At 42.1% G+C, this 72,089-nt stretch overlaps 1 protein-coding gene across 1 annotated transcript; it reads right to left on the bottom strand.

Annotated features, from left to right (window-relative positions):
* Nucleotides 1–19,800: 19,800 nt before the first annotated feature.
* LOC124798479 (26S proteasome regulatory subunit 6A-B) lies at nucleotides 19,801–45,547 on the bottom strand. Its single transcript, XM_047261915.1, has 8 exons — nucleotides 45,390–45,547; nucleotides 44,895–45,101; nucleotides 43,779–43,886; nucleotides 33,141–33,341; nucleotides 32,910–33,012; nucleotides 23,725–24,011; nucleotides 22,086–22,313; nucleotides 19,801–20,187 (listed from the first exon to the last, which is right to left on the bottom strand). Exons 1-8 carry the CDS (start codon nucleotides 45,435–45,437, stop codon nucleotides 20,077–20,079), a joined length of 1,293 nt encoding a protein of 430 aa, XP_047117871.1. The 5' UTR covers nucleotides 45,438–45,547; the 3' UTR covers nucleotides 19,801–20,076.
* Between the last annotated feature and the right edge of the window lie 26,542 nt (nucleotides 45,548–72,089).

The following is a 72,089-nucleotide window of genomic DNA, read 5'->3' as shown; positions in this document are numbered from 1 at the left end:
CGAGACTCGAACTTGGGACCTTTGCGTTTCGCGGGCAAGTGCTCTACCATCTGAGCTACCAAAGCACGACTCACGCCCGGTCCTCACAGCTTTACTTCTGCCAGTATCTCGTCTCCTACCTTCCAAACTTTACAGAAGCTCTCCTGCGAACCTTGCAGAACTAGCACTCCTGAAAGAAAGGATATTGCGGAGACGTGGCTTAGTCACAGCCTGGGGGATGTTTCCAGAATGAGATTTTCACTCTGCAGCGGAGTGTGCACTGATATGAAACTTCATGGCAGATTAAAACTGTGTGCCCGACCGAGACTCAAACTTGGGACCTTTGCCTTTCGCGAGCAAGTGCTCTACCATCTGAGCTACCAAATGATGGTAGAGCACTCAGATGGTAGAGCACTTGCCCGCAAAAGGCAAAGGTCCCGAGTTTGAGTCTCAGTCAAGCACACAGTTTTAATCTGCCAGGAAGTTTCGTATCAGCGCACACTCCGCTGCAGTGTGAAAATCTCATTCTGGGAAGATGTGATGATACTCACATTCCACAGGAGGAGGATAATTTTGGAATGGGATCATGGGAGGAGTGAGTGTACTGATAAGCTCATCTATCCAGGCAGTTGTAGTAGGAAGAGTGGATGATAGACAGATGTTTCTAAAAGCCTTTGATTTATATCAAATTTTGGTCATACTGGTTACTTTATTGAGTGGAGAACAAAACTGAATCCAATCCCCCTCCCCCCTCCTCCTCCCAGAAATTTGTTTACTCACACACTTACTTTTCTCATTTCCTAGAAGTTATCCAAGTTAGGATTCTGGTGATTGGTTTTCAGAGAGTCAGTGTTTCACAACTTCTCTAGATCAGTCAAGATTCCACCAGGAAGGGTAATATTGCTTTATAATAATAAAATCTTTTTTTCTTTGGAATGCTGATATTTGCTGTAGCTTCCATAGTAAGTTATGTACAGACCACCATCTGCACACCTGTAAAAGTTGTGGGACCTCTGAGTAGTTACAGACTCTACAGGAAGAATGTTTCTAACACTTTGTTGACACTGATCAGAAACATAAGCTGCATTTTACATGGGAACCAGATACATTTGAAACAACAGAAGCAGATGATACTTGGTTAGCTACTGCAATAAAGGTTTTTGGATTTCTTAATTTCAGACTAACCTCACTTTGATGCTTATTTCCCATACTGGGACAGCTGGTGGGCTCCTGTTCTTAATCTCCAATTTCTATTCTTCAGTATGTATCCCAGATTCACACCTAACAACCACTAACATGTAGCTGATAGCATACAACAGGGAGTCCAATGTAGTTCCTGGAGATGCTTCAAAGAGAACTGTATCTTCAGGTAAACACTGGGCAGCAATGTGGACCAGCAGGGATGTTGAAATCCTCGCCACCATCACCATAACCCCCCCCCCCCCCCCCCAAAAAAAAAAAAAAACATATGTGGTGGGGCTGGTCTTATCTGAGAGGAAATTCAAATAACATAGACTATTATAACTGAAGCAAACATAAAACCAGAATTCATTAGATTCACACTCGGAAATACTGCCACATATCCTGAATTCAAGCAAAATATTTTGGAGCACTCACCTAGCTGTTGAAATTGTTGTTGTCAACAAGTTTGTTTTTGAACAAAGATGCTGTGCTGTGCCAATGGACTCTGGAATTCAGTCATCAAAGAGGCAGTGGAAATACAACTGCGTTATGATTTTGTAAGCCAAAACAGTAGTTTTCAACTGATCTCCGCATGAGATATGGCATGAGCAAAACTACATCAGTAATGCTATGATGTGAAAGCAGTGGGGGTAGCACTTGGAATAGACAGGCAGCACACGGAATATACAGGCATCTCATAGGGTAGCAGATGGAATAGACAGGCAGCACACGGAATAGACAGGCAGTTCATGGAAAAGACAGGCAGCTCATGGAATAGACAGGTAGCACCATGACTTGACATTTAGACACCTCTTCATCCGGTCAGGTGGCCACCTTACGACTGCACCCCTGGTACCGCGCACCGTGGAATTTGAATCTCCGCCAGATGTCATGGACATCGAAGACCCATATAGGTCTCTGTACCATCGCGCCATAAGCTGTGGCGGCGCGCGCCTCCTGGCCCGCATTTAGAGTGAGGGCACCACAGTGGAACATGTGGTTGCAGCGGCCAATAGCGGCATCCCCAATCAAGTACTTAAGAGCCTGCCTGTTGCTCAGCCACCAATCTAACCTCGCCTGCGTCTCAGGACATATCGCCTCAGACAGCGCATTGACTTTCGAGTTTCTATACGAGTGGACGTAGTTGTCTTGTTTGGTTCATGACTCTGTTGTCTGTTCTTGTTGTGTCGTAAGGTCCTCCATTGGTCGTGTCCGTCCTCTCCCGTTGTGTTGTTGTTCGCGGGCCACTCTGCGGGTCCCGCCACATTTCCGTCACTACAACCCCACGACCGTTCCGGTTGCTGTTACAACAGCACCCATTATCTTTTCTGGAGGAATGTAGTAGGCCCACTCATTTGGCTAGTGACAGAGAAGTCTGCAGTCCAGTGGCTAAAAAGGAATGAACTGGGTGTGAACCAGACAATTCACCTGAAGATGAAATGTAGGAAACTCATTGACTGATAACCTGGACAGATTTCATCAATGAAATTTGATAAGAAAGCCTGTATTCTCATTTTAAATAGTAAGTGTGGTAATGATTTGTGATCAGTTTTGCCTTTTATGAAATTTTCTACATCCGGTTGACATACTCATACACTGAAATCAAGGACAGATTGGGGAAACTACATAAAATCTGTCACTGTCATCAGCTTGAACACATAACCAGTGATTATTAAACTGTTGTAAACTCTGAGTTTTACAGAACAATGCACACTTAGCATACTCATATATTCTGAGTAAGTTGAATCTTTTTTGACAGCAAAATTTTATATTAACAACTGCCAGAGGAGTTGTGATTTGAGTAATACCATCGAAAGAGAATAACTTCTCAGTAGAAGAACCCAAAGGAGCTGGAACACCATGGGTAATCAGTACCTCCCCACTTTTCAGAATAATCCATTTCCGCACATTTTATGACAGTTACTTTGTCAAAAACAATATTTTAGGTGAAGTTAAATACCACAGACACAGAAATGGCAAACAGGTTGAAGATTTTCTCTCCAAATAGATCTTGTAAGTTGTTATAAAAATTCTGGCTCAGAAGGCAGGTTCGTCCACGTAACAAAATGTGAAGATAACATACGTCTGACATCAGTATTATCTATTAATGGTATTTTAGCACTGGAGAAAAAACCAAGTACAGTGTCCACCAACTATAAAAATAGTTAAAGTGACAATATGGGAGAGGCTTGTAGTAACCTGCCAGTTACTAGACCTATCACCTACAATGGATGCAAGCTGGGCCACTAAATGAAGTGCAATGTGCACAGACAATCAGAGGGCGTGAGTGCGTGTGCTTTTTGCTGACGAAGTCTGCGCCTATTTGTCACCCACCTACAGTCAATGTTTCAGGAAACAGTACTAATATATATGTATACAAAAATCTTAAAACAAAGCAACCCTTAAATTTGTTTGGATTTGACATATGCAAACAGAATAACAATGTATGACAAGTAGCTAGTCTGCAGCTCAGTCAACAGTCCTGATCTAAACGAAATTACCAAAATGATAAGAGAGGAAACTTTTTCAAATGAGTTCCCAAACGACTTTAAACATGGAAGAGATTAACCAATAAGGTTCAATGATTTTGCAGGACCACATGTGGGGACTTCCGCACAAAGTGGCAGACAGTCAAGGACTATGTAGAAATTTAGTTAAAACAAATTGTTTCAAGGGCCTCAATCAAGTAATTACAATATTTTCCCCAGAGTAACTTCAGCTATGGCTAAAAACCCAAGCTGCCTGCCTGTGAGAACCAAGACGGTTCTGTCTGGTTAAAGCTGCTGACAACAGCCCTCTGCTGAAGCTGCTGGTGAATTTATGCCATAGGTTCAGCCTATAGCAGGCTTGGAGGTGGGTCATGTGTGAGGACATTGGAGTCACTTCTCGCTCTTGTGATCCATACCTTGACTAGAACAGACATGTCTCTTGAGGGACAGAGCCTCTGCCTTTGTGTTCTTCAACCAGCCACCAGCAGAACTTAGCTTCAATTACTTCCTCTTTCATTGCTCATTTCTTTTGTTTGTCCAACCTCCTAGACTGGCCTACACCTATTAACTTCCTACCTGAGGCTTGCACTATGTATTCCTCATGCTGAAATATATGCTCTTTATTTGACCCAATTTCTTGTTCTCAGGCAATATCAGTCCTGGAGGCCCACTCCAAAAATCCTGAACGATTGACAACTTGTACACTGGTGTCAGAAGCATGATCCGTCCCCACGTTTCAGTCTATAGGACTTTCAGTTCATGTTCAGTGTTGTGTATCTGGTCAGAAGTATTTGCAGCTGTTATTTCACTGTCAGCCAGAAGCTGTCTCTGCACATTCCACAGGCACCTGGAAGCTAAATTTTTTATGTTATTTAGTTAGTTTGCTGGGAAGAATCCGAATGTAGTAATGTTCTGACATGGATTAGTGAAATTTTATTTACTAATTTTTCTAGTGTTTTCCGTGATCTGTTTATTTTCACAGTTTATTTCCAGCACTGATGGCATGTGTGCATTGATCGGTGGTCACATTTTGTCAATACACCTCAGGACCATTGTCATTAGCATATTGTCTACAGACTACACATTTATTATGGAGACAAGTAAGTATCCCTTTATGGCCAAATCAACACCTGAGCATTGTACGTTTTTCCAGTATTCACTGGTTCATTTATCCATTTTACTTGTGGAAAGGTGTAATTTTCACAATCCACTACACTGTCGCCAGACAGCCTTGGTTCTTGGAGTACCAGTACTTATGTGTTGTTAGTTAGGGTCAGTTCTAGTTTAGGCATCCCCTTTGCTTTCTTTAATGTGCGTGTCAGTTGTACTATTTGATTTCATATTGAGTCATGTTTACTTCACTGTCATTTATTTGAACTCCAAGCATTTCACACTTAGTTGTGACATGATGAGACATTTCTATGGGTACACTACTGGCCATTAAAATTGCTACACCAAGAACAAATGCAGATGATAAATGAGTATTCATTGGACAAATATTATGCTAGAACTGACATGTGATTACATTTTCACGCAATTTGGGTGCATAGATCCTGAGAAATCAGTACCCAAGACAGCCATCTCTGGCTGTAATAATGGCCTTGATATGCCTGGACATTGAGTGAAACAGAGCCTGGATGGCGTGTAGAGGTACAGCTGCCCATGCAGCTTCAACACGCTACCACACTTCACCAAGAGTAGTGACTGGCATATTGTGACGAGCCAGTTGCTCGGCCACCACTGACCAGACGTTTTCAATTGGTGAGAGATCTGGAGAACGTGCTGGCCAGGACAGCAGTCAAACATTTTCTGTATCCAGAAATGCCCGTACAGGACCTGCAACATGCGGTTGTGCATTATCCTGCTGAAATGAAGGGTTTCGCAGGGATGGAATGAAGGGTAGAGCCACTGGTCGTAACACACCTGAATTGTAACGCCTATGGTTAAAAGTGCCGTCAATGCGAACAAGAGGTAACCAAGATGTGTAACCAATGGCACCCCATACCATCACGCTGCGTGATATGCCAGTATGGCGATGACGAATACACGCTTCCAAAGTGCGTTCACTGCGATGTCGTCAAACACGGATGCGACCATCATGATGCTGTAAACAGAACCTGGATTCATCCGAAAAAATGACGTTTTGCACCCAGGTTCGTCACTGAGTACACCATCGCAGGCACTCCTGTCTGTGATACAGTGTCAAGGGTAACCGCAGCCATGGTCTCCGAGCTGATTGTCCATGCTGCTGCAAACGTCGCCGAACTGTTCGTGCAGATGGTTGTTGTCTTGCCAACATCCCCATCTGTTGACTCAGGGATCGAGACATGGCTGCACGATCTGTTACAGCCATGCGGATAAGATGCCTGTCATCTCGACTGCTAATGATACGAGACCGTTGGGATCTAGCACGGCATTCCGTATTACCCTCCTGAACCCACCGATTTCATATTCTGCTAACAGTCATCGGATCTCGACCAACGTGAGTAGCAATGTCGCAATAGGATACACCGCAATCGCGATAGGCTACAATCCGACCTTTATCAAATTCGCAAACGTGAAGGTATGCATTTCTCCTCCTTACATGAGGCATCACAACAATGATTCACCAGGCAATGCCGATCAGCTGCTATTTGTGTATGAGAAATCGGTTGGAAACTTTCCCCATGTCAGCACGTTGTATGTGTCGCCACTGGTGCCAACCTTGTGTTAATGCTCTGGAAAGCTAATCATTTGCATATCACAGCATCTTCTTCTGGTTGGTTAAATTTCGCATCTGTAGCATGTCATCTTCGTGGTGTAGCAATTTTAATGGCCAGTAGTGTATATTTTTCAATGTTATGTGCTAAGGTGGCCCCATAGTAGAGTTTTCCGATAATTTCCAGTAGGCCATCCTTAGGTATCATAGGGGCCCAGCCAAACTTTTGTGAAGGCCCCCAAGTTTTCTCATCCCACAGGAGTTAATAATCATAAATACACATTCTTCAGTACAATGTTTTAATGTGAGCAGAAAATAAACCATACTGCACAGAGCACTGTCAATAATTTATTTATTAACTGAATGTAATGTATTTGAATGGACACAAATTTTAATACACATAATAATAATAATAATAATAATAATAGCTATGAAAAGAAACAAACCTAACATTTAGTGAGAAACCTTTTAGCATACTTTGTGTCTTGATTTAGAAAGTCTGGTTGAAACTGTCAGTGTCAGCTAAACAATTTTTGACAGCTGTAGATGGAACACAGAATCTTCTACTCATGCAGCTGATGAAGTTACCCACTACATCACTGAAGCTCATTTTAGAAGCAAGTTCCTGTTCTATTCATAATAATGTGAGGATATTAGGTTTCTGAAGGCCTGAAAGTGGATCATCAGTGACATTTTGATTAATGCTAATTTACTAAATCCCCTCTCACCTTGAGATACTGTCACTGGTACGGTAATGAAAATCCTGAGTGCAATGTATTATCACCTCAACTTATAAATTTTATTTATAAGAGCAAATAGAAGCCCTTTGTTTTCTGTTATATTTGTCAAATCTGGGAAAGTAGCTACACTCCCTGACTTAAAAATTTCTATTTCATTGGTAAAATTCAGTTAGATCATCATGATAAATTCTTATTAATTTCTTAACTGTATAACCACCATCAAGAGTTCAATTTATTCTAAGAATGGCTTCAAAAATTGTACAAATATTCCCCATTTTATCATACTGAGAAACAGTCTGAGAAAGAATCTTGTGTCTGATTACATAAAAAAAAAACTGTTTTTTAAATTATTGTTTTTCAGTTTCATCTGGGACTGTCAGGTGCTCCACTGCTTCAAAGAACTTCCTATTCCTCTCCCCCCCCCTTTTTTTAACCTCACTCTCAATTTCAGTAGCCCTTCTTTTAACTCTGCTAAAGAATTCAAACCCAAGAGGTCTTGCACCTTATCTAAGGTAAATGTAGGAGCTTTAATATTTTTCATTGTAGTATCAAGAGAAGTATCTTTTGACTTCAGAATCAAACTTCTTACACTTATATGGTCTAAAATGATGCTCCGAACACTCAAGAGAATCAATGTTTCAAACTTAGAGAAATAATTGATCAGCTCACCTATCCCATCATGATAGAAACTGGTTCCCCCCCCCCCCCCCCCCTAAGCTTCCATTACTTCTGGTAATCTTTCTTCTACACCGTAGCTGACGAGACGCCGCAAAAGCAGGTTGTGTCACAGTCACGCTCTAGACAAGCGCGCATGCGCAGAGCATATTCGACAAGTTTACCTTGTCTATCCAAAAAAGCAAATTGTCATGTCCGTTAGGGCGAGTCAGGGATAGGACAGTATTCCGTATAGCCGGAAATAGGGCTGTTAGATAGGGTATACGCGAACCAGGGCCCCGTTCACGTCGGATCAGCCCGCGCTCGCAGAGGCGAAGACAAAGGAGCAGGGACAGAGCAGTAGACCTGCGAAGAGGAAATTACGCACTCGAACACACAGCACTTATACACGGCGTACACTGCACGCCCTTCCTCGGGCCGCCTTTGTTCACCAAGCATCTTCATCTTCACTTCCGGTTCAGCCATGGACAAAGGATCTAAGACTGCGAAACCCAGAACACGTGCAAAAGTTGCAACAGCCCCCAAAGGGCCAATCACACAATCTTCACTGGCAGGAAAATCATATTCAGATGTAACGGCAACACCACGAGCCGAAATACCGAAATATGAAGCAACACTTACACCAAACGGCACGAATATCGTCGTAACCGAAGTAAAGCCTCCCAAATCAGAGGAACACGCAAAGCAAGAGAACAAAATCGAGCCTTACCACGGAAAAAGCATGTCTCTGACAGTGCAAAATCTTGCAGCAGAAGAAACCCAAAAATCCTTCTGCTATGCACTAAAGGCGTTAAATGTGGCACAGTACATAACCGATGTAGTGGTACCGCCACTATACACAGCACACACCAAGATATTAAAAACAAAATTGGTAAGTTCCTGTCTCACCACCGCCCGGAAGCCAGTTGCACTATCAAAGAGTACCGCACGCCAAAAGACCGAAAGGCCAACACTAAACCATGCCTATGCGTGGTAATCAAAAACATCGATTTCGATGTCACCACGGCGGAGATCGAAGAGGAACTCACCACATTGGGGTACAATTTCGAGCGCGCGGTCCGCATAAGATCACGAAACACGTCGGAGCTCACACCCAACATTAGGGTTCTGACCAGGGAGCAAAATACTGTGGACAAACTCCTAACAGAGCACTTTAGAATTCATATGCGCTCGTATAAAATAGAACTGTCTCACCTGCCTCCTCCACAACCAGCTCACTGTACTAAGTGTTTCAGCTACGAACACACAGCCGACAAATGCAACCAGTCACCAAAGTGCGCCAGATGCGCTGGGGCGCATTTCGCAAGCGAATGCAACTCGAAAGAGGAAAGGGTTAAATGCGCTAACTGCGAAGGCGACCATCACCCTATGGACCTCAAATGCCCGAAAAGGCCAACAGCCCTCACAACCCTAGAAACTACTCAAACAATAAAGTGCATGGACAAACCAGCACAGGAGGAGTCGCAAACACCCGCGAGCGACCAGTACGTCAAAACAGACGACCTAATAAGGGCAATCACAACAGCCATGATCAACATCGTGCCAGACAGGAAATCAAAGGTAGTGGAAGCAATGAAAGAGGTGTCAAAAACTTTCTTTGGCAGAAAGCTTGAAACAGTACCAGTAGGAAACAAACTACACTTCCATCTGCAGCCCACGAAGATGCCAGCAGATTCCCGCCACAATGGGCCAGTTGAAGAGCCACCCATCACCTCAACACAAAATAGAACACAACCACTCGCATTAAAGGAAGCCACGACCCCAGCCACTCCCAATAGTGAACCAACAACGCAAGAACCCACAACACGCAGCTCGGATAGCCAACAAACATCACATTCTGTACAAGAAGCGCCGGTGCACAAATCAAGGCCGTCACAATTGTAACCAGGACACACACTAGACAGAAGACACACTCAGGATGGAGGACATGTACAAAGACAACATAAACATTGGCTTCGTCAACACCAATGGCTTCAGGACGAAGCATCCAATGTTGGAAAGGCTAGCCACCAAGGAGAAACTAGCCATTCTAGGGGTCCTGGAAATGAGGACAACGAACTACCCTCTACGCTTACTTGACTTCGTCACACATGAGCTAAAAGCCATTCCTGTACCCAGAAGCACTCCTAAAGGCAGCGTGGCGGTTTTCCACAACAAGAAAACCCCAGCTATAAGTGTCGAATTACCGCCCCAGTTCTCCCATGTCCAGGCAATCCACCTACAGTTACAAACACGTGTAAGGAAATTCCTACACCTAATAACCGTCTACATCCCACCTGGCAACGAAATCCCAATTGAATTCCTTCTATACATCAGAAACTTAGGCGACTTTATAATCATGGGGCATTTCAACGCAAGGTCGGAAACATTTGGAGACACCAAGAACAACAGGAACGGAATAGCATTAACAACGCAGCTGGAAGACATCAAAAACGGTGTAAGACTGCCCTACAACAAACCAACATTTATTAATCACCTGGGAACTTCCATCCCAGACCACTTCATTTGCGCAAAATCCATATATACACACACTTCAGCCCTCCATGGGCAGGGAACACCACAGGGTCAGATCATATGCCGCTAATAACACAAACGCACCTAATGCACTCACCACTTAACAAAAAAACAGAAAAGCCATAATCGACATTAAACAGCTAAACATTCAAAACTACGAAAATGAACTCACGGAGAGCCTACCACCAGCTAAAGAAATCGTAAGCATTAAAGATCTGGAACAATATAACACCAACATTATACAGGCAATCATGAACACGACAACAAACAATGCACCGATCAAAGTCATTAAACCCAACGCAGACAGAATCCCGCAGAGAATACTAAGTACAATAAAACAAAAAAGACGCATCTACAAGCTCTTCAAACAAACGGCTGACTGCGAATATAAACGGGAATGGAATAGATTAAACAATTTGGTCAGGCAGCAGCTGAAAGAGTTCAGAGCAGACAAGTGGGCAGAAATAAGCAAGAACCTAGATCACAGGCAAACAAACAGATACTTGCATGCCTTTAGAAAAGTAACAGGAATCCACCACAAATCAGATCCACCCCTTTACCATGAAGGAAATATTATAACAGATGACAAACAAAAAGCTCATATATTTAGAGAAGTTCTAGATGAAGTACACAGCTTCCCAACTGACCCAAAATTCGACCTAAGACACGAAAGGGAGATCACCCTCGAATTAGATAAATTACAAAAAACCGTCATTACACCGACAGAAGCCGAAGCAGCGCTAACGGCGGAAATTACAGACTCAGAAGTGGAGGAAGCGATCCTAAAAGGAAAAAACAGCACTCCGGGAAAAGATGGCATCAAAAGAATCCAGATACGATTGTCCCCTAGAGAAAAGATAATCACCTGTCTAAAGACCTTATACAATGCGACCTTGACAATAGGCAATATCCCAGTACACTGGAAACAATCGAAAATAGTAATGCTCCCCAAACCAGGGAAACCACCCAATGACCCAAGATCTTATCGGCCCATCACCCTACTTCCGGTAATAGGAAAAGTTTTCGAGACAATAATCAAGAACAGATTAATCACCTTTGTGGATACAAACCACCTAATACCTGACTGCCAATCAGGTTTCAGAAAAAATCACGCCACCATAGACCCAATAGTACAGCTATGTAGCGGCGTCACAAGAGGCCTAAACCTCCTGGACTGCGCCGCTGCCATATTTCTAGACATTTAAAGGGCATTCGACAAAGTGTGGCACAATGGCCTATAGTACAAGCTCCTAAAACTGGGAGTACCAGCGAAGATCACCACACTCTTGTCGAACATCCTCGAAAATCGCCCATCCAAGGTCGTTGTCAACGATGCAGAATCAGACCCTTTTACGCCAAAAGCGGGAGTCCCACAGGAAGCCATCATATCTCCCCCTGCTATATACATTGTACACAGCAGACATCCCACTACCCAACAAGTGGAACGAGGGTCTGACATTGTACGCTGACGACACAGCGTACTGATGCCATACACCAACAACACAAGACACCAACAGACAAACTCAAGGCTACCTATCCCTCCTAGAAAACTGGCTCAGCCAATGGAAAATCAAGCCTAACGCTACCAAGATACAACTTATTCTGTTCAAACACAAACGAGCCCGCATGCGCAAACAGAACCAAGAAGACTGCAGGTTACAACTATGGGGACAAACCATAAAAGCGAAAGACACGGCAAGATACCTGGGCATCACACTCGACAAGTATATGTCATGGGAGGCACACTCAAGAGACATCACGATAAAAGCCAAAACATGACTAAACCTACTCTGCCTACTCAGAGGCAGGACAAACAGAGCCAAAAGGGATACAACGATATACACCTACAAAGCTTTTGTCCGCCCCATACTGGAATATGCCGCTCCGGTATGGATGGCGAACAAAACAGTGACTCAGAGGTTAATGGCAACAGAAAGGAAAATATTAAGGATAACAGGCCAGATCAACCCCAGGACACGAAACGAAGTAGTATACAGGAATGCACAAGTGCACCCCCTAAGGAGAAGATGGCTAGAATTAACTGCTAAAATCGGCACCAACAGATTATGCAATAGAACAGCCACAACAGACATTCTACTAGGAAATTACACTGTACTGAGATATCCACAAACAAATTACCCCTATCCGCCAATAGTAATCAAAACAAGCATAAAGGCAATAGATATGAATTCAGCAACAAACTTCACTGACGATGACATACAACAGCACATGATAAAACACCTACAGGACGAAGAATCAGAAGAGGAAGACAACACATAAAACAAGAATGAAAATCACGACCACACACTAACAAGACAACAAAGAAGAGAAAACAACAAAACACAAGAAACAGAAGCATCAACAGATCCTTGCTGAGGTTTTAGGGAGGTTTCCCTCAGCACTTGGGCAAATGCCAGGATCTCAATACCCTCCCACGCGACAGAAAGCGATAACTTATGAGACAAGCTATTAAGTTCAAAGTATAAGCTGCATGAGGCAAAAAAGTTAGCAACAGATAAATGTATCTAATTTTTGCTTGCACACCTTTTATTTGCCCAATCATATTTTATCCATTATCAAAGCACTAACCATGACAGAGCTGTAAATCAATTTAATGCTTGGTAACTGTATATCTATGATAGCATTACTAATTGTGGCACTGGAATTTTTCTGTAAATCAAAATATTCCAGATGCCTCTCATGAATTTTCCATTTTTTTCCTCCTTAAAAAAAACACCACACAAAGAACTAAAAACAAACCATATCTTACAATAAGAATGTTCTTTTCAGTCTTCGTACTAACTACAAGAAACTAAAATTGTCCAGCCACAATTGCAGGTTCTTTGAATAATCTGGGAGACGGTTCATTTTAACTACAACAGATGATATCCTAGTTTATTTTATTACATGAATGAATAAAAAGATTTACTTAGCTTCAGACAGTTCTTTTCCACAAGAGGGCGTAGAATATTCACAACTATTGATTATGAAAGCATCACTTGATGCTAATGATCACAAACTTTTCTCTTTAAGAACAGTGTTCAAAATCAACAAAACTGCGCGGTTCCACTGAGACTTTAACTAACACTGTCTACTAAATAATGATGACTGCTGAAACCGGTCACAGCCTGGGGTAGCTCTTGGATGCTCGACACTATACTGACCTCAGTGCAGGGGGAACTAAACTGCAGTGCTGGGGACGGGGTGGGGGGAAGGAGACTGCAGTGCTAGGGGAGAGGTGTGGTCTTCAGGAGTGCCTTCCATACATCATTCCGGACTGCAATGAGCCGTTGCTAACACCTGTGGTATCAATTCACTTTGCCAACTAAGGCACGGCACCGCAATGTCTGGACAATACCACAGTCAGACACATCTGGAGTAGCATCGGACATAAAATAAATGAATAAATAAATAAAAAACCAGAGCTCCTGCCTTTCTTCTATGATTCTCTGTAATATATTGTCCCCACACAAAGACAGCTCATTCAGTGCCCTCCAAGACAAATAGTGCACTACCTTTTCTGTTTCTCTTGACAGCTTTCAACATAAATAGTATATTCTCTTAAAATGGTCATATTTAGCCAATAACTCAATTAATCCCAAGAAGTTACCATTACCTGGCTGCCCTAATTAGTGGCTACTTCCCATAAATGACAAATTTCGTAAGGCTAAAAAGACAGTAACGTCTAACATTTCTTTAACAGCTCACGTAAAAAATTGCTTTCTTTCTGCAGTAGTTTCTGGAACAAGGAATGCACACTGCTACCTACAAGTCTGTTTGTAACACGTCCATGCTAAATAATTATTTTTATGTAGCAAACTATTCTCATAATCACAATGAATAGAGCACAGTATGTTCCAAGATGTTTTCGTGTAGTCAAATTCTTCACATAGTTTAGCTAACTTACGTGAAATGGGCTTCTTGGGATCATCCTGAAATAATAAGCATGACCAACAGAAGAGTTTCTTCTGGCAGTCATTCCATAGCTGCTGGTAAACCTTTCGGGATGTGACTGAATAAATGAAAATAAGCACTGTACTTAAATTGGAAACACAGCACATGTAAAATAGCAGCACACTGACAAAAGAGCCAAGCGTGGAAATGATGGTCGTCAGTAATGTTGCCAACACAGTTTTTATGTAAATAACAAAACCACAATGCTAGAATCTCTAAACTCCTGTAGGCTTGCCATTAGTGGAATGAACACTATTTGTGTCACCAAAGCTATTTTAGAAACTTGCTCAGTCCGTATTTAAATATATTTAATCTCCAGAAAAGTTACAATTATTTGTCACTGACAAATGTGCCAAGAGCCAGACATGGGGATTTATCACTTAACTTGGTGACAGTGGTGTTCAGGCACCGCTGCAATTGATAATCAATATTTATTGTAAAATTGATATCAATAGTTAGATGGCTATAGCTTGTCCAGCTTCTGAGTTACGTCAGAGGCCCTGCGCAGGAAATGAAATGGTAGGTACTATGGTGGCCACTGGGTGAGGAATGTTGTGTGGGGAACATCTCCGGCAGCACTGACAATATTTGCAGCTGGCACTGCATCCTGACCACTTGCTACGAAGAAAATAATGTACACAAGAAACAAGGTTTTGTGAAAAAGCACATTAAAGCAACATTCATGTTCACATGTGGCGATTATTTGTATAAATGAAAGCAATACAAAATTAAATTACAGCCACAGCTCAAGTTCAAATAACAAGAAGAGTACAGAGTAGTAGGTACTGCAGTGCAACTGTGTCATCTTGACAGATTTTCAGCAGTAACAAGCACAGTGGCAAACATCACAACAACTTATGAATTCTGTCGAGGAGTGCCAAGCGGTACTAGCGGGCATTTGCACCAAGAATACTTGTACTAGCTATAAAATCTTTTTGTTCCATCAATTTATTTTGTGGTATTTTAAATTTATAAACTAACAAAAGCACTGAAGTGTCATGATCCATACTATTTTCTTTTGCCTTTCCTAGGAACACCATTTCTGGGACTCCTGATGAGAGTATGTTGTATGTTTCTACTCCCTGCTCCACATACATGATCACTTTAAAGGTTCTGTAGCCCCCAGCAGCTCCATACCACAACTGTAAGACTTCTGAACTCATTGGCACATTAAATCCTGTAAACCTTGATGAGGGAGTGTTATTTTTTTTCTAAAAATCCTGGTAGCGTCTGTCGGATTACCTGCAGGATAGGCAACTTTAGACATCAAGTGTGTACACAATCTTAATTAGGCGATTAGCATTTGTGTTGCCAGCACTGCTGAGACACTGACACACCAGATTACCAAACAAAAGGATTGAACTTTCTCCCTCTTCTCTCTCTCTTCTTTCTGCATCCCACTACATTCTTCTCCCCACCTTTTATTCTGTTTCGGTCCATACCCTTTTGTTTTTCATATTTGTTAACTGCCTGTAACTGGTTAACTCAGTGAACAAAGCTACAATGCATTAAATGGTCCAATATGGAGCAGTTAATGATCCGTAATGTGGAGATCATGTGGTTACGATTTATAATGAGTGGCGAAAGAGAAATGATATGTTGTACCCTTGCAGGTTATTAAGCAAGAATATGGTTCCTTTCAGCTATTACCCCACAGAGGACAGTAAAGTTTTGTTGATATATGAATGAATGTGGTGTTTCCATTGATGTTATTTATGTGCAAGCAGTAGGGCCTCAATGAAAGAAGGCATTAAGTTTAACTTGCTGCATAAGATTTTCTGCCACACCATGTCTTCTAGATCTGCTTTGATGAGCATTTCGTCTTGTTGCCACATCAAGAATGTGCAACTCTTTTTGTAGAGTCTCCTCTGTTTACCTTTATTGCTCAATGACCTTTACACTTAAAATTTGTCTAATTTTTTAAAATTATGTTCCACCGCTCCACTGATGAGCTAAGTCCATTGTCAATTGAGAAGCATTTATTTCAATTATTTTCTTTCAAAGTGTCACTAAGGGTTAAAAATAATGGTGCATTTTTAATTTGTATGTCCACTGAAACCTTCCTGTAATTTTAAAGTGGAAGACTTTCTGGCTTTTGCCCTACACTGAAGCATATTATGGATTAGATAAAAAAATCTACTCACCAAGCAGTTGCAGGAGCCAAGCTTTTGGAGCCAGTGGTTCATTCTTCTGGCAGAAGGGTTGAAGGGGAAGTACGATGGATGAAAAACAGATTGGCGAGTTTTAGGAAAGGGGGAGCATTATGGAAAAGTTACCCAGAACATTGGGTCAGGGGATACTTATTGAATAGAATAAGAGGGAAAAGGGCTGCACCGGATGGGATTTGAAAACCTGTGATCTTGAAAGAGGGGGGGGGATGATGTAGATGATGTAGCTTTCCATTCTGATTAACTCTTGTTATGTTGTTTTGTTAGTAATCTCTGTCTTGCTTACTAACCTATCTTCCACCTTCAAGCTCTCAGGTTCTCATATCCCATCTGGTGGTATCCCAAAGTCTGTCTTTCCTTTTCATCCCGTCCACTACGTCTCTTGTGACGCATGAGTGTGACTTTTCCATAAATCTCTCCTTTTCCTAAATCTCACCAGTCCTAGCATGTATGTTTTATGTTGCATCATTATTTCAGTTGATAGTCGAATTCTGTAGTTTTATTTTAATTTTGTATTATAGTGGTATGTCTCCAATGATTGCACTTGTATGCAAATCCCAAAAATGTTAAGCCTTGAAACCCAAGCCATTATCAAGAACATTTTAATACTGAGTCCTTAGGAACTATTACCATTTTTCTTAGTATTATTGGTACCAAACTACTGATTCCCAGTTGGCTTAGCTGGTGACAATGCTTTGACAAGCTTTAGAACATTTTGTACTTTCAATACTGATTGGAAACTACTCCTTTACCCATTTCTGTTTTGATTATCCAATATTTTTGCTTTTAAGAGTTATATACTGAAATGATAATTTAATTTTCAAAGCATATAAGATCTTGTAGAACCTCATTTGTAATAGTCAACTAAGCAATGGAAAATATCACCTACATCCCATACCAAGCACCTTAACATCAGAAATTTGTGAGTTTACTGTTAAACTGATTCAATTAAACCCTTGTTCGTTCTGCCATTTAAACATGTGATACAGTTAACTGAGGAAAATTATTATACCTTAACTACCAACACTTTCGACAGTTTTTGTTTTTGATACTTTGTTTTTTTCCTAAGGCAAATGGGAGATTACTATGGACAATTTATGATACAGTTTATTCAAGCTGCTGAGAAGGTCAGATCATGATCACTTGTTCTGCCAATCTCAGTGGGTGATCGCTCTTTCCTCACCTCCCACCCACCTGACTCTTATCCTCCTACAGTGTCATCAGCACTATTCTTCCTCTATTCTGCCAACGAAGGAAAGTTTAGGCTGAACCCTCACAGTAGTACCAGTTTTGCTGTCTCATCTTTAGACTAAAAATTTTATCATTTGTCCCATGTGGCAGTGTCCTACTAGTACCCTGCTCTTGTGATACTGCCATAGTGAAACAAAAAACACACACACACACACACACACGCGATGCAGTCTCTGGCTGCTGAGGTCAGACTGCGAGCAGCAGCACATGATGGGAGACGCAGTCTGGGTGGTGGGGGTAAGGAGGAGGCTGTGGTGGCGATGGAATGGGATAGCAGGAAAAGGAGAGAAGTGAAAAGACTGTGGGTGCATTGGTGGAACTTTGGGCTGTGTAGTGTCAGAATGGGAACAGGGAAGAGGACATGTGGGTGTAGGGCAATGACTAATGAAGGTCGAGGCCAGGAGGGTTAAGACAATGTAAGATATATTGCATGAAGAATTCCCACCTGCACAATTCAGAGAAGCTGGTACTGGTAGGAAGGATCCAGATAGCACAGCCTGTAAAATGATGATCACTGTGTTGGGCAGCGTGCTCAGCAACTGGGTGATCTGACTGTTTCTTGACCGCAGTTTGTCAGTGGCCATTCATGAGGACAAACAGCTTGTTGGTTGTCATGCCCTTCGTAACTGCATTAGAATACAAGTTCCTGGCATTCCAGGGAAATCAACTACCTGCTTGTATCTGGCAATTAAAAATTTTTGTTACTTTGAATGGAATTTTCTGTGTAATGTAAGAAAAAATTTCGTGCTTCTATATTTTAGCATGGTTTAATGTAGGTAATGTTTGGGTTATGGGTTTTGAAATACACCCTCTCCTCAACTTGCTAACTGAATTCTCCATTTTATCAAAATTTTATTATCTTCCACTGTCACCCAAATACATTGATTTTTGTAGAATTAAGCATTTGATTATGTTGTTGAGGCATTTTGTTTTGGTATTGGTTTCCCTGTGTAACAATGAGATTAATATGTGCCAGCAAACACACTATTACACATTCCTAAGGGCACTGTGAACCTTTAAAATATCAGCACTAATTAAGTGCAGCAAGTATCTAATCTTTTATTACATCCAGTTTAGTAATGTAAAACTGAACTATTAGGAGAAATTTTTTTGATTCTTTGAAGTTTGTTCCATTATTCCACTGCATTCATTACGTTGCTATTCTGACTGACTGGTTTTAGTTGATACGAACAATTTCATTTACTAAGAATGTTACATTCTTGCACAAAATTTGAACATTTAATATTTTATTATTTACTTATCTGATGAAATCTGAAATACAACTATATTTAGATCCCTCCCACTTTAACAAAATTGTGTATTAGACCCCCCCTTTTAGGTTTTCAAGTCCCCTACTTCAGCAGACCATCTTTCCAGGGAGTGATGACTCCCTTTTGTAAACAATGTGCCATTACTTCTGTGGGAGGAAGAATTTTTGTACAAGGTGGCAGACAGTCAAGGAATATTTCAGGATTTAGTTTAAAAAAAAATTTATTTGAAACACCCCACTTAAGTTTTTACCAATTTTCTCCCAGATGCCTGCACAACCGAAGCTGCCTGCCTTCAGAAATGAGGCAGCCCTGTCCGGTTAAATCTGCTGACACGAGATGCCTTCAAGCCCTCTGCTGAAGTTGCTGATGAATTCACACCATCAGTTTGGCCTATAGCAAGCATGGAGGTGGGTCACATGTATGGACACTGGAGGGTTCTGAAGAGCAGAACAGTTTCTTGTCACTCTTGTGATCCAAACCTCAACTAGAGAACACATCTCTTTTGGGATTCAGAGCCTCTGGCTCTGCACTCCAAGATCGGTCACCAACAAAACAACATGAACCACCACCTCTTTCATTGCCCATTTCTTTTGTTTGTTCGACTTCCTTGACTGACTTACACCTATTAACTTCCTACCCTAGGCTTGCCCCCAGGTATTCCATATACTGAAATACATACTCTTTATTTGACCCAATTTCCTGTTCTCATGTAATATCAGTCCTTGATGCCCACTCCTAAGTCCTGATTCCTCGACAACCTGTACATTTCATAATGTTTAAGTGCATAGATAAAACTTGACTCTGAAACAATTACATGACACATTAGGCTGTGTGGTATAAACAAATGAGACCACCAGTTGTATTCACAAAACAATACAATTTCAAAAAACATAACTCTCAGTTCTTTAATATCAAAACTTTTTAGGAGAGAAAATAACAAGTTGTAAGAGAGACAATCACAGCAAAACAAGGAATTTTACTAAAATGTTAACCTTAATTTAGGCATCATATTTCTGAACATTTCTGAATGTATGTAGATGAATGAAAGTCAGCTGCTGCTGCCACAGTTCATACTACTACAGAATTACATAATTTATTTACCACAGTAAACTGTTCATAAATTAGTGTCTCAGATTAATGTGAAACACAAAACATTTACGCATAGTAATTAAGATTAGCTTTCTTCTTGGCTTGGACTTCCAGTATAGCATCCATGAAGTCTTCGTGAGTGACAGTCAGTGCATTCCTTCTCAATGCAATCATTCCCTGAAAAAAATATTTGTGGTGAGATATCACAATAACAGCATTCAGGACACTTGGGTATGAGTAACATGAACCAGCAATGTTCAATGCTCAGTTTAAATGTTCCAGTTACAGAAATTGAAGTCTGACAATGTAGCTTTCTTAAATGTCCTTTTGAAACAGTTCTTTTCCCTAAATTTGGAAACATGCAAAACATATTTCAAAATTTTGAATCAACAAGGAGCACAGAAATCTTATTTGAAAGAAGTGCAGAAACAACTGAATGCTTTGTTCAGATCTTGAACACTATGTTGCTGTATAGGTATTTTAAACCAATGTAGTCATCTAAGCCTGTTCAAGCACATGTAAGCAACAGTACTGTTTTGATTTTCCCAGCAGAACTATTTAAATACAAATAACTGGGTCCACAATTTAAAACTTTCCTGACGAATAGAATATTCACACAAAATTTCATGGAAAAAATTGCTAGGTATTCAACTGAATTTACTATGATTAGTACCTGTATCTTCTTTTTTGCCCGTATTTGTCACAGTTATCAAGGATCATATTTTGAATTGAGCTCATCTGGTGCTAATTTGACAATCTCTTCTTTCTTGCAAGTTGAATAGGTCCCCAATTATGCTCATTTTAAACTAAGATGAAGCAGAAATGACCTCACTGAATTTCAATTATAACTTCAAAACTGGGTACAAGTAAATTCCATTTGCTATATTTGTAAATATTAAGTGGAATAAATGTACACATTTGGAGAAGACATCGAGTAGCAGACACCCCTTTCACAAGAATACAGCATCAATTTTCTTATAAATTATGAGTATGGGCTACCTTTTGATGCTGTTAAAGACTCCAGATAAATGCTAATCCAGTCCAGATAAATACTGATCCAGTCACTTGTGTAATGCAATCTCAGTCTACCCAACTGTTTATTTATTTGTGATTGATTATGGGATATATAGCCCTCATCCAAAAAGATTTTCAATATTGTGGTAATGGACCATTCTGTCGCTGTTTGGTTCAGCAATTTTAAATTTATCAACAACAGCACAAACTATGGACTTCTGGAGTATTGGCATTATTAACTGTCATGATCAGTGACTAAAATAAATACTGAAGGATCTCCACAGTGAATAGTTTTTCTTGACAGATATTTTATAATCTTCACTTACTGAACCATCAATCAGATATGCTTTTCATGTAATAACTAAGAACTAAACCTTCAAAACACATCTTAGTATAGGATAAACCAGAATATTTAAGGTTAGTTTTTACATGAGAATGATTTTTGTCTCCTTTTCGGTGTTCTTATTCTTGGTTTTGGCCCGTGGTCATTGGGTTTGCTTTTCACTTTGTGATTTGACAGTTATCTATTTTGACTTTATGGCTAGGTGTCTTGTCCGCTGTGAGTGAGCACTAAACTGCAGCCAAAATTTATTCTTCTAATTAAAAATTAAACTGGACAAGCTGTGGTCTTTCTGGAAATTTACTGTGCAATCCACAATGAATATGACGTGTATTTAACATAGGGAATGCTGCTTGCCAAAATAAAAAATCATGTTGAAGTTAAAAAACATATAAGCGAAAACATTTCTGGTAAATGAAGCTGTACCTGAAATCACTACTGTGAGAACAGTGATAAATTTTACCCTGGAGGAACAATTAGGATAATTTATTTCTTACTAAAGTAAGAAATGTTTTGAATACACAAATAAATTTATCTTTAACTTAACTGTGCACTTAGCTTACTGATAGAATTTCAGTGTGAATTACTGTTTACAACACGTGTAATAGCACAATTCCTGTACACTTCTGAATCCCTTCCATTTCTTTAAACACCAATATTTTGGAGAAAAAAAGCATCTCACTAGAATAAAAGTCTAGGTAACAACAGATTTTATACTCACAGCTTCAACACAAACCGCTTTGCACTGTGCTCCATTGAAATCATCAGTCGAGCGTGACAACTCCTCAAAATTTACATCTTTACTGACATTCATCTTACGAGAATGTATCTGCATAATTCGAGCCCTGGCTTCTTCATTTGGATGTGGAAATTCTATTTTCCTATCTAACCGACCAGATCGCAGAAGTGCAGGATCCAAAATATCTACACGATTGGTAGCAGCAATAACCTAAAAGTGGTAAACATATATACATAAATTCAGCATGATAACTAGTTTCAAATTTATTATAAAATCACTTTCAGATCAGTCCACTACCTTACAAATATAATAGGTTAACAAATTAAATACAATAAGTACCTTTTAAAGTCATTAGTATTTTACTAGATATGATGTGTTATGCTTAATTTGTAGATTTGTTAAATAGTAGTGAATAGATATGAAGACAGTTTTGTAGCAAAATTGAAATGCCACATTATTAACTGTCTGGGTGAACACAAGCAATGTGCTGTAAACTGTCTAAACAAAACTTTCATGCCCGAGATATTGTTGTCAAACCTTCTGAAACTACGTGAAAGCAAAGTAACGGGGGCTTCCTAGGTGGAATGAGCACAAAATATGGATACACTACAATTTGGAACATATAGCATGGGTCAACAAGTCTACTTTTTCCCTATTTCTTCCCTAATTGTGTGTTTACATAAAGTAGAGCTTCTGAGACTGCATGAAATTCAGATTGTCTTCTTCCAATTGTGGAGCTTCATTAAAGTTAAATAATAGTTTCCATAGTGGTATGATGATTTTCATGCAATCTTATGCAGATATTAAAAGAAAATGTTACTGTATGGACTACAAAAATGCTCAAGGAGAGAGAGTTCTATCATTTTTCCCTGTCAAATTCTGAGATCTGAAAGGTAAGTAACCAAGTAAGTTAACAAGAAATGTAATGATTTCTGAGTGTGTTATTAACTCTAATTTTGACACTGAATACATCCAAATGAGAAAGGTATAGCACACAAAATCTGGTGGTGTCAAAGTGCAGTGAAAATACTGTAATCAGCAGAAATACTAGCAACAAACAAAGAACTCTGAACACACTATCTACCAGTCACCGGTAAATAAAAGGTATGGCACAAACAGCACCTTTCACATTAATTTCTTTATCTGGCAAAAGAGAAGAAATTGTACAAGGAAACAGGACTATTCAAGGATAAAGAAGAATGACACGAGGAAAATCAATCATTAATTGCTATCAGCAACTGTATTAAGATAAAATAACATTTACCAGTTGGCAAATGTGGAACTAGTTTAATAGACCTGAAAGATAAAAACACAGGGGAAGGAGGAGCAGGAGCAGGAGCAGGAGCAGGAGCAGGAGCAGGAGCAGGAGGAGGAGGAGGAGGAGGAGAGGGTAGGGGAGGGGAGGAAGAAAGTTTGAAACTATATGTTGAAGTACCAGATACAACTATCTTCTGAAAAATTTCTAGTAGGTATCCATCTTCCTCTGAAATGTGCCTCTAGGGAAGCAAGTGACAGTCATTTTAATTTATTAAGGAATTTTAGCACTGTGTTGCAGTATTTCAGCAACATTTAATTCATAAATGGCTACTCACACAAGCATAGCTACATTATTTATAATTACCTTAATGTCTGCAGTAGAACTGAATCCATCAAGCTGGTTCAACAATTCCAGCATGGTTCTTTGTACTTCTCTATCACCAGCCTTTTCTGAATCAAATCTTTTTGTGCCAATAGCATCCAATTCATCAATAAATATTATTGCTGGTGCCTTCTCTTTGGCAAGGGCAAATGCATCACGTACAAGTTTAGCACCATCTCCAATGAACATCTGTACAAGCTGTGGTCCAGCAAGCTTCAAGAATGTTGATTTTGTCTGTGCAGCACAAGCTCGTGCCAACAGCGTCTTACCTAGTAGGATATAAACACAACATATAAATGAGTAGCTGATAGCCTATTATACACTGTTTAAATAACTGATTGTTGTTTCTTGCTGTTGGGCAGCAACTGGACCTCCCAGCTGCTGAACATGCTGCTCACTTCAGTGACTGCTTCACAATCTGTGCCATCAGGATCCTTCCTACGAACACCAGCTTTCCTGAATTTTGGAGGTGGGAATCTCTACACAGCATAAACTACATTCCCATAACCCCCTGGCCTCAACATTCACTAGTCCCTGTCCTCCACTTACCAATCTCCCTTCACTGCTTCCACTCCAGCACAACAGAGCACTCTATTCCAGCAATGCACCCACTACTCCTTTTCCTTCTTCTATTTCTGTCCTTTTCTACACTCCCCCCCCCCCCCCCCCCCCCAACCTCTGCCTACCCAAACCTCATGATTGCACCTAGCAGCTCCCTACCCTGTCCCAACCACATTCCTGCACACTCCCACAAGCAGCACTCAACCTTCTGCCACATAACCCGTGACTCCCTCTCACCACCCTATGCCACCTCCTTACCCCCACACATGATGGATTATTACTCCCATCAGGCATGGTTAGAAATCAGTTCAGCCACAGCGATCTGAGCCAATGGCCATGTGCATGTGAGCTGTGCTTGTGTGAATGTTTGAGTGTTCTCTACTCCAGAAAAAGCTAAAATGTGTAACAGTCTTTTTCCCTTGTGCCTGTCTGTGACTCAGCATCTCCTCTCTATGGTGAGTAGCAATCTATCCTTTTCATAATATTGTTGTTATTCCAACCTGGACTTTCCATTGCCTGTCATATGTACAAAGGGCCAGCTGTCATCCAACGGCAGGTGATTCCCAATCTCCATGTGTTCCCTCATGCTGCACATTTTGTAAGCACAGCTCTGTCATTCACATTACAATGGGTGAGCATAGGCGGAAACATGTCTGCTCTGTGCTACACCTAACAGAAAAATGTGCATAAAATCTCTACAACACAGTAACTGTGTCAGTTATTTGCACAGACATTGGTCTCTTTGGTAAGACAGTGGAGAAGCAAATGCTGATAAAGCATACCATATGCTATGACTCAATGGGGAAAAATGAGCAACTGAAGCACAGCAATATCCATTGCCAGATACGAAGTTTTCGGCAAGCACCATTAAAACTCTTGTCTGGGTTTGGATGTTTTCTAGACGATGTGGTCTTCACGTTATTTTGAGGAAATTGTTCAGTAAAAAAAAAAAAGAGAGATTCTATTCACCTTATGGTCCCACATCATAGATTCATTCCAAACAGGCTATCAATAAGTTATTTGTGATAGTTATTATGATGGATTGAAATTAAGCAGCCAATCACACCTCAACACATTGTTTTCAATGAAAAATGTGATACGCAGGTTCTTCAAGCCACACACTGCTAAAAAAAAAAAAAAGGATTTACACAAATTTATTTCAGAACTATCTCATCCATCAGGATAAGTAGATTTTATATAGCACAGGTAGCCCTACCACAAAACCTGAGGGAAAAGTGCACCTATGGTGTTGACAGATCTTCCACTGCATGCTGCTCTTGGCAATTCATTTCCATTGGTAGTAGCCAATCAGGTGATAGTACACAGTAGCCAATGAGAATTGCTGCATCTAATGACTAGTTTTGGTGTACAATACGAGTCAAGCACAATAATGACAACTGCTGATCTGGCTATATAAATTAGAAGCTCGGTTACTGGTTTTCGTATTTGCTTCTCGTATTGCACGTTTCCGGAATATGACAGGATTTCTCTATATATTGTTCCAAATTCCAATGTTATCATTAGTTATGAGTTGGTGAAGCCAATAAATGTTATGGGAGGACAACTGGGCTGTGTTACATATCAGGCTATAGCCATAGGCAATCATCATTTCAACAACTTTGTGGGATTGTTTCAGGATGCCCCAGTTTTTGAGATGGTTGTCTAATCATTCGACTAATGATCTGTCATGTTTATTTCCTATTATTCGCTCTGCAAACAGTTACAAACTGCAGCATGCAAAGCAAAACCCACCAACACCGTTAACTGCACTTTTTACCAATTCCTTTAATAATGTCTTTCAAACTTGGCCAGAATCAAATTTTACATTACATGAACAGTTGCTTACTTTTGGCATAGGCCTCATTTTAATAGATTACTACTCTCTCTCTCTCTCTCTCTCTCTCTCTCTCTCTCTCTCTCTCGATGACAGTCATTCCATCTTTCAGCCCAAAATGCAGAAATTTTATGCACTAAACACCCAGTAAATATTGTTAATATTTTGTTGACATATTGACTGTGTGATGTAACTGAAGTGCATCTATCCTCTCCACAAACAACAGAAAATACAGCAACAGTTATGCACTTAATTTTAGTTTGATGCGCACTTCCAACTATCAAATGCATAAGCAGAAAGGCAGCATTTGCTGCAACAGAGAGCAGTCATCTTGTTTTTATCTAATTGTAATCAGCAGTTTTGGCTGAATTAAGCCACCTTCAAACTAGACTATTTTATTCATAAAACATAAAATGTGGCATTCTGCACACTAGCTGGCAGAATCAGCCAGCCCCTGCCAACAACGGAGTTATTTTAGCATAATCATATGTTTGATAATTTGCTTTTGACAACAATTAGCTGAAATGTGAAATATTACTAATAATTACAACTTACTGTTGCTCTGCTCTACAAAAATCCAAACTATTTCACTTACGTTATTTTCAAGCTTCTGCACAAGTATAGTGGTAACAGAAAATAAGCATACCAGGAACTGAATTCCTTTTCATGATACTGCGTTACTTTATAACAACTAAGAAGAGGGAATTGATTGACTGCATCCTTCAAAATTTTCAACTAATACAACTGATTATCAATTTTTATAATATTACAATGACAGAAAATATTATCAGGAGGGTTATAAAACAGCTTAATGCTTTTGAGAGACTGGCCACTTAAAAGAATAGTGAACCTAGGAAACAGCCCATTTATGCTGTTTTTAAAGTGTTACTGGCATACATGTAATTGATGCCTCTTCAGGAGTAACATACCGTCAAACGGGGTGATTTTGGACACTGGGGCAACTTCAGACAGTATGGCTTATTTGCTCTTTGCTACTGCATAGAAACAAAGAGTTACTTATTTTAACGTCCGTGTGCCAGTTATTTTAAGCGCAAGATTGGATTTATCGCTTTATACAACTTTTATTTTGCGGCAATTGTTTCCCTAAGTGAATAATTGATGAACAGTCTCAGTGTTAAAAATCCATGCATTATCGTAAAGTGGAAATTTTCTATTGTTGCGCTGAGCGGGAAGCTATTGTAACCGTAATTGTTGACGTGCTCAGTAGCTAACAGCATTGAGACAATGTCTGTACAAGTTTGTCGAGTTTCTCGTGCAAGGTTATAAAATAACGACGGTTTTTGTAAAACTGTGTACAGTGTGGGGTGATTTCGGACAATGCCAAGAACGTATAAGAGCAGGAAAGGTGCTACAGTACAATGTAATTATGACCCGGAACTTTTAGATAAAGCTGTTCGTGATATTCACAGTGGTAAATTATCGTACAGACAAGCATGCAATTTGTATGGTATACCTAAATCAACCCTACAAAATAAAGGGCAGGAAGCACATCCAAGAAAAAAATGGGATTACAGCCAGTGCTAAATCAAGAAGAAGAAGGAGGAGGAATGTTGAACCACTGTATCTTGAGGGCTGCACATTGGGGATTTACCTCCACTAAATTCAATATTAGATATTTAGTTAAAGGCTACCTTGATAAATCTAGCCAAAAAGAGAAGAAATTTCATATCTTGCCAGGAGAAGAATGGCTGCATTTATTCCTCAAACGACAGTCAGATCTTTCCGTTCGCTTAAGCGCAAATATTATGAGCTCGTGCTAAAGTGAACAAAGAGACTGTTTGTTTAAATTCTTGCAAAATAAAAACTTAGCTGTAATATATAAAATTCATTATATCATTCCATCCCCCCCCCAAGAACCATGGACCTTGCCATTGGTGGGGAGGCTTGCATGCCTCGGCGATACAGATGGCCATACCGTAGGTGCAACCACAATGGAGGGGTATCTGTTGAGAGGCCAGACAAACTTGTGGTTCCTGAAGAGGGGCAGCAGCCTTTTCAGTAGTTGCAGGGGCAACAGTCTGGATGATTGACTGTTCTGGCCTTGTAACACAAGCCAAAACGGCCTTGCTGTGCTGGTACTGCGAACGGCTGAAATCAAGGGGAAACTACAGCCGTAATTTTTCCCGAGCACATGCAGCTTTACTGTATGGTTAAATTATGATGGCGTCCTCTTGGGTAAAATATTCCGGAGGTAAAATAGTCCCCCATTTGGATCTCCGGGCAGGGACTACTCAGTAGGACGTCGTTATCAGGAGTAAGAAAACTGGCGTTCTACGGATCGGAGCGTGGAATGACAGATCCCTTAATCGAGCAGGTAGGTTAGAAAATTTTAAAAGGGAAATGGATAGGTTAAAGTTAGATTCAGTAGGAATTAGTGAAGTTCGCTGGCAGGAGGACCAAGACTTTTGGTCAGGCGAATACAAGGTTTTAAATAGAAAATCAAATAGGGGTAATACAGGAGTCGGTTTAATAATAAATAAAAAAATAGAAGTGCGGGTAAGCTACTACAAACAGCATAGTGAACACATTATTTTGGCCAAGATAGACACGAAACCCATGCCTACTACATTAGTACAAGTTTACATGCCAACTAGCTCTGCAGATGACGAAGAAATTGAAGCAATGTATGATGAAATAAAAGAAATTATTCAGATAATGAAGGGAGACGAAAATTTAACAGTCATGGGTGACTTGAATTCGGTAGTAGGAAAAGGGAGAGAAGGAAACGTAGTAGGTGAATATGGATTGGGGCTAAGAAGTGAAAGAGGAAGCCGCCTCAGAGAATTTTGCACAGAGCACAACTTAATCATAGCTAACACTTGGTTCAAGAATCATAAAAAAAGGTTGTCTACATGGAAGAAGCCTGGAGATACTGACAGGTTTCAGATAGATTATATAATTGTAAGACAGAGATTTAGGAACCAGTTTTTAAATTGTAAGACATTTCCAGGGGCACATGTGGACTCTGACCACAATCTACTGATTATGAACTGTAGATTAAAACTGAAGAAACTGCAAAAATATGGGAATTTAAAGAGATGGGACCTGGATAAACTGAAAGAACCAGAGGTTGTACAGAGTTTCAGGGAAAGCATCAGGGAAGAATTGACAGGAATGGGGGAAAGAAATACAGCAGAAGAAGAATGGGTAGCTTTGAGAGATGAAGTAATGAAAGCAGCAGAGGATCTAGTAGGTAAAAAGACGAGGGCTAGTAGAAATCCTTGGGTAACGGAAGAAATACTGAATTTCATTGATGAAAGGAGAAAATATAAAAATACAGTAAATGAAGCAGGCAAAAAGGAATACAAACGTCCCAAAAATGAGATCGACAGGAAGTGCAAAATGGCTAAGCAGGCATGGCTAGAAGACAAATGTAAGGATGTAGAGGCTTATCTCACTAGGGGAAAGATAGATAGTGCCTACAGCAAAATTAAAGAGACCTTTGGAGAAAAGAGAACCACTTGCATGAATATCAAGAACCCAGATGGAAACCCAGTTGTATGCAAAGAAGGGAAAGCAGAAAGGTGGAAGGAGTATATAGAGGGTCTATACAAGGGCGATGTACTTGAGGACAATATTACCGAAATGGAAGAGAATGTAGATGAAGATGAAATGGAAGATACGATACTGCGTGAAGAGTTTGACAGAGCACTGAAAGACGTGAGATGAAACAAAGCCCAGGGAGTAGACAACATTCCATTAGAACTACTGGCAGCCTTGGGAGAGCCAGTCCTGACAAAACTCTACCATCTGGTGAGCAAGATGTATGAGACAGGCAAAATACCCTCAGACTTCAAGAAGAATATAATAATTCCAATCCCAAAGAAAGCAGGTGTTGACAGATGTGAAAATTACCGAACAACCAGTTTAATAAGTCACGGATGCAAAATACTAAGACGAATGGAAAAACTGGTAGAAGCCGACCTCAGGGGAAATCAGTCTGGATTCTGTAGAAATATTGGAACACATGAGCAATACTGACCCTACGACTTATCGTAGAAGCTAGATTAAGGAAAAGCAAACCCATGTTTCTAGCATTTGTAGACTTCGAGAAAGCTTTTGACAATGTTGACTGGAATACTCTCTTTCAAAGTCTGAAGGTGGCAGGGGTAAAATACAGGGAGCGAAAGGCTATTTACAATTTGTACAGAGAGCAGATGGCAGTTTTAAGAGTTGAGGGACATGAAAGGGAAGCAGTGGTTGGGAAGGGAGTGAAACAGGGTTGTACCCTATCCCCGATGTTATTCAACCTGTATATTGAGCAAGCAGTGAAGGAAACAAAATAAAAATTCAGAGTAGGTATTAAAATCCATGGAGAAGAAATAAAAACTTTGAGGTTTGCCGATGACATTGTAATTCTGTCAGAGACGGCAAAGGATTTAGAAGAGCAATTGAACGGAATGGATAGTGTCTTGAAAGGAGGGTATAATATGAACATCAACAAAAGCAAAACGAGGATAATGGAATGTAGTCGAATTAAGTAAGGTGATGCTGAGGGAATTAGATTAGGAAGTAAGACACTTAAAGTAGTGAAGGAGTGTTGCTATTTGGGGAGCAAAATAACTGATTATGGTCAAAGTGGAGAGGATATAAAATGTAGATTGGCAATGGCAAGGAAAGCGTTTCTGAAGAAGAGAAATTTGTTAACGTAGAGTATTGATTTAAGTATCAGGAACTCGTTTCAGAAAGTATTTGTATGGAGTGTAGCCATGTATGGAAGTGAAACATGGACGATAACTAGTTTGGACAAGAAGAGAAGCTTTCGAAATGTGGTGCTACAGAAGAATGCTGAAGATTAGATGGGTAGATCATATAACTAATGAGGAGGTATTGAATAGGATTGGGGAGAAGAGAAGTTTGTGGCACAACTTGACTAGAAGAAGGGATCTGTTGGTAGGACATGTTCTGAGGCATCAAGGAATCAACAATTTAGTATTGGAGGGCAGCGTGGAGGGTAAAAATCATAGAGAAAGACCAAGAGATGAATACACTAAACAGATTCAGAAGGATGTAGGTTGCAGTAGGTACTGGGAGATGAAGAAGCTTGCACAGGATAGAGTAGCATGGAGAGCTGCACCAAACCAGTCTCAGGACTGAAGACGGCAACAACAACATATCATTCCATATCATTTATTCATAACAAAGGACCACCTTAAAATGTGTAAAATGTCACCAGAATCAAATAAAAAGCATGTAGACTTTTAAAAAGAGGAAGTAACTGTCCGAATTCACCCTCGTATACTGTTACTTCGGACACTGATTTAAGAAACACGTTTCCGAAATCACCCTAATTCATGTAGTGACTTCGGACACTTTATTTAACTGCCTCAGATAAATATACCTACACATCCACTTTCTGGTTCTGGGATATTTTATTCGTTACACATATACCCTACCACTTCCATAACAATCAATTTAATCTAACAATATATATGAAAGTTACAATCAAAATAACAACAAAACTGTCCGAAATTACCCCGTTTGACAGTATACTAAAAAATGACGAAGTTCCAAGACTTATTTTTCATATTCAGTTTAGTTGTTTGATAAATTATGAATTTTAAAATAATGACAAAGTATAATTATCTCCCCCTTCCCCCACAAAAAAAAAGTGGGAGGTTAGTTGTTGAGCAATTTTTTCATCTTGAGCTTTCAAGACTTCTTCCTCAACAATTTGTAGCAGAATTACAGAAAAGTGTGAAACCTACTGAGTACACGCATGAAATTATGTCAATGCGATCAAACTGGCTCAGCCATTCAGGACAGCAGCTGTTATGTTTGTTAATCTTCTTTCTAAATAATTCTATAAATTGACAACAGCAGCAGAAAAGTGGCAGGTTGCAAAAAGTCCATACATTGGCTCTTACACAATTAGTCCAGTTTTTGAGTGATAGTTCGCACATCAAGAAAATAATGGCCCAACCTATTCACCGATGATCTTTTTAACACAAAGTTGCATCAGTTACATGTATCGGGCAATAAGTGCACTTACAGAACTACTTCCACACAAATGTATAAACTTACAAGTAGTCTGGAGATCCCCACAGTTTCCCCTGCCTCAGCAGCACCCGCAGGTGTGGCAAGAGTCCAGCAGCTGGTTGCTACTGTATGTTCTGCCTCCACATCCCTCCATTTTCTTTACAGTTTGCCTCATGCTTTGTAGTTTTCTTTCTTAAGTGTTTTCTACAATCCTTGTAATCCATATACTACACCAGAGCCACTCTTTCCATGATGATTGATAGTGTCATTAGACCTTACAATACTTAGCAAAGGGAACACATACTGGAAATGCTTAGTAGCCCTGTCTTAGGACTTCCAACTTTCTGAAGTCAAGACCAGCCACAGCTGGTTAATTTCTCTGAGGTGTTCATTTTGCATGTGCATGTGCAGCTTCCTGGACACTACAGGCAGTAAGAACTATTCACCTTAATTTTAGATATCTATGTTCAAATGCTTCCAAACATTTGCAGTTATATAACAGGTTCACTGCAGTTGGGATGTGTTAAACAATATTACTGCTTTATTTGTTTAACAATTAACTCTTTTTTACTTGGCTGTTATTTTACTTTGGTTTTAGAGGGGGACTGAACATTCTTTATTCACTGTAGCATTTCACAGTTAAATTGGTACCAACTTGAAAAAATTTCTTTTCATTTTCCCCAGTATGTCACTACTGTAAATACACTAAATATAGCGAATGAAAGCTTAGGTGAAGCTACATTATGTCTTTTAAAAAATAATAAGTTGTCACCTGTTCCAGGTGGACCATATAACAGAACGCCTTTCGGAGGCTGTATCCCAAGGTTCTCAAACCTTTCCTTGTGTGTCATTGGCAGTACCACCGCTTCAATTAACTGCAAGTATCAAAACACACAAAATTGGTAGTGTTAGCAACACAATATTGAGAGGTGGGGGCACCAAAAAAATAATGGCAGTGACCTGAAAGTAGATATACAGTATTTCATAAGACAGACTGACTAACCTCTTGAATCTGTTTGTCAAGTCCTCCTATATCAGAGTACTGTTCTGTAGGTCTTTCATCAACTTCCATAGCTTTAACTCTGGCATCATATTCTGCAGGCAGTGTCTCAAGAATTAGGTAAGAGTCCTTATTTACACCAACCAAGTCACCAGGTTTTAGACGTTCTGCATCAACAAGTCCAATAACAGGCAGGAAATAGGTCTGAAATACATCAAGAATTGTGATGAGTTAGTCAAATATGTGCCTATGTGAACAAGTTTAAATTACAGAGAGAGAGAGAGAGAGAGAGAGAGAGAGAGAGAGAGAGAGAGAGAGAGAGTTGGCACAGGCATGCCGATGGACCCACTAATGTTATTAAATGCATGTAAAATTAAGATGTTGCTTCATAAATTTGTCTTTTGGTGATTTTATTCTTTTTAAATCCTGCCACAAGTGATCAAAGGTATGAAAATGGCTGAACAGAAGCCAGTTATATGCTGGCAACCCCATATTAGTGAGATTTTATTGTGAGATAAATGAAAATATTAGTAACAACAACCTCAAATTATTATCCATACAAGAACAAATAAAATGTGCTTGCAGTGATGAATAGCCAAATACACAGAAAATTCATTAACACATGGCTGACCGATAATAATCTTTAACTGACACAATCCTAAAAATTCTCATCTTGAAGCTTCTTTACACCATTCACTTTGCTCATGGAAAATAAGACTATCATCTTCCAACCTAACATAGCCCTCAGGCTATGCCACGTATCAGTCTCCCACCACAAACAAGATTCCACATTCAGATAAAATAATAAATACCAATTTGACAACAATTCTGAACCAAAATCAGATTTCATATTCAAATAAAATATTAAATACCACTTTTGACAACAATTCTGAAGCAAAATCAATCCATGTTCCTTACTTCTACAGGAATCTCCACTGATACGTGTTATATAAATAAAAAGTTTATGCTCGACATAACTACTGTATGAAATTCAGGGAAAACAGATAAAAGTTAAGAATAAAGCAAAGTGTTATTTCTGTAGTAATGCTGGCATAATTTGCTGTGGGGTGTGACTGGAATGTCAGGGTATGTGTTAACAGCTTATTTCAATTGTTGAATGAGAGAACAATGGCTAGTCTTGTTTCAGAGGCAAGTTTTCATGTCTTACACCTAACACATCCTCAGGATGTGCAACATTTTAATGTAGAAAATGCTGTTGGCAATCTATCGTACTTTGTTAAAAATAGTTACACTTCTGAAGTAACAGTTTAAGTTACGTATCTAATGACCCACTCTGACCACAACCTTAGTCTGCGCAACAAACCATTGTCTTACATTTGCAGATTCAGCTTTTGCTGCTGAGATCAACATTTTTATGTTGTGTAATAGATTAATACAGAGTTTGTCTTACATTTACAGCTGAAGTTTTGGCAACTGATGTCATACAGGCATTTAATTTGAAGAATTCAGAAGGATTGGTGGGTAAATAGTGATACTACACTAGGACAAATCTTGGGGAAGAGTGGTGGAAGGACATTCAGATAAGAGTTCATTATAGGCTACAGCTTGGTGGGGGTTGAAACAGAGGGAGGTTTCTTGAACATGTCGTGTCTGCCAAAGAAAGGTAGTAAGATAGGAAGAGGACACCAATGTTGCTGCAAACTGTGTCATGAGGCATTTTGCAAGGACCCTGTAGGATAAAACCCTAGATAGTTAACTGTCACTGGCAGAAGGCTACAGGGCTTAGACCAAATCTGAGAGGAAGAGGAACACGTCCCCACAGGAAGGAGAAGGAGGAGATTAAGAGTTTAACATCCTGTCGACAATGAGGTCATTGGAGATTGAGCACCAGCTCGGGTTAGGGAAGGGTGGAGAAGGAAAGCGGTCATGCCCTTTCAAAGGAACCATCCCAGCATTTGCCTTAAGTAATTAGGGAAATCACTGAAAAACTAAATAGGATGGGAGGACAAGGGTTTCTACCTTTGTCCTCCCAAATGCGAGTCCAGGGAATTTTAGAAGCGAGTCAGGAGCTTAAATTTTGCTGGTCGTGGCCCTTTCATACAAAGCAGTGGACTGGGTTATATTCAACATACGAGGCATAAAGGACACCACAGAGCGCCTACGCTCTGCCACCTCTTAGGCATAATCAACACGAAAGGACGCCTGTAGTTGGCACCACATAAGAAGGTCCCTGACAGCTTGGAGCACTTATCAGCTTTCAGCTGCAATGCACTAACAACTGTAGGCAAAAAGGTTGGATTAAAAGAGGAGGGAAGCGACCAAACTGCTAGGTCATTGGTCCCTTGTTCCGAATAAAACAATGCCACAAGGGTGAGAATAAAACAAGCGAGACTGACAACACAAAACAGAGAGAAACGAAAAACAGCAAGAATGACGGGGGGGTCAACAAACACTTAAACGGACAAAAGGGGAGAAGAAAATCACAGAAAGGCAAAAAACAGGTAGAAGAGATTAAAACAACGAAACATATTACCATGGTTGGCTGACCATGAGAATAAAAAGGAGAAGTCAGCCACTCTGCAACACATTAAAACCTCCACCCTAAAAGTACTAGGGTGGAGGACACAAGAGGACAAAGGACATAAGGACATACGCTAAAACTTTGATCAAATGATAAAACCCACCTTCACAAATAAAATGTAAAACTACATCAGCCAATGAGGCATTGTCAGATGAAATTAGTGGCAACGAGTGCGGTAACCAAAGATTTCGTTTCAGGGCAGTCGAAATGGGACAGTGCACCAGAATATGGGCCACTGTCAACCAGGCACCGCATCGACACTGAGGCAGCTCTTGACAGCACAGCAGGTAGCCGTCAATCGCCCAAGTGTGGCCAATGTGGAGCCGCCGGCATTGAACCACAGAGTTCCTGCAAGAGGCCCACATGGAGGACTGCCACACATTCATAGTCTCCTTAACAGCATGCATTTTGTTTTTCATACCAAGACTATGCCAATCCGTCTCCCGAAGACTAAATCCTGGTGTCGTAAAAATGAACTCAACATAGGTCAGTTATTGGAATGCCGATCTCCATAAGCGGTTTCTGTGTAGCCTGTTTGGCCAGCCTGTCAGCAAGTTCATTGCCTGGGATTCAGATGTGTCCTGGGGTCCACACAAACACCACTGAATGACCGGACCATTCCAGGGCCTAGGACCAGTCTCCTGAATGTTCGCTACCACAGAATGATGAAGGTAGCAATGGTCAATAGCTTGTAGGCTGCTCAAGGAGTCAGTATACAGAAGAAACGACTCCCCTGGGCATAAACGGATGTTCTCAAGAGCACGAGATGTAGCCACCAGCTCAGCAGTGACACTTCAGCCATCTGGCAAGGAATGTTCTTCAATATGTCCTCCATGGACAACACAAAACTGACATGACCATCAGCCATCAGAGCCATCTGTGTGAACCACTTCATGGCTTCGGTACATGTCAAGAATCGAGAGGAAGTGACAGCGGAGAGCCGCGGGGTGAAATGAGTCCTTTAGGCCATGTGAAAGGGCCAGGCGAAGCTGCAGCCTAGGTGTACACCATGCAGGCGCACACGAATGGACTTAGAGTATAGGTGGTAAAGGCAAGATAGAAGGGATCAGACGCGAACTGCAATTGTAAGCCCTGACATGGGCCGCCGATGTAGGAGGTTAACTGCCGGGGGTGGGGAAAGGAGACCATAATTCGAAAGCGCAGGAGAACTATGAACTATGCAACGTAACTGGTGAGCAGTTGAGCACGCCTGATCTACAATGGAGGGACTCTAGCCTCTGCTAGGAGGCTGGTCACCAGACTCATCCTAAAAGCTCCCATCGCTAGTCAAACACCACAGTGGTGCACTGGGTCGAGTAAACAATGCTGAGGGCGTCGCAGAACCATAAACCAGACTCCCATAGTCAAGACGGAATTGAACAAGGGCTGCAGCAGCATAGACCGATCTGCAGCGCAGTTGGTGTTGCTCAGGCAGCAGAGGGCATCGAGGTGCTACCAGCACTTTTGCTTAAGCGGATGGAGGTGAGGAAGCCAAGTCAATCAGGCATCGAAAACCAGTCCTAAAAATGGATATGTCTCCACTACAGTGAGGGTATCGCCAGTAAGGTAAAGTTCTGGTTCCGGATGAACGGTACGATGCCGACAGAAGTGCATAACACACGACTGTGCAGCCGAACACTGGAAGCCATGGGCTGGAGCCCATGACTGCACCTTGTGAATTGCTCCCTGTAGGTGCCGCTCAGCAACAACAGTTCTGGTGGAGTAGTATGAAATGCAGAAGTCGTCTGCATACAGAGAGGGTGAGGCGGGCGGCCCCACAGCTGCTGCTAGACCATTAAGGACTACTAAAAATAGACATACACTCAATACAGAGCCCTGTGGGACCCCATTCTCCTGTGGGGGGGAGGGGGGGGGGGGGGGGGGGGGGAACTATGGGAGGCACCAACTTGGACGCAGAAAGTACAAAGTGACAGCAAATTCTGGATAAAAATTGGGAGCAGGCCTTGAAGACCCCACTCGTATAATGTGACGCAAGGATATGATGTCACCAGATGGTGTCATAAGCTTTTCGTACATCAAAAAAGATGGCAACAATGTGTTGGCATCTGGAAAAGGCTGTTTGGATGGCAGGCTCGAGGTACACAAGACAGAGACCTAGGCGGAAACCGCCCTGGCATGGAGCCAGTAGGCCACGTGACTCCAGGACCCAACACAACTGCTCACACACCAGACATTCCAGCAGCTTACAGAGAATGTTGAGGCTGATGGGCCAATAGCTATCCATATCAAGCGAGTTTTTGCTGGGTTTGAGCACAGGTATGATGGTGCTCTTCCACCAGTGCGATGGAAAGACGCCATTACACCAGATTTGGTTGAAGATTATGAGGAGATGTCACTTTTTAGTCAGACAAGAGATGTTTAATCATCTGACTGTGGATCTGATTGGGTCCAGGAGCTGTGAGCTGTGTCAGGACAATGACCAAGTGCACTGAGGAGCTCCCACTCTGGAATGGCGCGTTATAGGGTTCACTGTGGTGTGTAGTGAACGAGAGGACTTTCCCTTCCATCCGCCATCTGAGAGTGCGTAAGGCGGGCGCATGGGGAGGGTTAAGGGTAATTCTCTGACACAGCAGCGCGAGCATAGTGCTCAGCAAAGTGCTCGGCAATCGCGTTTGTGTCAGTAGATAACATGCCACTTACAATTAACACTGGTTACACCTATTGGGGTCTGGTACCCACAAACTCATTTGGTCTTTGCCCAGACTTGGGAAGGTGACGTATGACACTCAATGGTCGAGACTTATCTCTCCTAACACTTCTGTTTCCGTCTTTTGATAAGCTGGCAAATGCAAGCACAGAGCCATTTAAAGGCTACGAGGTGTTCCAGGGAAGGGTGCCGCTTATGCCGCTGTAGAGCTCGCCCATGCTCCTTAATTGCCTCAGCGTGACCATCAAGGGACTGTCTTTCACCAGGGGCACCCAAAAGAGCGAGGGATAGCGTTTTCCATTGCAGCAACGATTGTTGTAGTTACCAGCTCAACCACCAAATCAATGTTACCATGTGGGGGAGATTCAACGGTGACAGCAGAGGTGAAAGCATCCCAGTCTGCCTTAGTTAAAACCCATCTGGGCAGGTGTCCCTGGGCCTGACGCCAGGGCAGTGACAGGAAGATGGGGAAGTGGTCGCTACCACACAGGTTGTATGTGCTCTCCAGTGGATAAATGGGAGAAGGCGAGGACCGCAAACCGAGAGATCAAAGGCCGAATATGTGCTATGTGCCACACTGAAACGTGTGGGGGCACCTGTATTTAAGAAGCAGGTCAAGTTGTGACAGTAAATTTTTGACATCTCTGCCTCAGTCAGTAAGCAGGGTGCCACCCCACAAGGGGTGAGCATTAAAACCTCCCAGAAGTAGGAAAGGTTTAGGGAGTTGATCAATCATTGCAGCCAATAGGTTCAGGGGTACTGCACCATCTGGAGGAAGATGTACTTTGCAAACAGTTATTTCCTGTATCGTCCTTATCCTGAAAGCCACAGCCTCATAAGGGGTTTGAAGGTGCAGTCCATGACACAAATGCAAAATCCATCCGACACTATTATATTCGCTACAATTCTTGTAAAGTCCCCTATAGCTGTGGAGGGCAGGGGTCCGCATTTCCAGGAAACCAGGTTTCCTGAAGGGCAATGCAGAAAGCAGGCATAAAGCTTAAGAGTTGCTGTAGCTCATCCAAGTGGTGGAAAAATCCACCGCAATTCCACTGGAGGATGAAGTTATCGTGATGCTGGGAAGGCGTGAAGTGCTCGAGGAGGCACGTTATGACTCAGGGTCACCTGCTGCCACCGAATGAGGATTTGTAGCCGTTTTTATGGTGGATGAGGCATCAGTGAGATCCAGGTCCTCAGGGAACAATAATATCTCCACCGCATCCTCAGATGCAGAACTGATAGGGAGTGGTGGTGTTGGGGCCACCAGAGGGTCCTGTTTCTTAGCAAACTACTACTTAGTTGGCTTGCTCTCTCATTTCTCTTTAGGGGCTCGTTGGGAAGATTTCTCCGAAGCAGCTTCAGGCACAGAGGAAGACCGTGAAGCTCTTCGTCCAGCAGTTTTTGGCTCCTTGAGCCACTGTCAAGTGTCCACCGTGGCACTAGTGGAGACCTTTGTAGAGAGGGCCCCAAGGGACCCCTTCCGCACAAGAGGAGCCAGAGAAGGCTGTTGCTTCTCCAGCAGGGGGGAGGGGACCGATGTCCCCTATGTTTAGGGAAGCCTCGCTCCCAAAGTAGGTGCTCTGGGAGCAACGGAGGAAGACTTGCCCCCTACCACCAAAGGGGCGGATGTATTGTGGTGGCCCAGAGGGCCCATTGTTAATGGCACGAAGTGAGGAACCACTGGCACTTGTAACATAGCTGCAGCATTTGTCGATGTCAATCGAATGGGGTGTATTGTTTCAAATTTATGTTTAGCCTCTGTATAAGTCAACCAGTCCAAGGTCGTGTACTCCACGATTTTCCGCTCCTTTTGGAGTACTGGGCAGTCTGTGAGCATGGGGAGTGCTGCTCTCCACAGTTGATGCAAGTGGGAGGACGCAAACATGGAGTATCTGGGTGCAGTGAACATCCTCAGTCTCAACATGTGATGCTGGAAGTGCAGCAGGAAGACATGTGCCCGAACTTCCATCACTTAAAGCACCGCAAGGGGGAGGGACGTATGGTTTAACATCACAGCGGTAAACCATCACCCTGACCTTTTCAGGCAATAAATCACCCTCAAAGGCCAAGACGAAGGCACCAGTAGCAACCCTGTTGTCTTTGGGTCCCCTGTAAACGCACCGGATGAAATGAACACCCTGCCATTCTAAGTTGGCACAGAGCTCGTTGTCAGACTGCAAGAGGAGATTGCAATGGAAACTGATCACCTGCACCATGTTGAGGCTTTTATGGGGAGTGACCGATACAAGAACATAATCCAGTTTATCACAGGTGAGTAACGTTCAAGACTGGGCTGGGCTGGTGATGCTGTCTGAATCAAGACTGCGCCCATTTCGCATCTTGGACAGCGCTGTCACTTCTCCAAACTTATCCTCAAGGTGTTCAATGAAAAATTGAGGATTCTTAAGTAGGAAGGAGTCATCAGTTCTGCTACAGACTAAAAACCAAAGTGAATATGGCTCTCTCCGTTCTGTAGCCCTACGTTCCTCCCATGGTGTAGCGAGGGAGGGAAACCATTTAGGGTCATACCTGTTGGCGTTTTATTCAATCTTGCCCTTCTTAGAGACTGCTGGTGCCATACGGTCACCAGCAAAAGATGACTTAGTTTGCTTCATTGAGGGTCGTCTGCCCTGATGCCACCCACTCTGATCAGGGGCTCTGTCCACAGGTGTCCCAGCCACAGCAAAGGCCAACTGGCACGATGGCCGTTTCTGGGTGTTCTGATGCCCCAGGAATACAGGAATCTACTCCTTGGCATACATGGGGAGTTTACAGCTCATGCATCAGCAGTGCAATCCCTATGTTGTCTGGGGGCTACCACCAAATGGGTACATCACAGCCCCACCACAACGGACTGGCTACCATGCTGGATATTGGAAACAGAGAAATCCAATATCGTCATGGGGGCGAATGAAGACAGGAGACAATGGAAGAAGATGATACATCCAGGAATGTGTCCTCGTCCATATAGTTGAATCACAGGTGGAGATGCAAAGCCATGACAAGATAGGCAGGAGATCGAATCTAAGGGCACTATGGTTAACTCATGCACCATGTAATGCATCCTTCCCCATATGGCCCGCACTTTTGTACAATTTTGAAAGTGGCAGGTCAAATCATAGAATGGGACCTGAACTCATACATCCGGAAAGTATGAGACTCCTTTTAGTTGCCTCTTAAGACAGGCAGGAATACCTTGGGCCTATTCTAACTCCCGGATCCGCAGCGAGTGCTGCAAGCAAAAAACGTGGCCATCAATAGAGCTGTGACAACACTGAGGCATTTCCACCACGACGTTTACAAAATCGCATTCCGTTATTGGCTCAGGTAGGCCTGCAAAACTTTCTTGCACAGCCCCATATATATGTCAGGAACCAACATACACCAACTCAAATACAGCATCACAGGAAGCATCAGCTAACATTTTGTCTCTAACACAAGTTGCTCCAGATAACAACAGAGATCAAAGTTGATAAAATGTTGGTCATTTTCCAAAGCAACAATAACTCAACCAGGTAACACTGTTAACCAAATCAACATCTTTCAATGTTATCACTCTATGCTTCAAACTATCAAATGAACTTTATGACCACAGCAAAAAAGCTACATCAACTTTCCTCATCTGCACAGCCACAATACGTACCCCAGTTTCATGAATAAAGGAAACATTCAATCAACAAAAACTACTTTACTATGGGTACAAGATGAGGTATTTAACTGTCAAAACAGGTTTTAGTCCAGTCACCTGGCAAAGTATCCAATACTCCAACCAGTTAATGCTGCTGACAGTACTTACAGAAAAGAGCATTCTGTGAAAGGAATGAGTGTATTAATTCTGAAATTTTTCTTTTTCGTCTTCTGCCACAGATGGCACAAATATTGGATCAAGTGAAACATGTGGTACTGGATGTCAGCTTTGACTCATGATGTGATTGTTATAACATGACATTATGGTTGTGCAGCATATGACATTCTGTACTGTGTAGTGACACCCTGTAGCATTGTATATCAATGTCTCTCAGATGCCTTTGTATGAAGGGGGCATTTTGTAGTATTTGGTTGTGTTGAATGACAATGTTTCAGTTTTGTTTTTGAGTGTTGTTAGAGACTGATTGGACTGGTGTGTGTGTGCGGGGGGAGGGGGGGGGGCACACTCATTTTTATCATCAATGCATGGTGAACATTAGTACGCACATGACTGTTTTAGCTGTGTACGGAAATTGGCGTTCATTGAATTTTTTATGAATCTGTAGGTTGTGTTATTAGCTGCAGTTAATTATTAAGATTGGTGGGGATCATGCAGTTTGTTCTAACTATTTCAGTCAACTTGGATTTTCGATAACAGTACAATCAGTGAGTTTTGGTTTCTAGTGTCATGGACTTTGTTCTAATTATTTTAAGTTAGATTTGTGATAATAGTGCAGCGACTTCTTGGGTTTTGGTGCTATGAAGTTCGTTCTAGCTACATACATGAAGTTTTCTGTACCAGTTTTTACAGCGCATTGTATACTGTGTTACTGGGGACTTCGTTCGAGCTATAGGTCATGTGATGCCTTCAACATCAGTTTTTACTTTGTGTATGGAGGCTTTGTGGATTTTTCCCTACTTTTTTCTTTTCGAGTATGTATTTTATATTAGGAATACTGTTTATTTTGTTTGTCAGCACCCAAAACCTCCAACTCATGTAGCTGCTCCATAAGTTTCATGTTCTCCTTCAAATTCTTTTGATTAAATTTTGTATAATGGGATTGTTTTCATGTTTTTGCATCTTGAATGTGTGACACTGAGGCTGTCATAACAAAGGCAAAATACAGTATCCACCCTGCTGTTGACCTCGGGGGAGGGGGGGGGGGAGGGTGAAAGCCAACAACCAGTATTGGATTTTTGGTATCTACCAGATCTTCAGAGGGGGTGAAAGCCAACAACCAGTATTGGATTTTTGGTATCTACCAGATCTTTTCCTTTTCCAAAAAAACTTTTACAGGCCCGTTCACACACCATATCTCTTTAAAAACAAAATATATTTCAAGCCCTAAACACTGTAGGACTACCAGAAGCTGTTATGGGGGCAATGGAATTAGCAATGCACAGTGGCAACACACATTCTATATGCAGTCAGCAGCCATTTACTACTAAATATATGCTACAAAAGAAAATTAACAGTAAGAAGATGACTGCTGCATACAGGCTGGTTAGAGTGAATCTTGTTTGTGGTGCCACAGATCTGCAGCATAGCCCGAGGCCTAGGAGTAGAAGCATAGCCTATGTGCCTGAGCTATCAGGTCAAGGCAGCTAATTACTTTTAAAAATCCCATCACTAAAATTGGGAACAGTAAGATGATTGTATATTTGGTATATTGTTCATATTTATCAGGATTTGCTTTTCCTTTACGGCACCAGTAAATGACTATTCATTATAATATGACCATACCTGTCTTGTTGATGTTTTTATTACAGCACATTTTCCTTTCCTTTGTGAATCAAGGTCAACAACTGCCCCATCTTCTTCCCCTTGATCCTGAGGATCAACATCTAACAGCTGCAAGAAAAAAAATTAATATTCAGGAGAATATGCACTTCATGCTTTGTTTAAGCCTGACTAATGTAGCCAAACAAGTAGTAATATAAGCTATTCCCTTTATTAAACCCAATGACAACTGCTTTTAAATATAAAAAAAAAGTTGTCCATCACAATTAGGCAACACACACACACACACACACACACACACACACACACAGAGAGAGAGAGAGAGAGAGAGAGAGAGAGAGAATTAAGACTGGCATAACACCCAAAACTGAGCTTAACCTTATGTCATAAATCATTAACTTAAAATGAAAATTGTTCTTAAGCAATTGCTGCCAAAGGCATGTTAAATACTGTTAGCAAGAATTGAGCAGGGTGGGGTAACTCACACGTTCATTAGCCTTGACGTGAATGATTTAACAGTATTGATATTTCATGACAAATGGCTCTGTACACTTGTTCTTTCGTTATGTGTTCTGCTTTTCTTCAAACTGACTCTCAGCTGAAGTCTGTCTGTCTGGGAAAGATTTCAGTTCAGGTGTTTCCTACTCACTATTTCAAATGACATATTACCCAGACATGTTATTACTACTACCCAAAATCATTTGACGATTATTCATGTGAATCAACATGTTAAATTTTACTATTTCAATGTTAGTAACTCTAAGATATTGCGAAGTCACGAAATTAAAGGCATTTTATGTTTGAATTGTGCACTGTTGTAATATGAGTTTTGAAGTGTTAGCACGTGTGCAATGTTAATAGCTTCTGAGACCACTGCAACAAAAATAAAACGTTCCTCGTGGAGCAAACCTTCGGAACTTGTGAAAACAACACACCGCCCATCACTTGCAACACTATCTGCAAGTTACTCTCCACGCACTATATTGCGTCCTTCCTTTAATCACATTTGTTTGCTTACGAAACTAAATCTCTTGTTGGCTAGGAACTAAAATACAGCTAGTATGAACGAGTCAACCCAAATCAAGATGATATAGAAAAATTTGACGGCTGTGAACTTACCTCTATAACATTTGATACAAGGTAGGGAAGTGTTTTGTTAACTTTTATTTTCTCAGTATTTTCTTTAATTTTTTCGTTTTGTGCTTGAAGTTCATGAGATATCCTCATCACTTCACTCTTCATTATTTTTATTTCATTATCCAAAAGCCTCGTCCTACTAACGAGTTCATCTGTTGACATTCGGAGGACCTCCTCCCCCAAGCCTTCCTACAATTGTAAACAGAAAACACGCACTTATATACAGATGACACTTGTTAACCTGTAACTGAAACTGTAATTAAGCTGAGAATTCGAAAATTGCAAGATACTGTTTCTTAACCTATAACTACAGTATTCAATTTTGAACAAGTCATCGTTGACATGGCCAAACTTTGAAACTGTTGTTTCTGAATAAAAAGATTCTGTAAGATGCAACTTAATGAGGCACATGCGTAATTAGCATAGTGAAAAAATAAAGTTACGTAGCGTGATAGGTACATCAGTTGTACAAATTACCTCTCCATCTCCCCATGTTACAGGTTCTTCCACCGCTGTCGATGCCATGTTTGTTTCCAGCCACAGATGTTACTTTCCTCGTCGATAACAACCAAGGTGGTTGACTAAAAGAACTAACGAGTTTTTATTTTAAAAAAATTGTTGCATGGTATAATTCACAGAATGAGTACGTACAAGAGTTCAGTGTGTGATGCTTTGTACATATTGTAAAAATGAACCTCAAAAATCGTATCTCTCGAAGAGGAATATCCCTGAGTAAAGACTCATTCACACAGGCCTTCACGATACATCTAAACATTCTACAATGCATTTCCAATGGTGGCTTTCAGCCAGACCTTCAACTGAGCGTCACGTCGCGTCAAGGTTTCTCGAGAAGAAAAGTTTGACAAAGTTGGCATCTGTTTTCATCGGAAGTGCTAAACTGCACATGTTCCATGGCGACTTGGATTTTCTTTTAATACTGGGTTTTCTTCCACAAGCGGTGTTGTTTGTTGGAAACAGAAAAATTATTTAGATTTGAAAATAACAGAACAGAGCTGACACCCATACCATGTGTGTACAAGAACTTAAGTTGATGAAGCAATTTTCATTAAATAACATGTTAAGAGAAACATTCAGCTCTAATGAAGGAGAAAAACATAGTTGTTTAAATTATGACATAGTGGGAGCAGTCGCCGCCAGAGTGAAGTGTGCATAGGCGCAAGTGGTTTTTTATTCTCTGGGACAGTTCCAGTTGACAGTTCCGTTATTCCTGGCATTTTATTGTTATTTCTTGGTTGTGCCTGTGATTGTCAATAAATTTCATTGCAATCCTGATGTGTAAAAATTTTTTGGATACGTCATAGGAGTAGTAAGGGTACTCACAAAGTGATGACCTCCCAAACAATCAGAGATTCACAAACAGACATGCAGGGCGAAGCAATATCATCGGGTCAAGTTATGACGTGCATGCATACTAACCAGCAGTTAGCAAACCTCCGAGACGCGTTGCACAAACAGATCGAAGAGCTGCAGTTGACAATGGTCAATGGAGGAGCGGGGGAGTTCAATGCCGAGCCCGAGTGCAGCAGATATGCGGCGACAAACAACCTGCAAACGGAGGTGCGGATGCTGCAGTTCCTGCCAGACAAACCGGTACTTTGGTTCAAATGGCTCTAAGCACTATGGGACTTAACATCTGAGGTCATCAGACCCATAGACTTAGAACTACTTAAACCTAACTATCCTGAGGACATCACACACATCCATGCCCGAGGCAGGATTCGAACCTGCGTGGCTCTGGACTGAAGTACCTAAAACTTTGGTTTGTGATTCTTAAGCTATATTTGAGAAGAATGAAATATCCAATGAACGCATGGGGTTTTTGGTGCCAATCAACACATTGTACATGAAGGTGGCTGTTGTGGTTAGAGACAACATACTTAAGCCAGCCAGCAGAATGACAGTATATGTACTTAGAAAATTATGATCAGCAGGACGTGCAAACTGCTAGCTCAACATTTAGACAGGTACTGAAGATCAAGGAAATGGAAGACATAACATCCTACGAATATTAGTGACACCAACAGTGAAGGAGAGCTACCTGATGCGAAGCTGTTGCACATACGGCTAGCACAGTTATTGGGGGCAGCCTAGGGAGCAGTAGTGACCTGTGATAAAGACGATGTGCAGGTGCAGATAACGTTGGCAGACGAAGTTTTCGCAACATTGAACAGTGCATATACAGCATACATAACAATGGTCTCTGACTGTTTTGCACAGCAAGAGACCACAGCAATAAGGAAGGGCCAGCACATGGATATTACTAAAAAGCTACAAGAGCCCTGTGCTAGAGAGGCAAGTGTCGATGTTATTGCAAAACAAGAAGAACATACCCAGGCCAGGAACAAGTAAAACACAGCTGCTGGAAATAGCCAACAGGAAGAGTTTTGTTAGTATCAACAGCTGTCTGGCGACAGAGCAACAAGATGGACCAAACAATGTGCGTACCAAAATGACGCCAAATGACAACAGTGTCCGGACGTTGGCCTGGCAGGCTGCAAAAATCAACAGCAGCGCTTTCAGCAGAGAGATGAGTGTGATGAGGAAACTTTGTCAACTTATCTACTCCACCACACAGGTTATATGTTAAAGACATGAGGTTGGGACACAACATCCTAATTGATTCAGGATCAGACGTTAGTGCACAGCCCATTGGAGACAGCAGAACTGCAGCCACAGCCCCGCAAATGAATCTCATAGCAGTGACTAAGTCAGCAACAGCGAGCTAGGGAAACTACCACGGGACCTTTGTACTAGCGGAAGTGGTAGAGGCCATACTGGGTGCCAATTTCCTATATGAGACGGGAATAGACGTATGTATCAGCGCCACACAGGTTAGGAAAGATGGAGAATTCGTCACAAGTATACTAGGACGAAAAACAAATCAGACCATGACCATGAACTACTCACACACAGTTTGGTAGTAAACGGTGAAAGTGGCAGCAACTTGGTGCATATGCCGAATGTGTCACACAGCACAGTGCGCCACATTAGGATGACTTCAGTTCAGCTAGTCTTGAAGTGGCCATGGAGGTTATCCCCAGATCGTTTCATAGCAGCAAAGCAAGAATTTGAAGGTTTGTTGAAGACTGACATGCTATGTAGATCTGAAGGCTAGGGGCCTCACCACTACACAGGGTAAAAGAGAAAGATGGCAAATGGAGGCCCTGTGATAACTGCTGCTACCCGCTACCCAACATCAAGGACTTTTCCAATTTCCTGACAGGAGCGACAATATTTCAAATAATTGACTGCAAAAAGGCATACCATCAGATGCAAACTGCGGGAAATGATATATCAAAGGCAGCAGCAACGACATCTTCCAGCTTGTTTCAGAATGTGTGAGTGCTGTTTGGATTGAAGAACGTGGTGCAGATGTGGCAGCAGTTTATTTACGAGATGCTAATGGGATTGCAGTGCCATTTCGTGCATTTGGATGATATATTGGGGTTCTCAAAGCTGAAGAAGTTGCATGAAGAGCACCTTTAGGTCTTTTCGAGTGCGCCACGTATGGAGCGGTAATCAATAAGGCGAAATGCATGTTTTGATAACAGCTGATGGCATTCTTGCACTAAGCAGTGTCGACAGCCGGGATATGCCCCCTGAAGGATGAAATAGCAATCACCAAAGCGATGAATCGACCAAATAATTACCGCCAACTCAGAAGGCTTTTAGGAGCGGTAAACTTCTTCTAACAACATCTTCCAGTGCAAGCCGAAGTGCAGGTGCTGTTGACATCACCTCTAGCAGGCAAGAGTGGCTGACAGTCCTTGCAGGGACTCCAGAAATCCATAAAACGTTCGACCAAGTGAAGTCAAACCTACAAAAGGCAGTTCTGTTGGCGCACTTATTACCACAAGCACCGTTATCAATAGTGGTCCACGCCAATCAGAAAGAGATTAGAGTCGCCCTTCACCAATAGATGGACAAGCATTGGTAGCCCTTTGGTTTCTTCTTGCACAGGTTCACAGGAACACAGACAAAATGGAGGGCACATGGCAGGGAACTGAGCATGATGTATGAGGCAGTGGGAGATATCCGTCCATATATAAAAGCCAGGGCATTCATGATTTATACTGACCACAAATCCATCACATTCGCATTCAGCATGCATAAAGACAACTGTTCTCCATGACAATTCCGACAATTAGAATTCATCGGGCAGTTCATGACAGATTTGCTTCGTATTAAGGGAGCTAAAGCGTCATCGCCTATTTCTGCTCAAGAGCTGAATCCATCTCTCAGACAATCGATTATGAGGAGTTGGCAGTGGCACAAGCCACAGACCCTCAACGACAGGAGTACTAGCAGGACATTCCTATAGGACTGCAGCTCAATCAAATGCAGCTGGCAGGAGGGAGGGTTAGCATTTGGTGGCGACATGACATGAGATTAGCCTAGACCTTTAGATCCCAAGGAACTATGAAAGGCAGTTTTCTGTAGTATCCACAGGCTAACCCTCCCAAATGATACCACAAGCATGAAACTTCTGACAGACCGGTCTGTGTGGCCAAGCATTAAAAAGGATTGCTTTAGATTCGTGAAGATGTGCATGCTGTACCAGAAGTATAAGTTTGGCCAGCAGTTCTGCAAGCCAGCAGGAGAATTCCCACTAACTAAAGTTGGTTCTCGTACATCCACCAGGGCATTGTAGGACATTTGATGCACTTGTGAAGCTACTGTTATTTACTGATTGCTGTGGACTGGTAGAAGTGATGTGCAGAAGCAGTGCCACTGGCAAATATATCGATGGAGACAGGGGCCCTTGTGTTTCTGTTGGCATGGATTGTGCAGTTCAATTGTCCATTGCATGTGACCACAGACCAAGGCCATCAGTTTGAGTCGACAGTATTCTGGAGCTGGTCAAGATGTGCAGATATCAGCATCACCACATGACTGTCTACCACCTGGCAAATAATGATATGGTCGACTGCTGGCACAGGACATTAAAAGCAACATTCATGTGCCACATGGTGAGCTGGATTTTGGCATTTCCATTAGTGTTACTGCGCCTAAGAACCACTTATAAACCGGATTTAGAGGCATCCATGGCGGATCTGGTTTATGGAGAGGCCTTGCTCCGACCAGCAGATTTCTTCATGTCGCTGACAGTCAGAGATGGAACAAATGCCAGACGTCCTAAGGTAGGTACCTACACACAGCGCTGGGCTCAAGATGCAATGGAGGCAGCCCATGCATACAGAAAGAATTTAGTTTCTGGTCCTATGAGTGGTTAAGGATGGTTGCAGTTCCATCACCACTGCAACCAGCCACTCTGGACCTTATAAGGTGTTGACAAGAGGTGAGCATACGATAAGACAGAGTGCAGTGGGAAACGACAAACCATCTTCTTAGACCTGGTAAAACCTGCCCAGATGCTAATGTCAGATGCGGAAACAGAGCATGGACGACAGGAAGAAACACTGCTTGCTTCGAAGGAACTGCAGGAAGAGGAAAGAACACAGGAAAGAAATACATCATTAGCCACACATCACTCCGCCCCAGTGGTGAAATCACAGACACCTGTATGTCATACTAGGGCAGGATGATACATAACATACAAATACCCTTGAGCATAGTGAACGCATTATTGTGGCCAAGATAGATACGAAGCCCACACCTACTACAGTAGTACAAGTTTATATGCCAACTAGCTCTGCAGACGACGAAGAAATTGAAGAAATGTATGATGAAATAAAAGAAATTATTCAGATAGTGAAGGGAGACGAAAATTTAATAGTCATGGGTGACTGGAATTCGAGTGTAGGAAAAGGGAGAGAAGGAAACATAGTAGGTGAATATGGATTGGGGGACAGAAATGAAAGAGGAAGCCGCCTGGTAGAATTTTGCACACAGCACAACATAATCATAACTAACACTTGGTTTAAGAATCATGAAAGAAGGTTGTATACATGGAAGAACCCTGGAGATACTAAAAGGTATCAGATAGATTATATAATGGTAAGACAGAGATTTAGGAACCAGGTTTTAAATTGTAAGACATTTCCAGGGGCAGATGTGGACTCTGACCACAATCTATTGGTTATGACCTGTAGATTAAAACTGAAGAAACTGCAAAAAGGTGGGAATTTAAGGAGATGGGACCTGGATAAACTGAAAGAACCAGAGGTTGTACAGAGATTCAGGGAGAGCATAAGGGAGCAATTGACAGGAATGGGGGAAATAAATACAGTAGAAGAAGAATGGGTAGCTTTGAGGGATGAAGTAGTGAAGGCAGCAGAGGATCAAGTAGGTAAAAAGACGAGGGCTAGTAGAAATCCTTGGGTAACAGAAGAAATATTGAATTTAAGTGATGAAAGGAGAAAATACACTCCTGGAAATGGAAAAAAGAACACATTGACACCGGTGTGTCAGACCCACCATACATGCTCCGGACACTGCGAGAGGGCTGTACAAGCAATGATCACACGCACGGCACAGCGGACACACCAGGAACCGCGGTGTTGGCCGTCGAATGGCGCTAGCTGCGCAGCATTTGTGCACCGCCGCCGTCAGTGTCAGCTAGTTTGCCGTGGCATACGGAGCTCCATCGCAGTCTTTAACACTGGTAGCATGCCGCGACAGCGTGGACGTGAACCGTATGTGCAGTTGACGGACTTTGAGCGAGGGCGTATAGTGGGCATGCGGGAGGCCGGGTGGACGTACCGCCGAATTGCTCAACACGTGGGGCGTGAGGTCTCCACAGTACATCGATGTTGTCGCCAGTGGTCGGCGGAAGGTGCACGTGCCCGTCGACCTGGGACCGGACCGCAGCGACGCACGGATGCACGCCAAGACCGTAGGATCCTACGCAGTGCCGTAGGGGACCGCACCGCCACTTCCCAGCAAATTAGGGACACTGTTGCTCCTGGGGTATCGGCGAGGACCATTCGCAACCGTCTCCATGAAGCTGGGCTACGGTCCCGCACACCGTTAGGCCGTCTTCCGCTCACGCCCCAACATCGTGCAGCCCGCCTCCCGTGGTGTCGCGACAGGCGTGAATGGAGGGACGAATGGAGACGTGTCGTCTTCAGCGATGAAAGCCGCTTCTGCCTTGGTGCCAATGATGGTCGTATGCGTGTTTGGCACCGTGCAGGTGAGCGTCACAATCAGGACTGCATACGACCGAGGCACACAGGGCCAACACCCGGCATCATGGTGTGGGGAGCGATCTCCTACACTGGCCGTACACCACTGGTGATCGTCGAGGTGACACTGAATAGTGCACGGTACATCCAAACCGTCATCGAACCCATCGTTCTACCATTCCTAGACCGGCAAGGGAACTTGCTGTTCCAACAGGACAATGCACGTACGCATGTATCCCGTGCCACCCAACGTGCTCTAGAAGGTGTAAGTCAACTACCCTGGCCAGCAAGATCTCCGGATCTGTCCCCCATTGAGCATGTTTGGGACTGGATGAAGCGTCGTCTCACGCGGTCTGCACGTCCAGCACGAACGCTGGTCCAACTGAGGCGCCAGGTGGAAATGGCATGGCAAGCCGTTCCACAGGACTACATCCAGCATCTCTACGATCGTCTCCATGGGAGAAAAGCAGCCTGCATTGCTGCGAAAGGTGGATATACACTGTACTAGTGCCGACATTGTGCATGCTCTGTTGGCTGTGTCTATGTGCCTGTGGTTCTGTCAGTGTGATCATGTGATGTATCTGACCCCAGGAATGTGTCAATAAAGTTTCCCCTTCCTGGGACAATGAATTCACGGTGTTCTTATTTCAATTTCCAGGAGTGTATAAAAATGCAGTAAGTGAAACAGGCAAAAAGGAATACAAACGTCTCAAAAATGAGATCGACAGGAAGTGCAAAATGGCTAAACAGGGATGGCTAGAGGAAAAATGTAAGGATGTAGTGGCCTATCTCACTAGGGGTAAGATAGATACCGCCTACAGGAAAATTAAAGAGACCTTTGGAGATAAGAGAACGACTTGTATGAATATCAAGAGCTCAGATGGAAACCCAGTTCTAAGCAAAGAATGGAAAGCAGAAAGGTGGAAGGAGTATATAGTGGGTCTATACAAGTGCGATGTACTTGAGGACAATATTATGGAAATGGAAGAGGATGTAGATGAAGATGAAATGGGAGATACAATACTGCGTGAAGAGTTTGACAGAGCACTGAAAGACCTGAGTCGAAACAAGGCCCCCGGAGTAGACAATATTCCATTGGAACTACTGACGGCCGTGGGAGAGCCAGTCCTGACAAAACTCTACCATCTGGTGAGCAAGATGTATGAAACAGGCGAAATACCCTCAGACTTCAAGAAGAATATAATAATTCCAATCCCAAAGAAAGCAGGTGTTGACAGATGTGAAAATTACCGAACTATCAGCTTAATAAGCCACAGCTGCAAAATACTAACACGAATTCTGTACAGACGAATGGAAAAACTAGTAGAAGCCAACCTCGGGGAAGATCAGTTTGGATTCCGTAGAAACACTGGAACACGTGAGGCAATACTGACCTTACGACTTATCTTAGAAGAAAGATTAAGGAAAGGCAAACCTACGTTTCTAGCATTTGTAGACTTAGAGAAAGCTTTTGACAATGTTGACTGGAATACTCTCTTTCAAATTCTGAAGGTGGCAGGGGTAAAATACAGGGAGCGAAAGGCTATTTACAATTTGTACAGAAACCAGATGGCAGTTATAAGAGTCGAGGGACATGAAAGGGAAGCAGTGGTTGGGAAGGGAGTAAGACAGGGTTGTAGCCTCTCCCCGATGTTGTTCAATCTGTATATTGAGCAAGCAGTAAAGGAAACGAAAGAAAAATTCGGGGTAGGTATTAAAATTCATGGAGAAGAAATAAAAACTTTGAGGTTCGCCGATGACATTGTAATTCTGTCAGAGACAGCAAAGGACTTGGAAGAGCAGTTGAATGGAATGGACAGTGTCTTGAAAGGAGGATATAAGATGAACATCAACAAAAGCAAAACAAGGATAATGGAATGTAGTCTAATTAAGTCAGGTGATGCTGAGGAAATTAGATTAGGAAATGAGACACTTAAAGTAGTAAAGGAGTTTTGCTATTTGAGGAGCAAAATAACTGATGATGGTCGAAGTAGAGAGGATATAAAATGTAGGCTGGCAATGGCAAGGAAAGCGTTTCTGAAGAAGAGAAATTTGTTAACATCCAGTATTGATTTAAGTGTCAGGAAGTCATTTCTGAAAGTATTTGTATGGAGTGTAGCCATGTATGGAAGTGAAACATGGACGATAAATAGTTTGGACAAGAAGAGAATAGAAGCTTTCGAAATGTGGTGCTACAGAAGAATGCTGAAGATTAGATGGGTAGATCACATAACTAATGAGGAAGTATTGAATAGGATTGGGGAGAAGAGAAGTTTGTGGCACAACTTGACCAGAAGAAGGGATCGGTTGGTAGGACATGTCCTGAGGCATCAAGGGATCACCAATTTAGTATTGGAGGGCAGCGTGGAGGGTAAAAATCGTAGAGGGAGACCAAGAGATGAATACACTAAGCAGATTCAGAAGTATGTAGGTTGCAGTAGGTACTGGGAGATGAAAAAGCTTGCACAGGATAGAATAGCATGGAGAGCTGCATCAAACCAGTCTCAGGACTGAAGACCACAACAACAACAACCCTTGAGCCCCTGGAGCTCTGCTATACAGGGGTGAGGGAGGGGAGGCTGTGCGGGAGCAGTCAGTGCCAGTGTGAAGCGCATGTAGTGCAAGCTGTTTTTTATTATCTGGGACAGACCCAGTTGACAGTTCTGTTACTCCTTGGATTTTATTTTTAGTCCTTGATTGTTTGAATCTTGCAGTACATTTAACAGTTTGTGCTTACAACTATCAATGAATATTATTTTGGACAGAACATACGAGCAGCCAATTATCTATAACGTTATTAGTTATGTAAGGGAAAAAAAACATAACAGATAAAGTAAACAGGCTGTCTATATTCCCCCATAAACACTGTTTGATGTGTTTGTATTATGGATATTTTGTCGACAAGAAATGATTCCCGTATAAGAATTGTGGACAAGGCGATTTATCAGTAGGTTCCTTTTGGCTGGAGTCAGAAAGTAGTCACATGAGATCCCTCGCTCATGTGGTGCGAATTTTGTCTTGACTGACAAATTTACTGAAGAACTGTTAAGGATTCGGTCGCATCTAACGACACTCTGAGACAAAAAAAGTCACACCATGAAGTAATTACCAGAATGGGACGAAAATCGGTAGATCTGGTATACACATATAGAAAAACCAACGATTACAATTTCAGAAAACTTGGATGATTTATTCAATAGAAAGAGCTTCACAAATTGAGCAAGCCAGTGAGGTGTTGGTCCACATCTGGCCCTTATGCATGAAGTTATTTGGTTTGGCATTCATTGATAGATTTGTTGGACATCCTTCTGAGAGATATCGTGGAAAATTCTGTTCAATTGGCGTGTTAATCGTCAAAATCCCGAGATGGTTGGAGGGTCCTGCCCATAATGCTCCAAACGTTCTCAGTTGGGGAGAGATTCAGCACCACTGATGGCCAAGGTATATTTGGCAAACACGAAGAGAAGCAGTAGTACCTCTTGCCCTGTATGGGGGGGAGGGGGCATTATATTGTTGAAATGTGAGTGCAAGATGGCTTGCCACAAAAGGCAATAAAACTGGGCGCAGAACGTTGACGACATATCGCTTTGCTGTAAGGGTGCCTCAGATTACAGCTAAAGGGGTTCTGCTATGAAAAAAATGGCGCCCCAAACCATCACTCATCATTGTCGGGCCATATGAGGAGCAACAGTTAGGCTGGTATCCCACCATTGTCTGTGGCGTCTCCAGACACATCCTCGGCCTGGACTCTCATTAACTGGAGAAGAATTGTTTTCAGTGACGACTCCCACTTCGAACTGAGCCCCAGTGACCACCAAAGACGTGACGTGAGACACACCTGATACCAGTCTGACTATCGCCCACCATATGGCCTGACAACCACAAGTTATGGTGCCATTTCTTTTCATAGCAGAATCACTTCCGTTGTCATCTGTGACACCATTACAACACAGTGGTACGTTGACGATATTCTACAACTCGATTTCTCGCCCATCACGAAAAATCATCCTGACCTTACATTTCAGTAAGATAATGCCCATGTACTTATGGGTACAGTTTCTACTGCTTGTCTTTGTGTTTGTCAAACCCTACCTGGAGAGCATGTTCGCCAGATTGCTTCCCAGTTGTGTACGTTTGGAGCATTATGGGCAAGGCCTTCCAACCAGCTAGCATTTTGACGATCTAACGTACCAGCTGGACAGAATTTGGCACAATATCCCTCAGGAGGACATCCAACAACTCTTCAATCAATCTCAAGCTATATAATTTCTTGTATGAGGGCCACAGGTGGACAAGGCCTTATTGACTTGCTGAGTTTGTGAAGCTCTTTCTTTTGAATAAATCAACCAATTTTTCTGAAATTGTAACCGTTTCTTTGTCTGTACATGTACAGCACATCTAATGATTTCTATGCCCTTCTGATAATCCCTTCGTGTTGCGTCGTTTTTTATATCTTAGAGTGTATTTGTGACAAACAAGATTATAAATGAGATTGCCACTCTTTTCACTTGCAGTAATTTAAATTGTACTCTTAGGTTTCTGCCTAAGCATACTACTGGAAATCGTGGCACATTTGGGAAAACTGGTCAAATATTTGCGACAACAAGGAATACAAACGTCTCTGCGGGTTGGTTTACTAGCAGCAATTTCATTTTTCCTTTTCTGATCAGAAAATCTCTCCATATTCAGAATAAACACTAAATCAATGGTACGGGCAGGACTATAGATGTAACTGCTCCTCGTTTTATTTTGAGCAATTTAAGCTGCGCTCTTGGGTTCCTGGGTGAGAATTCACAACTTGGAACGAACTCATTACTGAGAGAGCACACTCGTATAGATAAATAACATCGAATACTGCGAAACATACTTCTGTTACAAGAATAAGGAAGTTCCAGAACATGTACAAACACAGAGATGAAAAAGTACTACTGTGTACCTAGATTAGAACCTATTTCCTTCCACTCCACAATTATGCATCTCTAACCACACAACTATAGTAAACACAGACTAAATAATGCTTTAAAACGGTTCATAGGCATACACTTCAACAGATGATACGTTATTAAACGACAATTAATTACAACAAATCGCACCTAGAGGGATAAACCTTCGCTGTGCTTTCACCTTAAAAGGCATACCGACATAATACCCAAGTTATAACATTGAAACAACTGAAATACACTGACAGAAAAAAATGTTGCAACACCACGTGTTAAAAACGGAAGTTGATAGGCGAGTTTCTTCGTTTGAAAGATGATGTCGAATCAAATTTCGCGCCAGCCGCATAAGAGTGGTGCTAGTAGCGCCACTATAAGGATGCAAATCAGATCTGCTCTTTTACACACGTTGCAACGGTCATCTGCGTTAGTTTCCTTTGAGACTGGACGTTGTGAGTTCATGTTAGTCAAGAATGCCTTTAAGGCGACAAAGACACCATTATCAACACATCACTGAATTTTAATGGCGTGGTGTAATAGGGCTACGAGAAACTGGATCTTCTTTATGCGATACTGCCGAAAGACTTGGCAGGAATGTAGCCATTGTATATTATTGCTGGCAGCAGTGGTCACAAGACTGTATGGTCGCAAGAAAACCAAGCTCCAGACAGCCATGTGGCGCTACTGAGAGGGAAGGCCACCGTCTTCAGCTTATTTCTCTGGCGCATTGTACTGCATCTACAGTAGCAATATGAGCAGCAGTTAGCACCAAAGTGGCACAATGAACTATTACAAAGCAGTTACTTCAAGGGCAGCTCTGGACCTGATGCCCTGTAGCGCACATTCCACTGACCCAAAACCACAGCCATTTTCTACTTCAGTGGAGTTAAGCAGGAGCTCTTTGGAGGACAGAGTGGAGGTTTGTTGTGTTTTCTGATGATGACTGGTTCTAGCTCGGTGTCAGTCATGGTTGTGCATTGGTTAGAAGGAGGCCAGTTGAAGACCTGCAGTCAACCTGCCTATTTGCTAGACGCAGTGGACCTACACCTTGAGTTATGGTATGGAGTGCGATTTTATATGACAGCAGGAGCATTTTGGTGGCTAACCCACGCACCTTGACGGCAAATTTGTGTGCCAGTCTGGTGATTTGATCCGTTGTGGTGCCATTCATGAACAGCGTTTCAGGTAGTGTTTCTCAACATACTGCTGTTGTAACCCAACATGCTCTACAGAGTGTCGCCATGTTGCCTTGGCCTGGTTGATCACCAGATCTGTCTCCATTCGAGCACATATGGGACGCTATCAGACAACACCCCAGTGACCTCCACAAACAGCACTAGCCATCCCTGTATTGACTGACTTAGTGCAGTAGGCATGGAACTCCATTCAACACACTGACATCTGGCACCTGTACGACACAATGCATGCATGTTTGCATGTTTGCATTCAACATTCTGGCGGTTACATTGGTCATTAATGTACCAGCATTTCACAATTGCAGTGTCTTATCTCACTATGTTAATCATTAAATACTTGTATGTTAGCTAGACAAATGTATTCCTGAAATTTCATTACTTTACATTAATTACTTTTTGGTATTGCGGTTTACTTTCCATCAATTTATGATGAACCTAATGAGACAGTTCAAAAGTAACAATTGAGGGCTGTCACATGACCTCTTTCCAGTTCCAATTTCAGATGAATGTCAGATGCACTTACGATTTTTAGTTAGTCATGTAACAAATAAATAAATAATATTGAACAAAGTAATATTTAACAAAGTTAGTAATATTTAAGAAAGTAAGTAATATTTAACAAAACCCTCTCTTGATAGTAAAGAATCTTTGCCAAACCAGCAATTCATCTCTTGTGTCCAGAGAGTTTAGAATATACAGGCTAAGCACCAGTGCCTCACTATTACTGAAGCACCTGGCTTTAAAGAGGGCAGGAGGGCAGGAGGATGCCTGGTGTAGCGTCTTCAGTTCCTGTGCAAGCAGCTGACACAAGCAAGGTAATGTCGCCACATCAGCCCCCCCCCCCTCCACCCTTTTTAAAGCTGAGTGCTGCAGGAATATTAGAGTACTGGTGCTTAGCCTGTCAGTCAGCCCTCGTGACGATCGGTGGGAGAGGGGGGGGGGGAGGGAGTGGGAGGGTGAGGCGCTCTTGGCAGCCACTGGTGGAATTGTGTCGACCTATGATGTCCTTGGCGAGGCTGCAGTGTCACTCGGCGTTGTAGGCTCGGTAAAGGTCAGTAGAAAACAGACAGGATGATGCTGCAGAGTTTCCTCCTAGTAGAAATAGTCAGGCTTTAGTCGCTATATGGAACTGTTTCGTGTCTGTCGATTTGGTCAATCTTTAAAGTGTTCTGCTCTTTCTAAAGCACCCTTCAGGGATCATTGAAATAGTAGGTGCATGGTGTATATCTTAGCCAGACATGTGATGCTGTAAGCAGATCTTTATGGATGAACCTCTCTCCATGCCTGACAGGTGGGGCTGCAGGCAAATGTTGCATTTGGGAGCTGAAATGTCATGTGAATGCTGTCACTGTTTCTGCAGCAGTTTGCTAAAGTGGTGTTGTTACAATGAGTTAACCTGGCACCCACAGCTGCCCACCACAGACCATTTGGGCTGATGAATATCGCCTATCCTTCTTTACTGATTTGTACAGGCCTAATAATTCCAGCAGCAAGCTGTCCAATCACATTGATGAGTAACATATTAGTGCACCTTCAGCACTGTCAGGAGGTGATGCAGCCTCTCCACCACTCCATTACTAGCAGGATGGAAGCTAGTGGTGCCAGGATGGTTGCAGCTGCATAGTTGGAGGGGCTCATTAAACACTTGTGACTGTTGCCTGGAGGAACCGAATTATGCAGAGTGCTATGTGTCAGAATTCTGTGGAAATGTACGCATGTTTTTTGTCCCAGGACGTGTGACACCAAACACCTGTGGCTCAATATGGGACAGACATACGTCGAACCTGCAGGCCCGTGTGTTCACTTTGCACTAAGTCACATAGCACTGTGTCCTCTTGTTGTTTGGCCGCTAGTATTGGAGCAAGAGGGATATGGCCCCAAAGTACCATTATCCAATATGGCGGCGATGACGTCAGCCAAGATGGCAGCTGTGATGTCAATCAAGATGGCGGATTTTGGCGGGAAGTTTGAATTTTGGTGGGAAGAAGGTCAATTGGGCTATCTCCACTATCCTAACCACCAGAAAAATGGCGTGGACTTCAAATTCCAACATGATGATGCACCACATCCCTGTTATCTCTACTAAGCAAGGAAAATGGCGGGAAAAGAGGACTTGTCTTTATTATTTAACCAATTTCAAGCAAATGCGTTCGCCACTGGGTCTGGACTCCAACTGGCTTAGTTCATATCGTCGCCACCAGAGTGCGCCCTCATGTCGTCGGATGATGACGCAAGTGCCGTTATTCAAGATGGCGGCACCCAGTTTGTTCACCATGACATTCCTTAGCCGAATCACTTTCAAAATGGGGTAATTTTATCACGAGTTTGCATCATGGGCAGATAATACGCATGCCTACAATCACCGTCACGGTATTTGTCCGAAAAAAAATAACACCTCATTCACAGGCAATGTCGTACCTTGATTCGTAAAGTGGGTATAGGTTTTAACATGGATATATGTGTGCACCTGTAGAACCAAGACCACTTGTGACAGTAAAATATGGTAGTTGCTGTGATTAGGTTTTCTCTTAACATATCACCAATTGCATCTCTCTGTCTAGGATAGGGTGGAAGGACACTCAAGAAAAACGTAATTGACATGCACAAAGATTGCTGATTTTCGGTCAGTATCATTTCGTATTGCAGGCAATCGTGTATTGAGGAAGTATTACATATAGTAGTAGAGGGAATGCGTGATATGTTCGCATTTGAGCATAAGGTTTATAAAGTATGTGTTTGTGGAAAGGAAATGACCATGTCCACTCATAAGGAGGGTCTGGATTTGACATGGAGTATTGTGATAGCAATAGGAAGAGTATGTCAAGTCGTAAGGAAGGTACAGATTTTTCTATTTCCAGAGCCACTGCCGACAGCAGGGGGTATTTCCGATACTTCGCTCATTGTCGAATGCCATTCAATTGAGATCACGATCGTAACATTTAATTGTAAGTATAATAATAAAAGATATATGTGACCAGTTTTCTGGAATAATTCCGTGTATGCATGGGCTATGATGGGAATGATTCACGTTCCCTGTTAACAGCAGCAGCCGTCCGAATGCTGAGGCCTGTTGGAGTGTAGAAGTGTAGGAATGTATATGAGTTAACTTTGACATCTTTAGACGATCGAATAGAGAACTAATACTTAGTATGTGTTGGTGATTTGGAGTATGTTAAATTAGTGAGATCAGTATTCGCAGGTGGTGATGTCATTTTTTCATCTGTTTGTTTCTAGTTACTCAAAGGTCTAGAGCACGCTCCACCTAAGTAAAGTTTCAGGTTTGAAGAGAAATAATTTCGAGTCTATATCTACTGCTGTGTGCTTGATATCGAGAACTACCACGATAACCATATAATATTATGGTTGATGATGCAAAAATACTTGTGTTCATGTAACCCCAGAGTCTGGAGATGGGTGTAGAAAGGCAAGCAAGCAGACAGGTCCAGACTTGAAACAGTAGCACGTTTGTATCGATGGGGAAAGGACTCTGTCTTTGCACATCAGCTCTTAAAGTGACTTCGATTAAGTGAGGGCTTTCTGATGTAAAATGGGTGATTTTGTATTGCATAGGATATGAATTGTATGGCCGGCCGCGGTGGTCTCGCGGTTAAGGCGCTCAGTCCGGAACCGCGCGACTGCTACGGTCGCAGGTTCGAATCCTGCCTCGGGCATGGATGTGTGTGATGTCCTTAGGTTAGTTAGGTTTAAGTAGTTCTAAGTTCTAGGGGACTGATGACCACAGATGTTAAGTCCCATAGTGCTCAGAGCGAGCGATGAATTGTATGTTTACTACATCGATACCATACACGTTGATATATTGCTGAGTTGGAGATCGGTTTCACACACTAATATTCAAGCTCCTGGCCCCAGTGGGAGGAGAGTGTAAATGAGTAGGTGTGTTTACGTATTTGACGATATGTATGGCACTTTGCGATTTTTAGTTGCTGGTGCAATATGGCGATCAGTGCAAAATAGTTTATTGTGGCTGAATGTCACATCTGTAGAAAGAAAGAAAAGGTGGACAGTGCTTCCCTAGGACTGAGGAGAGCAATGACATACAGTGGGTTTGAGTGCAGGCATATGATTATTTTTTTGGGTGCTGTACAGATATAAAAGATAAGTGCACTCTTTGTGTAAGATGTGTATCTATTGCATTGTAATGATAATGTGGATTATGCTGTGTAAAAGTGTATATATTGCATTGTAAAGTTAGTGTTGTTTATGTTGTGGCGTGACTAGAGAGGATGACTGTGTGTCCTATCGTGAGGGATGTATAGTTTCAGCACATGGATAATGGAGAGAGAATTCTTATGTTGAGAATTATGTGCGCTATAGGTAGTAAAACTGATTCCAGAAACACAGCCATCGAAAGGAGACATTAACCGTACAATGATGGGTGTCCAACTGTATCAGCAATGGTAATATTTAATTGTAGTTACATTGGTAGATATATTCCTGGCTTCCAATATCGTCGTGAGTATGGTATGTATTTGATGATCTGTATACAAGTTTAAGGGTTTAATTGTCAATGCACTTTAGCGATCTGTGCAAAATAATTTTAGCACTGAAAGTCCCAGAAAGAAGAGGTGGATGGTGCTTGGACGCCGGCGGCATCAGTAATTCGGCGCGTAAATTCCATAAGAGGAAATGATAATGTTGGATTCATTCACATGCTTTATGCTGGAATATGGGAGCCCCTACATAGCTGTGAGAACATTTGCATATGTTGAGAGCAGGATGGGTGTCATGTGATGGAGTGGGTATCACGTTAGGACTGCATTGGACGTTATTGTGCGTTATTTTCGTAAAGAGGTTCTATTAGGGCAAGAATTTCCGTGCATACAAGCTGAGAGAAGACGAAAACTACTACAAAAGCGCAAGTTAAGTATTTCTGGGGGACTATGGAATTTACAAAAGTTCGACTTATTATTTTAGATAGCAATGTGGCTTGAGTATAAGACTGAGAACGTTGCTAGATGCGCTTGCAATTGTAAGTAGCCACGCACAGTAAAGCATCAGTCAAACGTCACATATGGTCCCTCAGAATCACTAAGGAGAAAGCAGGTTCTGCGATTGTGGAATGGATTTGTGCAGCATCTTCGCCGGACTGCATTTACAGTGAGGGTAGTGAGGATCCCCCCACATGCACCACCCTGCTTGGAGTGGGTGCTCCGTAAATAAGCCTTCGTCCCTGTCCAATCGCGTCATGAACGGTGCCTGCATACAACTTTCACCTGCATTCGGCGGGACACGAATTTGGATAGGAATTTCTGAGGAACGAAGTATGAATGAGATGTCGCCGCCTCATGCTTATGGGACCCGGGCGGGAGCCTGTGCGTGGTTTGACAGCTAACAGCCGCGCCATGTCGTTGGGGTTGCCTATGTCACTACTGGACAGGAGTTGGCGGAGGGTGCTTTTGTGCATTGATTGAATTATTTTGCGAGCAGGTCTGTAGGCTGTGCTATCCGTTATCTGGACAGTTTACGAGTACTAAGCGTGTCTACATATCCCTGTGCTGCATTATTTAGGAGGCGTCTGCAAGTGTGTAATGAAATTATTTCGGTAAATTAGGAGTTGTTTGCGTGTCTGGAGAACGTTATTTAGAAGAGGTTTACAGGTCTGTGAGCAGTGTGAGATGGCCCAAAGTATGTCTTTTGTATGAGTGTTATAAATAAAACGTTCCAAAATAAATTCAGTGCACTCCCTCCTTACTCTCCCCAGCAGCCCAGTCCAGCCTGAGTCATTTTCACACAATTTTCCCCTTACAGACCATCATTTGGGGTTCTATGACGTAAAGTCACGTGACTAATGCAGTAGCCAATAGGAGTGCACCATTCTAGGAGTGGGGGGTGGTATGTCATGGAAGAATGAATATTGCTGCTCCTAGTGGGAAAATGTGAAAATTGTCATTTCATAATTGAATATGCAAATTGTACATTGATTTATGGAATATAATTAAAACTGAAATGGAATGAAGTACGTAGGTAATTGATAGCTCAGATGCACAATGTGGGTGTCACAAGTGTTCTCTTACATTCGTTACGATATTTGCAGAAGACTTTCTGTGGCACGGGTATGAACGTGCAGGGTGGAGGCTATGAGGTCAACACTTGCACGCTCGCAGACCGCTGACGTGGTGCATGTCTGGTTATAACGTGCGAGAGAGAGAGAGAGAGAGAGAGAGAGAGAGAGAGAGAGAGAGAGAGCAGACGATCTTGTGTCATCACCTGACATCATGGTAGCGCCCTCTGGTGGCCACGATATGAACTAAGTCAGATGGGCTCTGGAGCTCATGGTGAACACACTGGGTGTCGCCATCTTGAATAACGGTACTTGCGTCATGATCTGACATCATGAGAGTGCACTCTGGTGGCGACGATATGAACTAAGCCAGTTGGAGTCCAGACCCAGTGGCGAACACATCTGCTTGAAATTGGTTAAATAATAAAGACAAGTCCGTTTTCCCACCATTTTCCTTGCTTAGTAAAGATAACAGGGATGTGGTGCATTATCATATTGGAATTTGACGTTTGCGCCATTTTTCTGGGGGTTAGGTTAGTGGAGGTAGCCCAATTGACCTTCTTCCCGCCAAAATTCAAACTTCCCGCCAAAATCCGCCATCTTGATTGATTTCATGGTTCCTATCTTGATTGACATCATGGCCACCATCTTGGGTGAAATCATCACCGCCATCTTGGATAACGGTACTTTGGGGCCATACCCCTCTTGCTCCAATACTGCTGCTGTCTCAGCCCAAGGCACCATCTGAAGGCTGGCACAGTTTCCCAGCAGGAAATCTGCTGCAATGTTGTTTCTACCTGAAATGTGATGCACATCAGTCGTAAATTGGACTACGTATTCCACTTATCCACACTTCTGTGGTGAGCCATGATCTGTTGCACATTGTAAGAATGTGGTGAGTGCTTTATGGTCAGTAAAAACTGTAAAATGTCTTCTTTTCAGAGGTGATGCAGAATATTTAATGGCCATGTAGATCACCAGCAATTTGCGACTAATAACACTCCATTTCTTCTGCTGCAGCATAAGGCTTTGCGCGAGTAAAAGGCGAGCGGTTGTCATCGACCATCCAGTCTCTGTTGCCGATCGGCGCCAACTGCATTTTGGCTCACCTCCACCATGAGAGCCAATGGAGCACTAATGCACAGGTGAGTGAGCCATGCTGCTTGTGCCAAACGTTGCTTGACTTTATAAAATGCCGCTTCACTCCCTGGGATCCACGCTATCTTCCAACTACCAGTTGCGTGCTTGCCTGAGAGCAGGGCAGCAAGTTGTTCCTGCTGATATACCAGCCTTGGCAGATGTCGCAAGTAGTGATTTATCATTTCTAAAAATCTGGGCAATCCTCTGTAGACTAACGGCAAAGTCATATCTTGCACTGTTGTTACATGTCCAGAAAGTGATGACAGACTGACTGATGAGCTACCTATCCTAAAAATTGAACCTTTTACTTGTCAAAAACAACCTTTGCGTTGTTAATGACTACACCAATTGTTGTAGGTATTGAAAAAGCTCTTGCAAGTGGGTCAAATGCTCTTCATCTGTAGGTGAAAATATGAATATATCATCCATGTAACAGAATAGGAATTCGCAATCCATAAGACATGAGTCTGTACTGGAACGCCCAAAATCCATTATTATAGCAGTTTTCTGTACCGTACATCCTATGGCACTAGAATTTACTAATATGTCTTTGTACAATCGACCACACTAAGCACCAGAGCATGAGCGACGGCACTGTTAAAGTCAGTCACATTACACACAGGGTAACGATCGGGAGTTGTGCAGGCACTGACTGCCCTGTAAACCCTGCATAATCACCAGGTGCTGTCTTTTTGTCCACCGTTTGTAGTGGAGATAACTAAGAACTATCCGAGCTTTTCGCAAAACGCACTTCCAACAGCTCCTGGAACGCCACTTGCGCTGCCAGTAGCTTGTCTGGTGGAAGCCTCCTCAGATGAGCTGCAATGGGTTGACCAGGTGATGTGTGAAGATGGTGCACTGTCAAGTAGTGACATTTCACTGGACAGATGAGTGCTGGAAATTTTGGTAGTACAGGGCTGAAAATATAGCCATCATTTACTGTAGTAACAGTTTCTATCAGCCAAAAAAACTTTTGGAGCCACAGACAGTACCATGTGTGACACACTCAGGTAGTTTCCACACTTTTGTACCAGGCACAATCGACTCTTCATTACTTGTTAGATGAGATGGCTGACCTATCACCACTCCAACTCAGTGTAATTAAATGGCAGTTCACTAATTACATGAGACAAAAAATCTGCACCGAGTATAAGATTGTCGACATTGATGATAATAAACGTCCAAGAAGGCTCACACTGAAGACCCAAATCTAATGTCATTCTCTGTTCACCAAAAGTTTCAATGCACAAGTCATTCGGTGTGGTGAGTATACACTGCGTCCGTTAGACAGGTATAACATACAGCTTTCTGGGGTAAACTCCCTTCTCAGACCCACAATCTACAAGAAAAATTTTACCAGAGATGCAATCGTGCATAATAACATCTGTGAGCGGTGCAACGCCGACCGTATTGCATTTGCAAGCTATCTTTCATCCTTTTGTTGCATACAAACACACTGCTGTGGACGAATGTCAAAGTCCTCTAATACCTGTCTATGACTCTATGGTGTTTGGGCAACAGCAGGGAGAAACTGCATCCCCAAAACGCTGTTATAGTAGCACCATTGAACAGTAGTCATATCAAATATACGTCAATCATCTTTCTGACACCCTGTCTGTTGGTAAGGGGTGCACTCATAGCAGCGTCGGAATTTGGGCTGCTGTGCTGATAGCTTTAAGTTCAGGCGCGCGATTTGATACTCTAACTGTTCCACCCTTTGCTCCTGCATTAGCAAATTTGCACACATCGTGCATGTTTCAGTGCAAGTCGTGGCACTTGCTGCTTCAACGCGCATTCCGTGGCCATTTTCAGTTGAGCTCTCAATTTTATATAATATTCATATATAATGTATATTCTAACGAAATCCATACAATGTCTATGGATGAATAAACTAATACTACAGCATCTACATTTATTTATGAAGCAGTAACATTTTGAAGGAAAATCTCATTGGCTGTCCATAAGCGACTGATGATTTGTCATGTTGACTTCCCATTATTCATCACATCAGACTGTAGAAAAGTTGCTGCCACCATTAGTACTCTTTGTCCAGATTTTATATGTGATAGTTTTGAGCTGTTTTGTTTAGTAGCATGTTTTTTTTATTTATATAGAGTACGTTTTCCGATATTTCCTTCGATATCTTTACAATAAATGTGTATTTCTCAATTTGGTAAGTACATCGTTTCCAACAGATAGCAATCTTTGTCAGTTATGATTCCACTTGGTGTCTAACAGGTTATGTATAGCATTTGTAACAGCCCATACCTGTACGACCTCGATACATACAGGGTGAATCACCTAAAAGTTGTATCACAAACATTCCAGAAATGGAAACTGCTTTTGATTTACAGTTTTCATAGAATGGGTTGGTAGTCAGGGGCTAATATTTTTAGCCAATAAACAGATTCTGACAATAATTATGAAGTGTATTTGTTGTGCAAACATACACTTTTTAATTGGAACAATGCCTATTGATACTGACAGACTAAAAGTAGGGTAAATTATAAAGTTTGTGGTATTTGCTGGAGGATTCTAATGTGAGTCGTGTACGAGATATCGTATTTTGAAAGTTTCCACACCTACACTTGTTTTGGGTCATTTAGGCGCATAGTTGCTAGATATGATGTTGCTATGTTTGCTTACAGCATACTTATGTGTACTGTGAGTGCACTGGGACTTGCTAATCGGTTAGTGTGTGACAGTCCGAGCAGTAAGTAGTGAGTGGCCTAGGGGAATTACTAATGCAGAAAAAGCCAACATCCTCATGGTGTATGGACAGTGTAGGAAGAATGCAGTTCGTTCTTGTACAGTGCATATGGCAGGAGATTCCAATAGATGTCGACCATCTCGGCAATTATTTATCAACCTCTTCAACCAGCTTCGTGCAAGTGATAGTGTAGCACCTACAGAAAGTAACAGAAGGAAACAAATGACGACAAAAGAGTGAGAAATTAATGTTCTTGCAGCTGTTTCAGTTGATCTGCACGTTGGCTTCCACGCAATAGCACGCGGAAATGGCGTGAGTCAGGTAATTGTCTTATGCATTCTCTATCGACTTAGGTTCTAACCCTATCATCTCTCACTCTATCAAGAGCTGCATGGAAACGATTATGAGAATCTCGTTGATATCTGTACATGGGCATTAAGATAGGATACTCGTATTGTATTATGTATTATGTTTAGTGATGAAGCCACATTTACGAATCATGCCCAGATAAACCACTGGAACATTTACTATTGGTCTGTTGACAATCGCCATTGGCTTCTACAGGTGGAATGTCAGCATCCTTGGAGTGTAAACGTGTGGTGTGGGATAGTCAACCATCAGCTCAGAGACCCATTTTTCATGGACAGAACACTGACTGTGCACAAGTATCACAGCCTCCTTACAGACCACCTTCCACGGATGCAGACTAGAAGCAACCCATGGCATCAATATGATGATTATCCAGCCCATAGTGCACGAAGTACTCCAGCAAATTTTCACAAATTGTTTCCAAATCGCTGGAATGGACGCAGAAGACCTGCACCTTAGCTGGCACGTTCCTGGAATTTGACGCCTGTAGACTTTTTTTTGAGGGGAAGGCTGAAGGACGCTATCTGCAAGGACATACCAACTACACTCAATGATATACAACATAGACATCTCCATACCAGACTGGAAGCGTAAACTGCCACTTTCAGTGGTCATTATGAACACAGTCTGTGGTAGTCAGTTGTCTCATTATTGGTCAGAAGCACATAGCTATTGTATGAACTTATATTGTTCTTTATTGTGTACTACCACAGGCATTCTGCAAGTGTAGATGTGCGAACTTTTCAAAATACGGTATCCCGTAAGTGACTCACACTAGAATCCTTCAACAGATACCACTGATATACTAATTTACCCTAATTTTAGTTTGTTAATGTCAACGAACTTTGCCCCAATAAAAAAGTGTATGTTTGCACAAAAATACACTTTTTAAATATTATTACAATCTGGTGATTAGCTAACATTACGGAGCCTGATTACCAATCCATTCTGCTAAAACTGCACATCGACAGCATTTACAGTTTCCTCAATATTTGCTGTGCAAGTTTTAGGTGTTTCACCCTGTATACAAGATGGTCAGAAACAGTCTGAGAAGCTTGCAAAGGTGTTGCAGGATAGACTGTTAGAAAAAAATTCGATATGTTGAGCCGTTTTCGAGTTAGTTGGCACTGGCGTTAGACAATCACGCTGTTGCACTCAAATTCAAGTGGCCTGTCAGACGCAATTTGTGTGAGTTGTTTTCAAAGCATAGATGATAACGCATGAAACTGCTCAGCTTTTGGCTCAGGTTCTATTTTTACTACCATCCTAGGTCCCATGTGAGGCTCTCTCGTTCGGTTTTAGAAAACCCAACAAAGAACAGTTTTACCGACACCTTCTGGGGTGCCACTTGAATTTGGGCGCGCAAAGGCCTGATTGGCTGGCTTCAATGCCCATTGTCTCGGAACGCATCGATTTTTTTCTTAACAATTATTTCTCAGCACAACCTGTCCTGCAACTCCCTGAGAGGCTTTCCAGACCGTTTTTGACTGACCTGTATATAGGTGCAGTGTATTTTCCACCAATAGTTTCTGTTATTGCGAGAAATGATTATTTTCAGTTCATACTGAATGTTATGACGTCTATTATAGCAACCTAGAGTATCTTTTTACAATAATCGACTGCTTCTTCATTAAAATAATTATTTTTATATCATTCGTTATAATACTCGTAATTTTAAGTATTTGTTTCGTGATCTAAAACTTTTTTCTCTTTATTACGTCTGACAAGAATCAGCAGTTCTTATGTCACACACGGCATACATATACATTTGTCACATGTTTCCTGCGTCACTGATCAAAGCAGACGACATGTGTCAAGTGTTCCTCTTGATTCGTACTTTGTGGATATTGCAAAAATGATTCTCTAAACCATATCTGTCAAAGAGAATGCCCCAACTAATAAAAAAATAAGCAGACTCAAGAATGTCATTGTCAGTTGATAAAGATATACACCAACAATTTGTGAAGTGTTAGTGTCCTAAAAACGTTGGAAACCCACTAGTAGTTTCTAGTTTCGATGTTTTTGCGTCTATCTTGCAAAAGTGCAAATCACAGAACTATATGGCAATTGGTACTGTATTTCCCATTCTATCACTTAACAGGGTTGCTTCCGTTCCATTCGTGCATGGAATGCCTCTTTCACACTGTAATTAGTCTACTCTCGTATTCTGGGGCTCTACAGGAGCGATCCTTTGGTAACTGCAGTACACTATGGGATCAAAAGTATCTGGACACTTCCATCTAATGCTAAATTGGGCACTAGATGTGGAGAGATGTGAATCCGCCATTATAAAGAGTGGCGTATAGTACTGTGTAATCAGTAGACAGTCAGCATAGGCATCAGTTCTAACAAACCCCCAGCAGCCATATGGCTGTGCGGATTCACTGCAACGACCCCTCCCTGACACTGTGTACTGCACAGGGCAAGTTTGCTAAAATTGTGGTCATAGCTCAGGCTTTTACTGTGACGGCCCAGATTAGAACGCGACCTTTTCACGTTTTGAATTGGAATTTGCTAATATTCTAAAAAGGGGTGTTTCCTCAATCAATGTGACATTCACTTTGTGTATATCTCTGAGACGCACTTGATAGACTGAGTACCTTGTAACTACGCTGTGCACTGGGTGAACAGCGGCGGACAGCTGGGAGGAAACGTAGCGCCTGGTGCAGTTTCGACGTTGTTTTACTACTCTAGAGCTCCCTCAGACTGCTACCACAGTCTAACATAACAGTTGCGACACTACGTCTCGTTCTTTGATATGATAGCAGCTCCCCAAGCGGCGGCATGCAACACTTTTGAAAATGGTACCAGATGACGGCGAATACTAAGGTTTGTAATGATTTGTAACATACACTGGTGTCCAATAAGTAAAGTAACAAACGGCTATTTCACCGTCCTGTGTCTAATTCACTATGTTGTTGTTGTTGTGGTCTTCAGTCCTGAGACTGGTTTGATGCAGCTCTCCATGCTACTCTATCCTGTGCAAGTTTCTTCATCTCCCAGTACCTACTGCAACCTACATCCTTCTGAATCTGCTTAGTGTATTCATCTCTTGGTCTCCCCCTACGATTTTTACCCTCCATGCTGCCCTCCAATACTAAATTGGTGATCCCTTGATGCCTCAGAACATGTCCTACCAACCGATCCCTTCTTCTAGTCAAGTTGTGCCACAAACTTCTCTTCTCCCCAATCCTATTCAATACCTCCTCATTAGTTATGTGATCTACCCATCTAATCTTCAGCATTCTTCTGTAGCACCACATTTCGAAAGCTTCTATTCTCTTCTTGTCCAAACTATTTACCGTCCATGTTTCACTTCCATACATGGCTACACTCCATACAAATACTTTCAGAAATGACTTCCTGACACTTAAATCTATACTCGATGTTAACAAATTTCTCTTCTTCAGAAACGCTTTCCTTGCCATTGCCAGTCTACATTTTATATCCTCTCTACTTCGACCATCATCAGTTATTTTGCTCCCCAAATAGCAAAAATTCCTTTACTACTTTAAGTGTCTCATTTCCTAATCTAATACCCTCAACATCACCCGACTTAATTCGACTACATTCCATTGTCCTCGTTTTGCTTTTGTTTATGTTCATCTTATATCATCCTTTCAAGACACCATCCACTCCGTTCAACTGCTCTCCCAAGTCCTTTGCTGTCTCTGACAGAATTACAATGTCATCGGCG

The sequence above is a fragment of the Schistocerca piceifrons genome, chromosome 5 (assembly GCF_021461385.2).
Source record: "Schistocerca piceifrons isolate TAMUIC-IGC-003096 chromosome 5, iqSchPice1.1, whole genome shotgun sequence".
Classification (NCBI taxonomy): Eukaryota; Metazoa; Arthropoda; class Insecta; order Orthoptera; family Acrididae; genus Schistocerca; species Schistocerca piceifrons.
The sequence above is the reverse complement of the archived record's forward strand: the minus strand, read 5'-3'. Positions and strand labels throughout refer to the sequence as shown.

Bases quoted from the DNA above. Each gene is read 5' to 3' on its own strand.
- LOC124798479 (XM_047261915.1), bottom strand. From the start codon at position 45,437: ATGGCATCGACAGCGGTGGAAGAACCTGTAACATGGGGAGATGGAGAG. The intron at 43,887-44,894 runs GTAAGTTCACAG...TTTTTCTTGCAG, and splicing joins TTGTATCAAATGTTATAGAG to CTGTTAGATGTTGATCCTCA. The intron at 24,012-32,909 runs GTGACAACTTAT...ATATCCTACTAG, and splicing joins ATATGGTCCACCTGGAACAG to GTAAGACGCTGTTGGCACGA.